Raw genomic sequence first — 72089 nt, 5'->3', positions numbered from 1 at the left:
TTTTCTGGAATTTGCAGAGGAAAATGATAAATTGTTCCTTCCAACCCACCTTAGAGTTTTGAAATCAAATGCATATTTATCCAACAAGAACTGCATAAATTTAGTCATGCTTCTTCACAAGTTGAATATCTAAAAGTAACTCATTCTCAAAGTTCTCTTACAGCATTTTGCTCATCTGGATCAGTACTAAATATGTAGTACAGTGGTGCCAAGACCTCGTTCATTCCTTGCACATAACGAATTGCAGGGTTTAGTTTTGCAAATAACAGAAGAATGTTTCTCATAGCTTCCTGTACATGAAACAGAAAACATCCTATAAAATCAGAGCCTTTTTTTCTTGTTGTAATTTCTTTACCTAATGCACCAAAGAAATTTTCATAAAAATTAAGAGACAAGCTAAAAAATGGGACACATGTATAGTAAATTGGGAATGGAAGTTTTCTTTAGTATGATATTTACTACATAGCGAGTAGAAAGAAAATTTGAAATGAAATACCCGGTTCTTTCTGCTAAATGATGAATCCCCTGAGAAAAATTTCATATCTGGGTGAGTTCGTTGCAAATCACGGTCAATCTGGTCTGCAATCTCTGCATCCTGAAAGCATGGCCACCTATAACTATCGCTGAGTTGAGCATATCACAAGGTGTCATCAAGATATATTTTAAGGTAGAGGATTCGTTTACCTGGAAATACTTGTGCCAAAAACTAGTCTTTCCAAGGCTCAGAGGATGATCTTCATGAGAAATCTCATGCCTCCTTAGTGGTCCATCTACATCACAGCCTCCATCCTGCTCATGAGAAGCGATAGTTTCTTCCTTTCTTCTTGTAAATTCTGACTGTCTAGAAAAAAACTTTTAATTAGAGCACAGGAATATATATACTAAAGCTCATGAATAGGATCGGTTCATTAACATCTTACAGGACTCAAGAGCAGCTCCTCTTTTAGAGCAGCATATTTTAAGCGACTTTCAGTCAATGCTCCTTCCCATATATCCCGAGAAGCAGGCAAATAACCTAAGAGCAACTACTTGTGTTCAACAAAGCAGTTGGTAATCAGTACCCATTTGCAAACCATCTGCATGTTTTAAACTGTCAATAATACCTAAGAGCTCTCTCCAGCTGAATGTGAGCTTCAAGTATCCATGGGGAATAAAAGATTATTAGTTTATTCCAAATGCAAATTGTCAGGAAAGTGGTTGTTTAGGTGATAGAATAAAAGTTCATCAGCTCGAGACTTCAATGACAAAACTTACAAATTTGATGCATATAAGAATTAATGGTGTTAAGATCAAAGATAGGAGCAATGCAGATACATTAGCTAGGGAAACTAGAGAAATAAACCGTAACATGTCTGAGCATTATGAGTTGCTGAAGCAGGAAGAATAAACCAGATCAGAAAAAATTCCAAGAGTAAACATGGATCAACAAGGGTTGAAGTGTATGGGATATTAAGATCCATCTTATGAGGGAACCACAAAAAATATCTCATAATTCTCCACCTAAATAAATGAATGGAATTATTAGAGAGATCGTAAGATAATTTATTACCTGATTAACTGTTCAAAAAAATCAAAATTGTGCAATTCTAAGATGATTTAAACAAGTCATACATTGCAACCAAAAGAAAGGGGATTGTGGCAGAATTACTAATGTTAATCTTATTTTATTTTATTTCTCAAGACGTCACTTCAAATTTAAGATCTCGTCATTATAGGTGAAGGAAACTTTTATTGCAAATGTTAATTGAAGTAAGATTTTTTTAGCATTATCATGAAAGATGAGGTCTATGTAAAGAGCAATTCTTTTAACTATAAGATTAATGGTCATATAGGACTAATCCATGATCCAATGTTTAAGTATATGCTTGTTGTTCTGCACACGTCTTTGGTGGTGTGGCTCCTATTGGGTCATCTGGGCCAAAGCAGATTGTAACAATTCCAACTACAGAAAGGCTCTGTTTATTATCATCTATATGTTCTCTTATCTTTCTGCATCAATGAGCATTTACTTCAAGGGGTGAGCAAATGGGAAGGTTCTACTTCTACTCAGAAATGACCTCGAAGCAGTCTTGAACCTACCCTACCCAATTTGTTACTGGGTAGGGTCTGGTTCCAAATTCTTGGAACAGACTACTAAAGGGGTATACCCTACCCGAACTTACCTGGAGAACCAGCCATGGTTCACCTTGGTGGAATCAGCTTTAGAACTGAACTTGCCTTGAAATAAATCCCAAAATACTTTGAGAATGTAAAGTTTTAAATCCAACTCATGGTTGCAAAGGCCATGGTCTCACTTGACCATTGAATCACTTAAGATATTTACAAAATTTAAATTATTATATTATGCTAATCTACAGATTAAACTGTTCAATTTAATCAATAAAGGTAATGTAAGTTTTTAACTATATATTATGATTATTATTGTTATGATTGAAACTCAAGTTTTTAAAGAATAAGTTCCATTTTTTGGCGGTCGGGGGGAGGAAGAGGCCAGAACCAGAACTGACCCTGGAGCGGATTTTGACAGGATAAGTTCTGGTTCCAAAAACCTGCAACTGACCCCTACAAAGTAGTTTCCAGGTTCTTCCTTGAAACCAACCCAGACCATTCTCACCCCTAGTTACTTCTGTACTTGGTTTTCATTTACACACTAAACCTTATCCCTTTATATCCCTGGTTGTCACAGGTCATGCTCAAGCCTTATTCTCAAGAATTGTAGGGCCCCAAAACCCAATGCTCTAAATTTTAAGCACTCCATACTGAAATTTAAGATTCAAACACTAAAAAGAGGAAGAGAAGGAAGTCCTAAGTCCTAAATACCCAATGCTTTTCTACATCGATTTGGTATCAAATGAAAATTTTCGCAAAACCACAAAATATGTATATTTGGGACTCCACATGCTGATCAGTCACTTGAGAAAAGAGGAATATTGTCATGTGGATTGAAAGTGGAAAGACATGGTTATCTAAATTTTGGTATACATTAGGAAATCCTATTCAAACAAGACTAGATATGTCTATATTCTATAATGCTGGTTATCTCAGAAACCACTGAGGTAAACCAGCTATAGACAGGTTTCAATCTGCAAAAAGAGGTGCAGTTCACGATATTCTCTGCCTAATTTTTCATGAATTGACATATACCCAATAAAAGTTAAATAATGGTTCTGGAATCAAAACCTGGCTTGAAATTTAATTCCCAAAAGTTTAAGATCCGACAATAGGTCACTTCCTCTATACACTTTTACCCAATAAAACTTTATATATTTCCAAATTCTAAATGAATAATAACACAAGTGACACTGAAATCTTACCTTCCAAGTTGTAGCACGTAAGCCTCCTCCATCAGGAAGACCGGAACTAGCAATTCTCTGCAATTTTTCTATGTTTATATCCTTCTGAGAAAGCTAATCAAGAAACGTAGAGAAAAAATGGATCAGAATGACCATATAGATAAATGACGAGAGAAAGAATAAAAAAGATTCAAACAAAGAATGAACTTCAAACTATTCACCAATATACCTTAACTTCCTATAAAGTTTGAAGTGATTAGCCAAACTTCAGTAAAGAAAATTAAAAAAAAAAAAGGATCAGAAATGAACTGATCAACACCTGCATTCTCTTACATATAAACAGGTTCCCCTAATTTCAAAGTGAAATAAAAAATAAATCCGATAAAAAATCACCTCAAACTCCAATTCCGATCTCTTCTCATCAGCAGCCAGGATCGCAGAAGCAGAAACCGGCGTTAAAATCTCTCTACTGCTTCTCCGTCGGACGGGGACATCCAATTCTGCGTCAGTCTTGTCGTCATCACCATTTTCGTTTTCTGATCCAAATCCGTTGGACTGAAACGTCTCGAGCTCTTCACCTGACCCGAACCCTAAGTCGAAGATTCCACCCTCGGCTTCCTTGTCTTCGAATCCGGCCACCAAGCTGCCGAGCCTATCAGGAAAGGCTCGCCTATGTTTCTCAGGGATCTTAAGCTTCCCTTTTAGCATCATTCAAGATTCCGATTTGCTTCCATGGAAGCTCAGGAGAGGTAAAAGGAAAAGAAGAAAGAGTGTTTTGGTTCCAGCTTCCATTACTCGCGCGCTTTCGAACCTCTCACTCTCTTTCAAAAGAATGGTAGTTAACCGTTGAATGGTAGAAATGCAGGAGAAGATATCTCGGATCATCGTAAGTCTATGATCTCCAATAGAATGTTCAATCTACACTGTCCGTATGACTTACGAAGAATCCAATCTAGACCCATCAGATTCAATCCACTGTTCACTTATTGGATGGATGGGACGATGAATCCAAACTTGCGGATGCTAACCCTATGATCAGATAGTAGAAAGTTGCTATCGTTCTAAACCAGAGACCTGTGTTGGACCAGCCAAGGGTTACCCATTGGGAAGGTTGAATTTCAAAACTGGCATTCTTGTGGTCCTTCAATGCAACCTTCTCAGCCGGTAATTTCCAGCTTTGCTACCACGTGTCCTGCTTAGGGTAGTGGTAAACTCTACAACAACAATCCGCTTGTTAGGTTGACATATTAAATTGGTATGATTTTTTTTGATAAATTACAAAGCCCCCTATATTAGGGGGTTAGTGATAATTACCCCTAACTTTCTTTTGCGAAAAAAAACCTCTTTAAACTTTTACTTTACAAAAAGTACCCCTGGATGTTAGGTTAGATGGTAGAATACATTAAATTGCCAAAATACCTATCATTGTCCTCATTATTTTCTCTTAAACCTAATTGACCCAAAAATATTTCCATTTTCTCTAAGGGGGTGTTCTTTTTTTGGATTTTGAGAGAGAGAAAAGTTGATCAATGAGATTTTGGCTCTTATTGACCAAGAATTCCATTTTCAGCTTTACGTGGGGATTAGGGAAAGTTTATTTTCTTGGGTGGGTAAATAATTTCCCCCCTAGGGGGAAAGTTGTCAACACTTGAATGGGACAAAAATGCCCTTTTTAATAATGGATTTCTATGTCTAAAATGGTCATTGCCTTATTTACATGGGAAATAAAAAAAAATATGGGTAAATACACTTACCTGAATAAGTGTTTCCTAGGAAAAACTTACCCAAGTAATTGAATTTACTCGGGCAAGTTACTTATCGAAAAGTAAATGGGGCCTAAAAGAAATTAACTAAAATAACAAGAATCATTTCACTGGCATAGAAAAAGGAAACAATAATCATTTTCTTTGAATTCTTGTTTCACGTAACTAATATAAATGTCTCTCTTCATATTAAAATATAAAAATGATCCACTCCTTTCACCAATAAACAAGAGAAACCAAAGGAAACCTTAAATTTATATCAATTAGAAAGAAACCACCTCTACCATTTCATTTGAATATTGAATCCAACTATAAATTTGTAATGATATATTAGAGTAACTGAGAAGACTACAATATCATATTTAGAAAACTAATGGAATCATAAACTGTTTAAATAAATAAGCAAAATGATATTTTGGGGATTTAAAAAATTAATCACAGCTGAATGAGAATCTTTTTTGAAGTTAAATATGAAAGTTGAGGGAGTAAGATACCCTTATATTTGATATAATTAAGAAAGAGATCTTATTACCCTTTAGTTTTACTTACATAGATATTGAAATCTCCCCTCTAGTTTTACAATGGTAACACAGGATTTAAACCTCCACTGCTGGAGTAAGATACCGTTATATTTAATAAAATTAATAAAAAGATCTTATTACCCTTTATTATTCTTTTAAACTTTTAAAGAAGACCACCAAACTATAAACAAAGAAATAGGACGAGATGGTGGGTGTCAACATCTTAAATACAAGAAGACCCCGTCCTGAAGTATTTTGACACTTTAAAAATTGCTTGATTCATCACGGCATGGAAAAGAATTCCAAGGGGGTGATGATGGGGATCGGAATAAAAATCTCCTTTTCTTAATCAATGCATTCTCCATTTTGTCAGTGAATCAGTGCCCAAAAATGGTTACTCCAACCATCTCAGATTCAAACATTAGCATGTCTTCAACTTTGTGTATTTATCAATCAACTATGTACATCCCTTTGAGCTTATATGAAAAAGCTTCCTAGGCCACCTAAATGCATTCCTATTACCTTTTGAAAACTGAAGAGGTCTTCGGTCTTCCAACTCAAGTAAGGATTGATCAAGCTTCTTAGCTCCAACCTTTGTGCTTAGCATGCTACCAAATATTGACTTCTTCCTATTGACTAACTTTTTTTTCACAATGCTCCTTCAGTTGGAGTTGGATTTATTTCTCTTTTTATTTAGTTTAATATAAGAGTATTCGTATCCAAACATTTTCATATTTTGACCTTTAATTTAGTATTATTAATGTATTTATAGAATTTATATGTATTTCCCTAGTGTGTTCAAGCATTTCCATATTTTTCATCTATATCCATATGTTTTCAAAATGTATCCATATCCATATCTTAACAAAGAGTGCATATTTGATTTCTGGGCATTTCAGGCAAAGGCAGTATGTAACTATCATAAGCTGTTGATCATTGTGAGATCCGGGAACTTGAGATTGGTGAGAGAGATGCTTGCACCATTGGTGAAAGGGCTTGATCATCCCGATGCTTACAACGGTGGTGATTCAAAAAAGGAAGGTTGGAGTCATTAGATCATAGGCCAGCACTCATGGGTGCCATTGGTTTTTTCATCTTCTTTCATGCATTTCTACCTCTGGTTTCTCTTTAATGTCATGGGCACGCCTCTCACCCTTGTTCACGTCAAAGAAACTCCCATTTTAAGTCTCTATCCCCCTTCCTCCTTAGTGAGACCCTTCTTATAAATTTGTTAGGAAAGTTAAGATAAAACTATATTTGTTATCTTAAGGATGAGAAATAATAGAGATGAAGATCAAGTTTTAGTAAAATTAGAACTTATCATGATTTAGTCTATAAATTAAGATGTAATTTTCTCATATCAATTAATGTGAAATGGCAAACAGAGACAAAGCAAATGGAGGAAAATGAAGTGCTCGATTGAGCTTTCTCATTAAATATTTATAGATAGATGTATACAATAACAAGGCAACTTGCTAAGTGAATCTAATATTCTTTTTAACTTCTAACAGACTGGATTTACATCACATATTATTTTTATTATAGGGTCATTTACTAGAACACCCCCTATAGTTTCACAAATTTACTTAACCCTACCCTATAGGTTTCGTTTTAGTAAAACACCCCTTATAGTTTGCAACCTATTTACTTAATTGACGTTTCATTAAGAACTATTTGTTATACCATATGAAAATAGTAACATGATCACCTAAAATAAATGGAAAATGTTTAAGGTCATGGACCCATAGTTGTTTATTCCAAAAGTACCACTAAACTAAGTGGAAAATATTCAAGGGTATAGATCCATGGTTGTTTATTCCAAAAGTACCCCTAACACCTTTTAGTATAGAAAACAAAGGCCTTGTTTGACAAGGTTCCCACTTGTTTTTGTTCTTTTAGAAATTCCTGTGCTAGAACAAGAATTTTATTTCTTGCTCCTCAAGAATAATAGAGGCATTTGATAAATTGTTCTTCAAGAACGGATTTTTGTTATACAAAAATAGAGACAATGTTTGGATAACGAAACTATTTCTTAACATTAACATACAAATCCATCCACAAGTCTAAAATTAAACACGTATCACGTCATAACAATGTGTTTAAAATTGATCATTAGGGATAGTCTTCCAAGAGGAGATGATCGTTATGTTTAAAAAATCATATAAATAATGATCATTGGGGATAGTCTTCTAAGAGGAGATAATCGTTGCAACAGTTATTGATAAAAAATATATATATATATATAATTTTAAGATGAAAAAACAAAGCATCCAATGATCCAATGTGAAAAATGGCAACAAGGAAGACAAGCTTACTTGTGTACGTGATTCTTGCCGGAAAAGATGATTTTTGGTTGTTGTCCAATCCTTGGCTCAACCTCAACTTTTGGTTCCCTAGGTTTGCAGCGGTAGAAGGTTGAAATGAATGAAGATTAGGGGCTAGGGATTAGAGAAATGGAGTTTATAATTATGCATGAAATGGCAATGCTGCCCTTTCTCTCACGTGGGAACACCCCTCGCGTGTTCATAAATAATGGGGAACGTTGTGGGAACCACACATTCCCTGAGAACGTCTTCTTTGAGTGCGTCAATTTTTCACTCCCAAAGAACATGTTTTTTGGGTACAGTCATTTTCCGCTTTTGATTAAATTTTGGGTGCTATCACTCCATGATAATGTCTTCTTGTTTTTAGTATCTTTTAACTAAATTTATTTGAATGGATATTAATATTAAAACTATCATTTTCCACTTTCATGTAATGGAAGGTTGATTAAGTAGATTGATTGCAAATTATAGGGGATGTTTTAGTAAAACACAAACTATGTAGGATTTAGTAAATTCATGAAGTTATAGAGGGTGTTTTAGTAAATGACCCTTTATTATATGTCACATGTCAATATGCCAATACGTGTAACCATCTAACAAACTCAAACTCTAAAAAATAATGGTCCTCTGATCCCACAATTATTGCTTCTTCGGTTAGAGACCATTTTGTTGATGTATTCTTATCATCTTTTCTAGCTGTTGATACTTTTAAAGATAGCATTGTTCCCCATCAGATTACAGAAGTTATGAATGATATGCTTTATCATTGCCCATCTACTCAAAAAGTTAAAGACGCCTTATTCTCCATTGGGCCTCTTAAAGCACCTAGTCCTAATGGCATTCATGTTATTTTCTATCAACATTGTTGGGAAGAGATGGGCCATGACTTAGTCACTTTTGTGCAAAATGTGTTATATAATCCGAATTTCATTTCATAAGTCAATGATACAACAATTGTCTTGATTCCAAGAAAGAAAAAAAAAACAACTATTAAATTTGTGTTTGATCTTTGTCCCATAGGACTTACTAATGTTCCATGTAAATTGTTATGAAGATCATTGCAATACGATTCAAAAGCATCATTGAACCACTCATCACTCCCTATCAGAATGCATTCTCCCTTGGATGTTAAGTCCAAGATAATCAGATCATTGCTTTTGAGATAATTCATTCAATGAAACAGATGCAAGGTAAGCAAGGCCATTTTATGTTAAAATTAGATCTGTCCAAGGCCTACGATGGGGTGTAATGGGAATTCTTACTTCATACCCTACACTTATGGGGTTTCTTTACTCAGTTTTGTTCCTTATTACGAGCTTGTCTTACCATTGCTTCTTATGTGGTATTACTCAATGGAGAAGTGGGATCCCAGTTCCATCCCCAAGGGGGGCTATAACAAGGTTGCCCTCTCTCCCCATACTTATTCATTTTATATATGAATGTGTTTTCCAGAATGCTTCAACATAATATGGTTTTGGGTTTTCTTAGTGGAGTTAAAATCTATAAAAATGGACCTCAACTCAATCATTTACTTTTTGCCGATGATATTTTGTTGTTTGGAAAGAATATTGCACTAGAGTTATCCAAAACCAAGGAAATTTTATAGTATTTTGGTTCTTGTTAGGGTTAAGAAGTGAACTATTCCAAATACTCTATCTTTTTTAGAAAAAATGTTCATCGATGAAAGCAGAGGGAGCTAGCCAATCATATGGGAGTATCACTTATACATTCAAAAGACAAATATCTTGGCATTTCATTCTTACGGAATAGTTGCAATGCAAACACGTGGCAATTTGTGATTGATAAATGTCGTGATCGCCTGTCCTCTTGGAAGGCAAACTGCTTATCTCATGCTGGCCAGGAAATTTTAATCAAATCCACTCTTGCATCTATCCCAACTTATTTTATGTGCACACATCAACTACCTAAAAGTGTTCTCTCTTCCTTTGACGCTATATCTCATTATTTCTGGTGGGTTACAAACCTAGCATACCTCATATCTATCTTCGAAAATGAAATAAGTTCACTATAAAAAAAGAGGTGGATAGTTTGGGATTTCAGAATTCTAACATCAAGAATAGAGCCCTGCTTATGAAGTTATCTTGAAGATTTTTAATAGAACAATCTCGTTTATGAGAACAGATATTATCTTCTAAATATTTGAAGATGAGTGAAACTTATACTTGGCGAGCTATGCTGGCATCTAGGAGGGACTTATCTAGTGGTGCCAAGATTCTAATATATAATGGTTGGGACACAACATTATTTGGGGATCCTTGGGTGAGTGAACCATTGCCTGTTCAATCTAGATTTAGCCCCTCAACTAAAGTCGCCGCACTCATCAATTTTGATATAGGAGTTTGGAATCATGATTTAGTGACAACATTGTTTAATTCCATGGTGGTGGGTGAAATTTTATCAATGCCTCTACCGAATGATCCTTATGTTGCATCTGATCGTTTGATTTGACGTTTTACCCCACATGGACGGTATACTTGTGCTTCAAGATTGTAGGCATTACAAAGTGTAGTGCCTACTTCATCCTGTTAATATGAAGTGTTTCCTGGTGTTTCTTGGTGAGATTTCTGGAAATTTGATGAATTATCTCCATGGATCCATACCTTTATTTAGCGGTGTATTAATGATTTTCTCCCAGTCAAGGCTTCCCTTGCAACGGTATTCAAAGAAAGTTGACCCCTTCTATACTTTATGTGAGAACCATCAAGAAATAACGGATCATACTTTACTCCATTTCCCTGTGTTGTGGCCCATCTAGTTTGGGTCTTGTGTATCGGTGTGCATTGACACCTATACTTCTAGGTCCTTGTTACAGTGGTTGGAGCTTTGGTGGTCATCGATCCCTCAAACACCAAGTGACGACATAAGCGTTTTTACTAAATGTGCTACTTTATTATGGCATTGTTGGAAAGCTAGGTGTAAGGTGGTTATGGATCATAAAAACCTGAACCCATCATCATTGGTTTCAGCAGCAACTCACTCCCAAATTAATGAATTGACCTTGCTTAAATGTAGTAAAATGCAACTATAGAATGATCAAAGATTTAATTAGTCGATGGGGCAGTGGGCCCTCTATGTTTTGGAATTGGTATTGTTGTTTGAACCCATTTGGGCCAGTTGATTTGTGGAAGGTTTTCTTGTGCTCCAAAAGCTAATTCTGAGATGGCTGAAACACTGGCTTTCAGAGATGGTTTACAATTGGCTCAAGATTTATCTCTCACACACATTGTTCTTCATGGGGATGTGCAAAAGATTACTAACATCCTATTAGATCCTCAGTCTGATGTCCCATGGCAGCTTCGTACAGTCATAGCCGATTGCAGAAGTCTTTTGTGAGGATTTCAGCAAATTCATACATCCTACAATCTACATCCCTCGTACAGGCAATAATGCTGCTCACACTGGCAAAATTTGGTTGTATTTTGTCTAGGACCCAAACTTGGTCCATCTCTCCAAATTTTCTTTTGCTTGTACTAACAACTGATTTAGTGCAATGAATGATTTAGTATATGGGCTTTTAGATGCAATTTATTCTCTGTTCTCTGAAATCTTTCAAGGTATCAAAGCCAAAAGTCTGAACCCAGAGGCCTCCCATCGTACTTCCCATCCTTCCAATATGTAGTTAGGTCTGTTCTCTGGTTTTAGCTTTATTTTTGTATATTTTATTTCTGTGTGATATTATTATTTTCTTTTAATTTTTGTCGCTTGTCGTCACCCTTCTTTCCTTAATTTACTCTAATATATGTTTGGACATGCTGGTTGGTTTACAGCTTTAATAACCTTGTTGCTCTTCTTTCTAGCCCATAGAGGCCCACTTAAGTAAAAAATATTAGCCCATTGAGACATTGTTTATTTTGGCCCATAGTGGCCTAATTTGGTTTAGCCTATTACGGCACTTTGTTTGACCTACCATGGTGGCCATTCTTATATGTGTTCAAGAAGCTAGCCTATAGAGGAATTTAGATTTACCCAATAAATATCTTTTCTTGGCATATTTTGGCCCTTTTTCAGGTTAGCCCATGGTGGCTCATTGATGATTCAATTACTGGCCTATATGAAGGCTTTTGTTTTAAAGAAGCAACATGACAGACACATTGCCATGTCATCATCATCATCATCATCATAGTAGGGCCATCACATCATCATGTCATCACTAAATTGCCATGTCATCTTAGGGAGATTGGGCAACGTCATCCTCACTTAACAACTATTTCTACACATGCGAGCAAAGAGAATTTCTAAATCAATCTATAGCTGTCTTTCTGATAGGACCACCTGGTTTCACTCACGGTAAAGTGACTTGTGGTCTTGGGCTGAAGGGGCTCCTTGTCCTGACCCAGACCCAAAGAATATTTTTGATTGCGCTAGGCTTGAGTTGACCTTGGTCAGCCGACTCAGCGCAGCCCAACCCAACTTGTAAACATGTCTTTAACTCTCAACTAGTTGAGGACAAGGTAGAGTTCTTAGTCTTAGATCATATGCTCCGACTCCATTCATTGATCAGATTCTGATAAGGCATTAGAGGGAGATCAAATCATCCCCCCACAACGTCCCATAGCACATCTCCTGGTATTGAGAACATCTCCCAATAATAATATAAAAAATGATGATGTCATCATCGGAAGATGTTTCTAATATACGGCAGGAATGTGCTGTGGAACATTGTGGGGGGTAATCTTGTTGGGGGGCTGTTTGAACTCCATTAGAGGTGCCCAATACCATTGTAATGGAAGCATAGAAGGATAGAAATAGGTCAAGCCAGATTGGTCATTGACTTAGGGGTGTTTGACAATGTGAATGGTTTTATTTTCTAAAGGGTTATTTATTATGGCACTGATTTTTAAGAAATTATCATTAATTGATGCCAAACATCACCTTAGTTTCTCATAGAAGGGGAGGGAATTGACCAAGGACTAAAATGCCCCTATCAATACATAAAAAATTAAAAATCTTTTAGGAAATCCTTTCAGTTACCAACTAATATTTTCCGGCAAAAGAATATGCGTAAATGTATTTAACCAGTAATACTTACCCGAATAAATGCATTACCCAAATAACTTACCTGCAAAAAGACAAGACATAGATAGTAAGAGCTAGTTAATAAAGAAGAAAGAATTTTGATTGAATGAAACTCTTGGTATACAAATTTTGCATTTCAAAATTATTGATAGTTTGAACCATGGGTACAAAGTAATTATAACTACCTATTGTTATCTTGTATATGTGTGCAGTGTCTTCGTAAGTTGGGTGTATTAGTGCTACGTATGACTATCATGACTACCATCACTAGCTATTAAAACAGCTTCATCTATCACACTTTATGGACTAATGAATGTTGTCATCAATTCACACTTTATGGACTCCAATCATCTTGGTGCAATGTTGGACGACTCATCACATACTAATTAATTCATTACTAGTAAGCATCAAATCATGTCGATCGTATGCTTTTTAATGTGCTGAACCGTCTAATCCTCATTAACCGTATCTGTTCTTGGTTTCTTTGTCTGCTTAATTTATGGAGATATTACATGGTGACATGCAAGGATTAAATAATGGGAGGATTATTAAATGTCTTTCTTCCTTCTCAAAACTATTATTCTAAACAAGCATATGAGTGTTGCAAGTTACATTAATTCCACCAGCTCTTCAGGCTATGCCACTAAACAACAAAGCTACATCTAATTTTATGCAAAACTGTTTACTCTTATGATCCAGTCACAGGTCATGTATGTAGGAGAAGCTTTCTTAATCAAATATCCCAATAACAATAGCACTAAAGCACAAGGAAGACCTTCTGCAGAATTAAGAGCCCTAAACCATTTTCTTAAAGCAGTTTCTTCTATTAATATATTGCACCCGTTAGTATGTTTACCTTATTAGCAAAGGAATGATTAGAGGTGTAAAATGGGTTGTGCTAGTTTGTGAGTTGTCCTGGGCCGTGCCGCCCTCTTCAGGGATAATTTGGGGGGACGGTCTGGCATGACCCATGGCCCAAGCCCGTGTCATATTGTGCCGCACTGTAGGCCTGCGTCAGGCAGGCTGTAGACTGTGTCGTGGACCTGGGCCATGCTGGGTTGGGCCACAGGCCGAGCCTTGGGCGTGGGTCGAACCAAGTCAGACTTTTTTATGACATTTTTTATTTTATTTTTATTTCTTTGCTAAACAAAACTAAAATATTTAACTTTCCTTTGGGAACTATTTTAAAAAAATAAGAAATATAACATAGAAATGAAAAAAAATACTTAACCAAATAAGAAGTCAAAGAGACAAAGACTCGAAGTGAATAACAAATTAGAAGAAAAATAGGAATTTTATTTCATTTAAATTTGAATGATAAAAGCATACAATGGTTGGACGAATGAAATATGAAATATGAAAATTGAAAAATGGAATAAATTAATAAAATATAAAAGTACAATATAGTTACAAATTGAAGATAAAACTTTATGTAATAAAAAATATCAAATAAGTTAAATAAAATTAAAAAAATAATTTGAAAAAATGCAATACAACTATTGAGTATACAAAAAATATTGACTTCATCATTTTCTCCTATTATTCTTGACTTCGATCATTTGCTTTAGTTGAAACATCAAGTGTAGTGTCATGCCCTCCTTTGTCTTGTAATTTATCTTCAACATCCAACCAATATTTAGAGCAGATGCACATCTCTAGACTTTCACCATGTACACAGTTTCTCTTGTTGCCCAACACCCTATTAACTATACTAAAACAAGATCCTGATGGAATTGTAGACACCGGAGGGGTTAATAGATCACATGTCATGGCGGTGAGAACTGGATAATTTTTTGCATGTTCACTCCACCAGATTAAAATATCAAAATTATTTGTTCATTTTGAGGTGAAGGAAGAATCACCTAAAGTAGAAAAAATTTCTAGTAAATAAAAATCAAGTTCAGTAAATGAACTTGTTGTCGAGGCAGTGGATTCCTGCATCTTATTTATTAAATAAAAAAGTTTTTCTCTTCCACTACTGGACTCAAGTTCAGAAGTGGAAGATGTAATTGCACAAGTTGTAGAATTTTTATTAATACCTGTTACTTAAGATTCATATAAATTTATACATTTCAAATAACAAACAATTAATTTCTTCTTTTTTATTTTCAATTTCAATATTCATATTTTCACAAAATGTTTCATGTAAAATATCTAAACCATTTTGCCTAATCCTACGATCTAATATTATAGCTAAGCAATAAAGAGGAGAAATGTTCTCCCAATATTTTTTAAATTTATTTTCCATTATTTCAACAATACTTTTAAATTGTGGATTCTTTCTATATTTTGCAAAATAATCACTAATCTTCATTAATTTATAACCTAAATTACAACTAGTTGGATAATAAATACATAATAATTCATCAATTGCATCATAAAAATGTTTTAATAAAATCTCTTATACAAATTGCCATTTTCCATTCTTCCTCAAATATAATACCAGTAGGTGATAACTCTGTATTTTGATACCTTAAAAGCATCATTTCAAGGGTATTTTAGACCTTAAACTAGCTAATCTGTATATTTTTTTCAATTAAATTCAATATTGTGACATTTGGGGGTCTTTATGCAAATTGTAGGTAAAAAATAAGAAAGTTACAGAGTTTCCTACAGATTTTGGGAAGCTGGTGCAAGTTTTAGCTAAAAGAGGGGGTGTTTCTGTGAAAAACTGAGCACATGAGCGCGCCTTCTATCTGTTAAACCCAGATAGGTGCCTTTCCTGTGAAATAACTCTCTTTGAAGCCCTAGGTGCCTCCTCCTCATTTCTTTATCTCCTAGCTGCCCCCAACTCTACAAACCCCCACCTTTCATTGCAACCTCTCTCTAATCTCAAACATCCAAGCTTTAGTAGTCCCTCATACCCTTAGATCTCTCCCTAGACAACATCCTAGTCTTACATCTCACTCCTTAATCCTCAACTAATCACCTTATGACACCACATCACACCAACCAATCACATTTCTTTAGCTCTAGTCGCCCAAATCGCGCCTAAATCTGCTTCCTCAATTCTGGGTGCCCAAATCTCAGCCCTACATAATATTGGGTGCCCTATCCTTCTTTTCTCAACCTTAAGATCACCTTAGAACAATCCTAACCCTCCATTCTCAACCCTAGGGTGCCCATATTTCTACAAAAACCCAACTATGACCCCTCTCTTTCTCTCTAATCCCAAACCTATCATTCATTCTTTATAAAAATGACCCAAGGGATCCTGAGAAGGGGTTGGATTCTGCCCCTAGGTAAGACGAAATGTTGTTCTTGAAAAGTTCAAGGGTAGATGAAGAGGAGAACGCCCAAGAAAGATGAGGGGTTCCTGCTTGCAGTTCGCCTAGCCACTATTGCTACCTTTGGATCCGGATCCCAACCAGTTTCCCATTATTTTAGATTTACATTTTACGCGTATTTTTATTTTTTGTTCTTTAATTTCTAGTTTTTATTTTATTTCTGTAATTATTTTTGTCAAATTTAATTTGTGTGTTCCTTTCTACAGATCTGAAATTCGATCATGTAAGATGGAAGGCCCAGCTCAAGGAGTTCGAAGGTCAAAGGATAGATCTAGAGACTGTTACCTCCGACCGAGTTGTAGGTTTTTTATTTAGTTCTTTTTTTATTTCTATTATTTATTTATTTTTCAATAATTTTTACTTTCAACATTGTTAGAATTTTATTTTAATGATTCCGGTTCAGTTAATTAAATTTTGTGCTTCTACAATATCAAATCTTGTTATTTTGTCCGGATTGAAGTACGTAACAATTTTTCCCTCGCTTCCCTATGGATACGACCCCTTTCTCACCATTAACTGTGTTTTGTAGTTATTTTGAGAATCGAAAAATTTATAAATATTGAAACTGGTGTTTCAAAGTGATTAACGACACACCAATAGGCATTTTTGCATTATAAAAATCACTAAGAATTTGTTTGTGAGAAATACAACTTTCTAGCATAGCATAAGTAGAATTTCATCTATGTTTAATATCTAATATAGAATGTTTAAATTTTAAACCATAATTTTGACATAAAAATTTAAATTCTTGTTTTTTTGCTTCAGAACTTTTAATATATATATATATATATATATATATATATATATATATATATATATATATAATATAATTTATAATTTTACAAATATGAGTACAAATAATATTTAAACAATCTTGAATACATAAATTTAAGATGTGACATGCACATCTGATATGAAATAATTTACCATTTAAACATGGTTTTAATTGAGATTTTAAAATATTTATTATTGAATCATTATTACTAGCATTATCAAAACTAATAGAAAATAATTTATTATCAATTTCATAAGTATGTAAAGTATAAGCAATAGTTGGGTTAATATGTGGCCATTCAAGCCTAGTAAAACTTAAAATTCTTTTATTCAAAAACCAATTTTCATCAATAAAATGACCGGTAACACAAATATAACTTATGTTAAATTTAGAAGTCTAAATATCAGAAGTAATTGCAACTTTAGATTTAAGATTTGATCTAGTAAGAATTCCTAAGAACTATTTTAAATTATGGATTTATAGAATTACGTAACCATTTTTCAATTTTAGTTAGTATCTTCAGCTAACAAAAATGGTTGTTTAGCATGTACACTGTATTTTGCTAATTCTTGTCTCATTTTTTTTGAGAATATTTAAAAGTACCTAAACCCTCCACCCAATTTATATATGTGTTGTTTCTCTCCCTTCTTCTTCTTCTTCTTTCTCATAGGTGAGCAAATGTCTACCCATATGGCCAATACCACCCTTGCTACAATAGCTAAAGTCTTTCCTACATTTTTGGCAAATAACTCTTTTTCCCTTCCTCTGAACATCCTCTATTTTAAATATTTTCTAAACCGGGCTAATCAACTTAGTGACCTTTTTTTTCTCTCCCCTAGTATCAGTACTAGGGGTGGAAGTTTCGTCAATATTAATAGCATCCATATTGATGCTAACATTACCATGTTGCGACTGAATATCGTCAACATTGAACATGTTGGGGAATTGGTTTCAAGAGGAGCCAACCATTTTTTTTTTATTTTAAAAGAATAAAACTAATTTAACAACACTTACCTGGATTGTCAGTTCGGAATCCCAACTTGATTTCAACGGTTGGAGCCTTTCAACTCCAAGAGTTCAAGCCTACCAAATTGTTAACTTGCGAGTTGAGATATTTAGAGATTTAGAGATTGAGATAATATATGAGAGATTTAGAGATTGAGACTTGAGAGAGTATGAGAACTAGAGTAGAGATTAAGAAAGTTGTTAAATTGGTGTGATGAGAATAGTGGATGATAGGGTTATTTATAGGAATTGAAAATAATTCAATTGCCCAAAATTAGTCATTTTTTAGTTGTTGGGAGGGGTACTCTGGTCATTGTAAAGTTATTATCATTTAACCAAAATGCCCCCCAAAACTAATTGTTATATAGCTGTTGGCGGGCATTTGTGTCATTCTTTCTCCCCCAAAAACCAAAGTACATAAATACCCCCCCCTTATATAGTTGTTTATAGCTATTGAGGATATTTTTATAAAAAAGTAAAAACCCTAAAAAACTGAAATTAGCCATTGGAGACCCCTAATGGCTAATTCATCGGGCGAGCCAAACATGGCCCGCTATGGGTTCGTAGGTCGTGCTGCATGCCGTGTCATGCCAGGCCGGCCCAAATTCAAATCAGGCCATGCCAGGCCATGAGCAGCAGCGCCCGATTTACACCTCTAAAAATGATCCTATGTACTGGATAAAACTAATTCAGATTACTTGAATGTATTAGCTGTATAGTAAGTTATGAAACCAATGGTAATACCCCCAGAATGGAAGAACCGGTGCTGGTGATAAAATACGTAGGGCCCATAATAAAATTAAAATCGAATGATTGTGAGCCACATATATTTTACGACTAGTGTAGAGTGTTATTATTGATTCGACAGCCTATTGTGTTGAACTAATCCATCTCCGATAGAACAATTTCATTTAAAAAACTAGAGCTAGTGGATGGATGGTCCTGAACGAGCATAGCTAAACATGCTGAGGGTGATGAATTGCTTTCTCGGTTGATTAAGTCTGAAGGAGTCGAACCCAAGGCTAGAATCCTGCCTTCAGCAAGCCTTACAGGATTTTATTTATTTGTAGAAATGAAAAGAAGAGGTACTATTTATAACATGTTGTCTTATGTAATTTTGAATTTTCTTAACGGAATGGTTTTGTACTTCTTAATCAAATAATCTGAAGTATGCTTAATCAAATAATATGATGTTTCTTTTTCATTTCTTTTCTGGGAAAAATATTTACTTCTTCCATCATAATCATGGATACTACATTGCTACCTAATCTGTTTTTCAACAAAAATAAAAAATAAATAAATAACTATTTTATTCACTTACTTTACAACCTGTCTCAATGGCTTAAGACCTCTTAGACCAAAAGTCTTCAGCAATGATGTCAGCTATGTAAATAATAAATTCTTTGTTTTTCTTTTCTTTTTTTTTATTGTATAAATGTATTAATTATATGTCTACTTGTCTCGTCTAGCCATCTTTGAAAATATAATTTTTACATTTTCTTTATTAACGGGAAATATTTTATTCTGAGACCTAGAAACTTCGAGGAAGCTAAACTATGGAAAATATACATGTATTCTATGTTAAAGACCCATATAAATAATATGGGTATAGAATACAAGGACTACATCGTCATGCATGTACAATTTATTCTTTTGTATCAAGAAAATTTAAGAATTTCATGAATGGTTGTTATTTATTTCTAGGGAAAGCTTCCATATATACATCGAATAATGGTGTAGGATTAACCTGGACTTTGGCTTTTTAACAATGGCATTATGGTTCCTGATTTTCATGGTCCGATCATCTGGTCCGGGCTGAATCATAAAACATTTCTGAAAAGAACAAGAAAAGAAACTCTGAATCATCGACTCCTTCAACATAGCAGTTGCAATTGGCTTCGAGGTAAGTTTCTCATGTATAGAAAGTTCTGCCAAGCAATATAACAAACAGTTGAATCAATGATCAGGTTTTACGTCAGTAATAAATTCATACATGAGCTCCATGGTAAAAAGATATGAATTCTATATATCTAATACTGGCATAAAACCTTATCACTAATTTTATAGTCTGTTGAACAGTTAAAGCGTTCAGCTAAACTTTACTTACTTATAAGACCTTAAAGCATATCATAAAGCTTACCCTTACCGACCGATGGTGACTGATCAGTTGGTAGGTTCTGTAGCGCATGAAGCGAAGAACAAAGAAAACGAAGCTCGAAGCATACCCTTATTTTAAGGGCAATTAATGTTAAGGATTCTGACAGTTGCCTGAGCTTTAAATGAATGGATAGACAGCATATATACCATAGGCTGGTCTAAGGTTGTGGTCATGCGTCCTTGCAATGTTTCTTTAATTAATGACCTAACCCAGAGAACCATCTATCTTCATGAGTCATGACTTAATAGGATCTCATTGACTTTGTTCATTGACGAATAGTCTCTCCAAATATAAATAAATAGCTTTTCATGATCCAAAGAACTGGGCATCTATTTTATATAAACATGTCATCTTATTCTCTCTCCTCCCCAATCCCTTTATAATCTTTTGTGGTTTCCTTAAATTTTAAAATGTAAAAATATCAAACATGATACTATTTCAACCGGGAAAACTTTCGAACATCTTTTAACTTGGAGTTTCTTCTAATAAATTGATCATAAGATACAGTGCTTCATCGTCTTCATCGTGCTCATTTTTGTTGGGGACGCCCACTCCTCCCTTGCAGCTTAATTGGAAAGTCTTCTGAATGTTGGGTCGGGCTGCAGTTCTCTCACTAGGTTATGATCTAACGGGCTAAAATGAGTTCGGATGAAGTAGTTACAAAGTTGTTAGTATTTTTAATGAGTATTTGAATTTTTTTTTTCTCATTTGTCCCTTAAAATACCTTCATCCCACCCTTGAAAAAGATTAATACCCATTTTTGATAGTTGTCAAAATATTTATCAAGTGTTTCTTTAACGTGCTTACTTTGATATACCTACTAGATCCGGTCAGTAGCTAGGAACACTCATGAGAGCCACTTGGTGATAGATTTGAATCCCTTTTCAATTCACTACTGAATCCAGATTTCATCCTCACAACACTTCAAACTGTGCATTGAGATTCCTAATACACTGCTATGCATATATTGTGATTTGTGATGACCAATCTTAAGAGTACAAAATCGGATTTATTCAATGAAAGGAATGCCATTTGACAAATTAGGATCTGCTCTTCACAAAGGGCACCTCACAGGCACATCCCATCGTGCATTGAGAATATCTCCCATAAATAATAACACATAAATATGAGAGATGTTCCCAATACACGTACAGTGGGATATACCTATGAGATCGGTGTGAGGCACCATTTGTGAGGCACCATGTATAGCACTAGATCCAGTCCACTTAAAAACTACAGTAATAGTATTGCGTCTGAGTTACTATGAAAGATGTACTAGTAATAGTGACAATTGACAATTCGAGAGGCATTATTAAACGGGGATTTAGCTAATGGGTTGTGGCTTGTGGACAGCCTTCCATTCTAAGTGTATCTTTCATGGGATTTAATGTGTTTAGACACAGTCGAGATCTACTACACAAATATAGCTACAAACAACTGCTCTACTCCTATATATGCAATAAATAAATATCTTATAAGTATTTTGGGAAATTCAAACTATAGATATATATGTACTATATATATATATGTATATATATATATATGTATGTATGTATGCATGTATGTGTGTGATTTGGATGAATAACCCTTGTAACACATTTGTTAGATGATAATATTTTTATATATGGTATTTGAGTATTTCACATCAGTAATTGCCTCACAAGGTGCGCCCCACAGCCCATCTCAACTGTGTATTGGAAACATCTCCCATGACAAGCACCGGAGATGTTTCCGATGCTGGCTGATCAGATGTGAGGTGCCTGTGGGGTGTTGATGTGATCTTGTATTTAACTCCACCAATTGCGTAGAACAACAAAACAAATTTATACTGAAAAGGAGTTTCGAAAGTAGGGTGTCATTAATGGTACCTAAAAATCTGAATTGAATTCAATATTCAATAAATCAAATCAATTTTAAATAATTCGAATAAGATAATTGATCAAATTCGAATATAATCCGATTTGATTTGATAAATATTTAAATTTAATTGATTATATAATTCACACACACACACACACATATATATATATATATATATATATATATATATGATATAAAATATTTAAATAATTTATATATTTTTATGCTTTTTATAACTAAAATATCTATATATTAAAATTTTAAAATAACTAGTCAATCCATTTTGAATGTCAAAGTTTCTAATCAAATTCAAATTCAGATATTGCTTGGATAGATTCAAATTGGATCCATTTAGACCCCTATTACTAATTGGATCAACTAGACTTTGTTTATTTTAGCCATGTGAAGGGGACTGTAAACCAAGTTTCATTGGCCATATGTAAGGATGTTAACGAGTCAGGCTTGGCACAGGTTTGCCTCAAACCTAACCCAATCCAACTCAAAAACACAATTTTCGAACTCGACCTGACCTTATAGGGTACAACCTGATACCGACCCAACCCAACCCATAGCATTTCAACCTGATACTCGACCTAACCTTATAGGAATTCTAGGGCATCACATTTTCCATTTAAAGAAAGAAGAAAACCAAAATCAGCATATAAAAAAATCTTAACTTCAAGGGCATGGAGTTAGAAGTCAAAAAGTTACAAGAATACCATGCATGCATGCAAGGTATCATGACTAGGTGTGTGAACGGTATTCGAAAATCCAATTTCAAATTTGAATTTGGTGTTATTGAATCGAATTCGGATAATTCGAGAATCGTAACCGACTGAATTTGGATATAACCTGATTCGATTCGATAAATATCCGAATTTGATCGATTATTTAATTCTTATATATAATATATAAAATATTTAAATGGTTGATATAATTTATATATAAATTATACAAACAATTTATATATTTATATACATTATATATTTATTAATTACCTAAAACAATTAATTGGTCAAACTTGAATCGAATAGAGGATTCAAAGATTTAATCAAATTTGAATTCGAATATTAATTTTCAATGTCCACCGGGCATCGTGTTTTCTAATCAGATTTGAATTCGATCCATTTACACCCCTAATCATGAACCGACGGGGTGGGTCAGCCAAAACCCAAACCCGACTCAAGTAAAAAACCAAACCCATAACCCAACCCCAAAGCTAAATATGTCTGACCCTACCCCGACCCTAAGCCAAATTTGTCGTTCAACCCGACCCATTAACATCCCTAACCATATGTTGAATCTGCATTGGCTCCTCATATATAGAGTTCGCCCCACAAGTGCCCCCCAACACATGCACATGTGGGGAGCTTGTGGAGTGTGCTCTATAGGAATGGATTCGAGCCGAGCTGAACTGAATAGTTAGCTATTCAAGCTTGGCTATCAAAGGCAGTATAAGGCTCGAGCTCGATTTGAGCTAGAACCTTGAGCTCGAGCTTGGCTCGAGTCAAAAGCTCATAAGCTTGAACTCGGCTTAGCTAAAATTCAATTTGAGAAAAATGTTTTATAAAAATAAAAATAAATTTTATTTGATATTTAAATAATTAAGAATTATAATAATTAATTATTATTATATATATAAATAAAAATATTATATATATTATTTTCTATAATAATAATAACATTATTATTATTATTATTATTATTATTATTATTATTATTATTATTATTATATGTATATAACTATTCGAGATCGGCTCGCGAGCCTCAAGAATTGAACTTTATTAGGCTTGAGCTCGATTCAAAACTTCGTTGAAAACGAACCGAGTTCGAATAGCTCTTCACTCGTGAAGAATTCGGCTCGTTTCCACCCTTAGTGCTCTATGGGTATCCCATCTCAACTCCTTGCGGTCCTTCTCAACCCAATTGGAAATTTGGAATATTGGTTGGAGTTTTATTTGATAAATAATTCTCAAAATTTGTATTTTTTTTAATTTAAAAGCTGTATGAAAAGAATTATATTAAGACACATGGTAAAGCCTTTTTTACTCTACGAATGAATCTGGATGAAGCGAAGAATTGTCAAGGAATAAATGGAAGTACAAGTGTCAAAGAAAAAAGAGTCTGCATCTCCTACACTTAAATGCCTGCCTTGCTATCGCGTACACAAGAATATGACCAATCAAAACTACCTTCGTGGACTAGTATACTTTTAGTACAAGGTATTAATTTAGGAAAAACTTTAGTACAAAGTGTTAAATGTAGAAAATAGGTATACACTAACAAATGAAAATTCATCAAAATTTAATGGGGTGATTTGTTAATCTCTCAAGCATGAGTGAGGAGATCCAGACTGATGTAGTTTCAGGCTTTTTCACTTTTCCATTTTCTTCTATCCTATGAGAAACTTGTTCATGTTGTTTTAAACACTTTTTTCCCTCTTAATGTCATCCTTCCCTCACGGACCATGCACCTATTGTTTCAATTAATTGTTTTTGGGAGAAGAGAAAAAAAAGTCGATACTTCATTTCCCCTCTATAAATTAAAACAAGTCATAGTTTCTCCTCTCAATGCCTACCTCTTTCAACATCACTGTTAGGGTCATTTTAATTCGTAGTCGGAATTGGAATTAGAATCAAAATCGTTTAGAATTGGAATGGTCTATTTCCATAATTTATTTCATTCATGTAGGAATGAGAATAAAAATTGAAATAAGTAGGAATGAGATTTCATTCCCAAGAGAGGGGCAGAGAATGGCCATTCCCTAAAATGGGGATTGCCATTCTAGCAGAAATGAAAATAGGATTCCAATTTCGATTCCAAACCCCTATTCCTGTAAATCAAACGGGGCCTTAGTGTTAGCCATGTCAGTAACAGAGCAATCCAAATGACATGTTAGAAGAACACTTAAAAAAGAAGAAAACCAAATACTTTAAAATCTGACTTTTGTTGCTGCATAAATTCATTACCAAGCTAGAAAAATCTATGATACCGGAAGAGCTTTGACCAATCAAAGCACCCCATAAATTATGATCAACACCATCTGATTGATCATCTCTTTTATGACATCGGTCGATTAGATGTAAACTTTTCCAATATCATGTCTTTCCAGCATCATAGTCGAACCCTGACAACTTTTCCTCAATTTTCTGTTTCTTTCTATCAAGTCAAACAAACATTTTGCGTTTCAAGATTATTGGTAGTTTAAACCATGGCTAGAATGCTTTTTGTGTTTAAACCCGAGCTTCAGCTTTTCCTATTCACATAATATTTTTTATTAAGCGCTATTTAAATAATTATAAGTTTATAACTACCTATATATATTATTATGTTGTGTGTATGTGTGTGCAGTGCGTTAATAGGTTTAAAACCATCACTATTAACAATTTATAACTATCCAAGTTGATAGGTTTTAAAACCATCACTATCAACAATTTATCTATCCTGTATGTCTGTTGTCATCAATCACACTTTTTGGACTCCAATCATCTTGTTGCAATTTTGAATGACTCATTACATATTAATTAATTCGTTGCTATTAACCACTAAATCATGTCATATATATGCTTTTAATGTGATGGACTGCCAAATCCTCATAAACCAGATTTTTTCTGTCTACTTAACCAATTGAGATAATCACATATGGTGACAATACAAGGATTATTAAAGGTCACCTTCCTTCTCAAAACTAACATTCTTAACACTCAATTTTAGCCAAATCAGTATAGTAGGTAGCTCATGTTTCTAATCAAGCATGATTATTAGCAACTTCCATTAATTCCACCAGCTGTTCAGGCTATACCTCTAAACGACAGAGGTTATGCAGGAGAAGCTTTTTTTAATCAAATGTCCCAGTAAACAATATATTGAATTAAAGCTTCTTCTACTAATACCTTGCACCTCTTACTATGTTCAGATGCCGACAAGCTAGCAGATCTTATTACTAATAAATTAGGAATGATGTCTACCTAATACATTGGGTTGTGAGCTGTGTAGCCGGCTGTGGAACCAATCATAAACACTCCACAACGTTAATACATTGGGCCCATAATAAGAGGTTGAATTGTTGTGGGCCTCATGCATTGTAAGACCGTTGAGGAATGTTATTATTGGTTTTATAGTCTGCTCAACAGCTATTGCGTTTATGTCATTTTGTTTTTTGGTATTTGGTGGTTCGCATAACCACCCCCTCCCTTTCTCAAATCAGTGGTTGTGAGAATAAATTCCGTTAGAGAGAACCAACTAACATATCAATGAACCACCTCTCCATTGATTGGTTTCTAATCCTGTGCCCTATGAATCTCCTATACCTTTCCAACGGGTGGGTACGTGATGGAAAGAAACAATAGGCATTTTGTCATTTTGATTACATTTCCCTTGTATATAATTTCATATGGCAAGTATCAAGATCTAAAGACAAAAGGATGTGATGAGTGATGATTTGGCTCTCCCGTGGCATTTTAAAACTGTTGTACAACACCCCTACATCACTTAGATGATAACTTGCCTTAGTCAAAATGATGAAGACCTCCTCAGAATCATGCCGGATTCACTTCGCTCACCTTGAGGGTGCTTCGTCACCACCTCGACATGGCCCACCTGTAGACACCTCTTCAGGATCGGGCCTGCCACCTTAGGACTGAATAGAGGCCTCAGCATGAAGGGCAACTTCCTGCCAAGGTCTAAGTAGCGGCCTGCATGACATGATGGCCGACCTACACCTCGGTTAGGGCCGACCTGTCTGCAACTTGCATACTTCGGGAGAGTGTAAAAGTGCCTTTTTATAAAATTGTTTATGTAAAAGGGTATAATTGGTATTCTAAAAATTCATCGATGACAATTGTTGGAGAAAAAAATTGAATAAGTGCTTATTGTATGAATACTTAAAAAAAAAAAAACTGAAATTTTGGGCTTAAAAAATAAAGCTTTATTTTTAAAATAAACACTTATTTCAGACTTCTTTTTCAAACACCAATAAGTTCTTAATAATATGATCCCTGCCCAAATAGACACTTATTTTCAATAACTATTTATTTTTAAGCATTCCCAAATATGGCCTTAACTTCATTGGAACATTGGTTGGAGTTTTATTTAATCAATTAATTTTTAAAATTTTCATTTTTTAGACTTAAAGGTTGTATGCTAAAAGAACTTGTACAAGACACGTGGTAAAGCCTTTTGGTCCAAATCTTTCTCTACAAGACTATAAATGAATACAGATGATGTGAAGAAATGCGAGGGTCTAAATGGAAGTACAAGTGTCAAATAGGAAGAGTCTAGGTCTCCTACACTTAATGCCTTGCCAACGCATACACAAGAATACGACCATTCAAAACCACCCCCATGAATTTTAATAAATTTTCATGAGTTGTAAACTTTTAGTACAAGGTGTTAAGCATAGAAAAAGGTGTAATGAAAATTCATTAAAATTCAATAGAGGTGATTGATCCAACTCTTTATAAGTGAGAAGATCTAAATTGATGTAGTTTTATGCTTTTTACTTTTCCATTTTCTTCTATTTTATGAGAAACTTTTTTCACGTTATTTTAAATATTTTTCTCTCTTTTTGTTTCCTCTTATCTCTTGTCTTTTAAGAAGAGTTTTTGCATTTGTACTCCTTCTAAACTGAGCCTAAGGGGCTGTTTGATTGCTGAGAAAATTGGACTAAGAAAGGATGGGATGAGAAATGTTGGGATGAGAAGAGAAAATTTTATTTTCTCAGTTAGTTATAATGTGTTTGTTTGCTGAGAACATTTTTGTTAGAAAATCCACTTTCTAGTGTTTGTTTTGCAAAAAAAATTATAGGAGAAAATGGCTGAGCTTCCGACCATTGAGGGAAAAACTTGGGGTTGGGGAAAAAAGAATATAATAATAAGAGTCTTCGATCAAACTAAAAGATTAGGATGATCTTATTTTCCAGATATTGTTAAAGATTTGTTCAATCCTTTCGGTTGCAGGATTTAACAACATTTTCAACGTCTGGATCTAATCTAAGGTGGACTTGTGGAATATCCTTCACCAACGACGCCTTTTTCCAGATAAGAGTCCACTGATGCCTTTTTCTCTGATCGTTGTGAAGACGCTCTTCACCAATGACGCCATCGCATGGCGGGCTGTGTCGAGACCCTCTTCTCTTTGTTTTTGATTTTGGGAAGGTCAGTCGCCCGCGTCCACATCCGGCGGCGATTGGGAGGATTAAGTTCAGTCTCCCTCTTTTGTTATGCTCTGCAATGGTGATTTAGGGTCGGGACGCGGGCGTGGTGCGTTAGGGTCTCGGCGGAGGGTGTGGAGTGGGGGTTCAATACAAAGGTGACGCTTCCGATGGTGACGCTCAGCAGTAGCCTCCTTCGCTAAGGAGTAGGCGAATGAGCGAACAAAGAGGAGGTTATGGTTGGGATGTTGGAGGAAGATGTGGTGATGATTAGAGACGATGGTGGAGGTGCTGATAATAGGAAGAAGATGGTTAGTGGTGGAGAGAGAGGAGATGATCGACTTCTTGCTTTGACAAAGCCTGAGCAATTTTCTTAGCGTTTTCTTTTCTCACCGGGGTCACACTGTTTTGGTGTGACCCCGCTCACTTAATTTTAGGATCCCACGTCCCTCTTGTTTCTCATCACAAAACACTGTTTACCAATAAACAAACACAAGAAAGGGAGAATCATTTAGGAATATTTCCTTTTCTCATCCCTTTTTCAGTAAACAAACTGAGCCTAAGAGAAAATTGTTTGTTCATTTCCACTTATCTCTTATTTCTTAAGGCTACGTTTGGAAACGATACACTTCAGGGTAAATTTGCACTCGGGTTCACTTTTGCCTATGTTTGGCAACATTACATTTATGCATTGACAAATGATAGACCAATACATATTTACATTGATAATAAGAGGTAAAAGTAAATCAATAAAAAAGAAGTAAATTTGCATTCAAGTGGGTTTTTGATAAAAAAAAAAAAAAAAGAGCATATGCTTTATTGAAATTCATGTTTACATCTATTATAGTTAAAAGTTTTTTTGGTAAGAAGGTAAATTTGTCAGTACAAAACTAACCCAATTTTGCAATTTATATGAATCATTTTACACTCTACATATTTGCATTCACACTTATTTGCATCATTTCCAAACGCAGCCTAAAATGCAATAATACAACTTTGACAAACAAAACTCTCATATATGGGGTCAAAATGGATATTTGATAATTTTCAGAATTCAGAATTCAGAACAACATTTTCTACATTCAAAATTCAGAGAAAAGAAGTTCACCAATACCAATATACTTCTTAATGTAATTATTATACTTTCAAATGTCAGACTTCAGAGCAAACGATAATGCCCTTAATGTCATCCTTCCCTTGAGGACCATACAGTTAAGGGTGTCAATGGGCCAGTTTTGGTTTGGACCCTATTTAAATCAAAATCAATTTGGACGGTTTGGATGGACCAATAAGGCAAAATGAATTTTGAATCAGTCCCAAATTTAATGGTCTGAAATATTTATTGGATTAGATTGGACCTGGTCCATCCATATTGGATTTATGTTGGTTTGGGTCATATTGAATTAATATCTGGTCCATTGATAGAAGATAAGGATACAAGTGTCAATGGACCAACTTTGGGTTGGAACCAATCTAAATCAAAACCAATTTGAACATATTGGACCATCGAAACATTGAATTAGACTGGTCCAAAATGGTCGAGAGTATTCCTTGGATTAGATAGGACCTGATCCATATGTAATGGACTCCTATCAAACCAGATCAGATTGAACCAAATCCGGTCCAATTGACACCCCTACATGCAGATATTGTTTGAATTGATTGTTTTGGGAAGAAAAAGAAAAAAGAAATGTCAATACTTCATTTCTCCCGTAAAAGGAAGGCAGATCAGTGACAACATCTTGCTGGTAAAGGAATTACTGCACAAGATGAAATCCTTTACCAACAACATCTTGCTGGTAAAGGAATTATGCACAAGATGAAATCCCAGAATAAGGGTAAAAAATACATTGCACTCAAGTTAGACATATCCAAGGCATTTGACAGAATGGGATGGTGATATTTATTTCATGTACTCAAAAAGATGGAGTTCCCACAAAAATGGTACAACTTGCTGCATCAACGTGTGCCCACTGCTTCCTTCTCCATTAAATTGGCAGGCGAATCCCATGATCACTTTAAACTTAACCGGGGAATAAGGCAGGGGGACCCATCTCTCCGTACCTATTCATCATAGGTATGGAAGTGCTAACCCAGTTGCTGAACCAGTGTCCTCACGTCAAATTGAAGGAATTCAAAGCAGTAAAGAAGCAGTTGCAGTCACTCACTTTTTTTTGCAAATGACTGCATTTTATTTTGCATAGCAGAATTGGCTCATGTAAAAGCCTTTGTCAAAGTTCTGAACACCTTCCAATCCATGTCAGGACAAAAAATAAATGTCCCCCTAGGAAGACCACCCACACTATCTCTTGGAATAAGGTATGTAGGCCTTAACTGCAAGGAGGGTTGGGATTCAGATTGTGAACAAGGCCATGTTTGGAAAGTAAATCTAGAGACCGCTGATTGATAATAAACGGATTTGGAGTATCAAATAACAGCCAAATATTTTCCCCACACTTCTTTGCGGCTTCAAGAAGTCGAGGTAGCTCACAATGGTGGCAGCAAGCCCACTCTATGTTATTTCAGTTAAAAGTCAAATCTGTTGTGATCAATCAAAGATTTGCATGATATCTCAACAATCACTGACTCTTGGATACCTACACCACCGGCACACATTCCGTATCTGAATCCCTCAGTATCTTACCCTCAAGTTAGGAATCTGAAGGTTTCAGAACTCCTCACTTCGGAAGGCTCATGGGACGTCTCCAAACTAAACCTACTAGGAGTCAGCCGTACCTCATATCTTATCAATAGCTCCAGAGCCAAACCAGTCCACAGACAAAGTCATCTGGAAGAAGAACAAGTCAAGTATCTGTTCGGTGAAATCGGCCTATCAACTCTTCTTCTCATTTGAAAGCTCCAGTTCCAACTCTCACTACAACTGGAAATTGATATGGAATCTCAAAATACCACGCAGATTCTAGCTCTTCCAATGGAAGCTCCTATGGGATGGATTGCTAACCAAACAAAAATGTTCAGCCTGGCTCCAAGAACCAGACAGAATGTGCGCCTTTTTAATAGTAGTGAAGAGACAACCTTGCATCTATTTTTCCAATGCACTTTCGCCTGGGCAGTTTGGTGTGAAGCCCAAATTGGGTTAAACCCAACCGCTCTACTCAATGGATGGATCAATTTCACAGAAGTCATTTACAAAGACTATTTTCCTCTTTTGTACATATAAATAGGAAGTACAACCGAACGGCCCACCCTTTTGCATATATCTCATGTAAGGGCCGCCGTCCATCACTGCACTATCATATCTCTCGCACTCCACATATAAGGTCATTCTAATTAATACAAGGGTGATTCTTTTGCCACAATAAAAAGTAAAAAAAAAAATGGAACATAGTAATTTTATTTTGATTTTGCATGAAATTTGAGACAACCCCATCAATATCTTGAAATGGATTATTTCAGATTGTTAATAAAAGACACAAATGAATGCATTTTAGAAAAAAAAAAAAATTATAAAATGGCAGAGCCTATATGACATTGAGAGTTTCATTAGCGAGGTTCAAACATGCGTATCACATATGTTTACACTTTTTTTTTTTTTTTTGATATTTTAACAGAAGTTCGGTTTTAGTATCCTTAACATTTAAAAGCACAGGTTTCTTCAAATACCTTAAAAATAACATTTCGATGAACTCCTTATAGGACCAACGGAAGTGCTGGCTCGTCGGTGTGTTAGCTGATTTATTCCAATGTTAATGTGGAAAAATCCTGCAACCATCATTTTGGGGAAAAAAGAGCAAGGGAGATGTTATTAAAGGTGCCATGTTATCTGATATCGAAACTTTGAACCTTATTCATTAGCATTATTTAACTCCGGATCTCCTGTCCACAGGAATTCTGTTCATGCTTACCCATAATACACTACCCTCTGTGAATTGGAAACATCTCCCTCTGCATAGAGGATGAGATGTTCTCTATATATGGCTAAGATAAATATGGGCAGAGTTCTCATGGACCGAGATCCAGACTTGTATTACTCTTGATATAGTAAGAGGTGTTGGACCGGAACCATAATACAATACATGGCATATGTTTATAACAAGATTCAGGCCCTACAACATCATCTCTAGAACTAATACAATAGCAAATAAAGTCCAACTACTGGAGAATATACATTAAGAGAAGAAAGGTCCAACCATTGGAAAGGACAACTATGGCCCTCCAAAAATAATTAAAATCCATTGAGATGGTAATTGTGGGGCTGGCAATGGCGGCAAAGGTAGACATGGCCACAAGTTACGGCCAAAGGAGGGTACAAATTGTAGGGCTGGCAGAAGCTTGTGATATATTAGTTATCTGAGTTATTAATAGGAAAATTGGACCTAAATTTTGGACCTGTTATATTATTAGTTTTGGGTTTATAGTTGAATGTGTAAGCATTTTATTAAATGGTTCTTACTTCTTTTGATTGTAAATCTAATTAGTGGAAACCGTCTACACAACTCACTTCCAACTATATATCATTATCAGGTCTTATTCAAGTTTACAGGTTGGTTAAAAGAACTTGGACACTAACACCTTTAATTTGATGTTAGTTATAACTTACAACACTTGAATTAATGAAATAATATGAATATATACTACACGTAATATATCAGCTGTCAGCATCCGATGTCTTTATGCATGAATTTTTCAAGCTTATATTAAGAATTTGGTAGGTCTGAGTTTAAAACCAAGCGCTGTGGCTCTGTGCCCCAGACCTGAATCTAAATCTAGCTATGCCCTTTGGTAGACTGCAAAGACTTTTCCAACCGGCTAATTAATATGTAAATGGTATGTATGTTAATTATCGAATGATAATATAGTCATTATTATGTTCTTTGAGCACCACTAAATAGCATTGAATGTCATTTTCATTTATTATTATTTTTTTTAATGGGAAGACTGAAACATCAATCTAATGACCACAAATATTTGCTAGGCTGACTCGTGTGACCTAGACCAGCAAATAGACTGATCTGAGTTACATCAATATGAGATGATCAAGTAATCAGAATTTTGTGCTTTAATTGTTATTATTTGGACCGGAATGAACAAATTAATCAAAACAAGTCTACTCATGAGATGGTTCAGTTATTAGGTGGGTCACACTTTGACCTCTAAACTTGAGACATAGTCCTAAATGTGGCCACCTATAGGTCAAAATTGGTAGGTGCCCTGTTTTCTCCATGGGACACGTATCGGGGATAGCCCATCCCAAGGTTCAAAATATATATACAGGTACTGATTTTTATGTGTTCTTTTTTTTTTTTCAAAACTGGTTTAAAGGGGTCGGTTTAAGACCGATTTACCCTCTGAACGATTTGCCGATTCCAAACACTCTCTGCGAAGATGTATCAAAAAGGCTTCGATACAATACATATCGGCCAATAATACATGACAAAATTTTGATCCTTAGCCCATCCCCAAACTCATAACCACCATAACCTTTGGATAATCGCGATGGGAGGAAACTGAATTATCCATAAAAAGGATTGGTCCTTTAGTCCATAGAATGCACATGGATGCATTAAATTTTCCTTAGACCCATTTGTTTGCAATGAAGTCTTATCCCTACATGAAGATGAAATAAAATGAAACCTAAAGGCAAATGAAGTAAAATCTGAAACAAAATCTGCACTCCTTTCATTTGCATTCTCATCCTAAAACTAAAATCATCAATTTAGAACTTTTAACTTGGAGATTGGGAAAGGGTGCATTTTATGCTCTCCTAGGACATGGAAATGGGGTTGATCTGCAGCTGATGATCTAGCTAGCTACATCAAACTCTATATCAAGGATAGAGAAACTACCCAGAGGTGAGGAATAAGCTTAATTATTTTTCCCTATTACCATATTCAAACATTAAATCCTGGATTGGGGGTGTTGTGTAAAAGCAATAGACGATGAGACGCGTGTCTTCTTTTCTACTCTATTAACCTCCTAACTACAAGTTTAAGTTGTAACAAATGTCACCTCACCCCTACAGGACCAAAGCTGCAACACATTATACCAAAAGGAAATTCCAAATTAAACCATTAAACCAGCAGTGACCCACTTCATTTAAGCACATCCATCCATCCAGATCTGACAGCTTTATCTTTGTAGACCTGTTTATAGATCCTATCTAAATGAATAAATGGTAAAGCAGGCTTATATTTGACCTTAAAAGTCTAGTTCTGTTCACATTTAATTGGATTTAGCTAGGTTTGGCCAAATTGGTTGAATAGGTGCGATCACCTAATTGAGATGTAAGAAATAATTCAAGGGTTCATAATTTAGTGAAAGTATTTGTTCAACTGATCTCAAGGTCTCCTTGGTTAAATGGTAAATCATTTATCAGGGCAAATGTGTTTATTGGTGTAAATGTTTCTTGAAAAATATTTGTCCCAATAAGTATATTTACCAGTATTCTTTTGTTTTTCAGATAAAGTTATACAATATTCACTTTATCCATAAAAATATAATTATTAAAAGGACAATATTATTTCATTATGTATTCATGTGGATAAAAAAATGATTTAATTAAATTTAAAGAAAATATTATTTACCCAGGTAAATGAACTGCTCTAAAATCATTATTTTACATGGGATCAATCAAAGTTTTTAATATAACGCCTTATCAATCCCTTAGACTCAGTTTGAAAGGAATACAAATACAAATTTTTAAAATGCAAAACCTTATATTTTGTATATATTTATGCAGCACATATTTGTATTTGTATTCCTACCAAAGAACTCCTTCATGTTTCCAATTCCTTGAACTTCTCACTAGTCAAGAGAAGTTTGTATAGTTATTTATGTGAAGTCAAGAAAAGAGTCCTATTTGTCATAAGAATGCAAGTAACAAAGTAAACCCTCTCAACTGCCAGACTTTCCACTGTACGAGTATGGGGACCCACAATAATGGACTATGTTAGAGTTGAGTACACAGAAAATGAATGTACGTGGATCAGATTACATCATCCCTTTTTCTTGGGTTGGGCTGCAATCAACTGTGGGCCAAGTGGTCCTTTATCATCTCTAGAGAGCACACATGGCAGTCATAGGGTGATGTTTTGTATCATATTTATGTTATTCATACCAGCAAGTAAATCCCTTAGGTTTGGATAGACAATTTTGGGTTTTGATATGTTCAAAGCAAAGATCATGTTTAGGATTACTTTATTAGAGAGGGATAGAAGGGATTCAGAGAAATTTAAGAATGATTTTATTCGAAAGTAAAAAATAATTAATACTTATGAGGGTTTTATTCTAACTTGTTACATTTTTATTAATTTGGTTTAAAAATAAATAACCATATATCTATATGTATTCTACTAAGTGAATAGTTCCCCATGGTTTTTGAAAATTTTTTACTAAAATACCTATCTTTTTGAATTTGGTTACTCTCTATTGGGAGGGCAAAAATTGTAATTCAGATATTACTTTTTAGTGCATTTTATTCCTTCATTAAGTCCTATATTTAAATGTTAAGTCTCATTCTTTCTCATTAGATCTTATATGTAAAGTATTCATTAAGTTTCACTAATTAAATCCATGAACACTTGTATTAATAGTATAAAACCTAAAATTTTTAAACTCAACTAAAAATTAAATTGGTTTTTCTAAGTGGCAAGTAAGTAGTTTTTTCATTTGCATAAATTAGGTAAATCCATGATGTTATAATTAAGTACGAAAAAATTAAAAATAGATAAATAAAAAAATTTGTAAATTTTAGGCACATGCACCTCCAATATTATATATTTGTCATAATAAACAAAAATAGGTATGATAAATAAAAATTACTTTTATTAATGGTGGAAATGGAATACAATTTTTAAAATTGATTTATAAATGAACCATTTTCCTCCCTGAGTGGTGGGTCAATGGTCTAGCTATTTGGATCAATAGGTCAAGTGATCAACCCATGATTTCATAGTTAGTTAATTCATATTAAAAAAGGCAAGTGTGATAAATAAGAATTATTTTTATTGATTGTGGAAATGGAATATCAAATTTAAAATTGTCTCAAAAAGGAAAATATTTTCCATTCGGTAAATGGTTCAAGAATTCAATAGTCTAGGTTAACCCATGATGTGACAATTAAATAATAAAAATAAAAATAGATAAAAATAGTATAATCTATAGAAAAACAAAAAAAAAACATTTATAGAAAATAGAAAGACATACATACTATTGTACATTCATATCATATTATATAAAAATAAATGTCATAATTAAATAATAAAATCTTAAAATTAGATAGAAATATAAAAGATTATAGAAGAAATTAAAAGGAATCTAAACACATCTCTAATATTATCATTGTTATTATTATTTATTATTATTATTATTATTATTTATTATTATTACTATTATTATTATTATTGTTGTTGTTGTTGTTGTTGTGAAAAATGTTTGTGCACATTTTATTTATTATTATTTATTATTATTACTAAAATTGGCACATGAAATGTGTGTGCACATTTACTAGTGTGAAAAATGAAGGGAGGTCCATGTGATCATATAAAATCATCATACTCACAAAAGGGTAAATTTGATAGGTAATATATAAGACAATTTTGGTTGAAAACACTTGTTTTATCAAACTATAAACAACTTATCATTTTATTTACTACTATCAAGTTTATTAAAGTTATACTATCAAAAATTACTTTTTAACTTTTGAGTTGTTACTATCTGATCTGACTACTCCCTATAGGAGGATGGTCTGGCTTCCAGTCGGACAGCGAGCTAGGTGAATCTGCAAGGCAAGATCAGAGAACCCAGGGTGGTTAACCCGATAAGGTCGCTCTGAATGCTTAAGTTAGTAATCTGATGCGAGCTGAAGAGCTTTGAGAGCTTAGAGAGCTAGAGAGTAGAAAAAGCATGCCTACCTGGTGCCACGAAAGAGCTCCGAGATATCTGAGGTGTGGAGATAGAGTTTGCTCCGCTTCTGAAGGAACAGTATACAGGTAAGGCTTATCTCGTCCCACTTCTGATTTTGGCGGAATTAGGATAAATCCTCATCATGATCCCGAAAAAGTCAAGATCTGTTAGCTCATCGTGATCTCGAAAGATTTGGGATCCATCGAAGAGACCTCCGGAGTTGGTTATGCGGGAGTCAGTTACGTGGCGATTCGAGTTGTTGGTTTTGAACTGGTATTTCGGTCTTTTAGTTCCAAATTGGCTTGAATACCGATGTGCCTCGATGCCGAGGTGAGACTTGTACCGAAGTGGCCCTGCACCGAGGTGAGTCTTAAGCCAAGGCGGCTTTTGTGCCGAGGTGACTGAATACCCAAACTCAATTGTTGTGAACTAAAATTATCAGGCTGAATTGTCATCCCTTGGTGAGGTCGTGTCCACATGTCCCCTTTTTACTAGATTTGGCCAAATCACCTTCATCACTATCAAGTCCGAATGATCTGGATACAAAATCATACACACCCTGCTCAAATACCTATCACGGATAAACACGCCAACTCTCACCGTAAGCCGCCACATCTGGGACCCAACTCTACTTAACATTGGCATGTTCAACCGTGATGGGTAATTCAGCCGGGTATATATGTTTTTGTCTCCACCGAATCCGCTCCGGTGACTATCAGAAGTAAGAAGTAATTATAGATATTAAGTACAATCAGATCAAATCCAATTATCTTAATTAATAACTAAATGGTTCTAAGTCTATCATATAAAACCAATTATTAATAATTGGTTTGAGACTGATACACCCCGTGATAATTCCTGAACCAGATCCGACCCTTTGATATAACTATGTCAGCATTGAGGTGAAAGAACTATTGTCTATTTGGCCTTCTTATGCAATATATACAATATATGTACATATAGATATGCAATTATGTATGAAATACAGGCCTTTATTTTCCGTAGTCAGTTAAATTAAATTAAATCGTCTGAGGGAAGGCGTAGGTGATGTGTTTTTATTGAAAGTGTCCTCGAAAGTCATACACCGACAACTCATCATCGTTTGTTTATTGGTCGGGGCACATACGTAGACCCCCCACCCCACCCCCCCCACCCCACCCCACCCCACCACCATTCCTCTATAACTTCTCGTCTGAGAAGTCAGAAGAGCAAGTTGAGTAACGTACTTCGAGATCTGTGGAACAGGCCAACTCGTCTCTCTCTCTCTCTCTCTTTCTCTCACACACACATTCTTCTTTCTCTCTTCTCCTAAACATGGTACAAACTAAGAAGTTCCGAGGCGTCAGGCAGCGCCATTGGGGCTCATGGGTCTCTGAGATTCGCCACCCATTGCTGTAAGTTCAATAGATAGGCCAGCCAATTTCCATCGGAAATTTTCGGTTTTTCTTACTGGGTTTTTGTGTGCGCTGGCTTTGGTTGATCTTTTCGATTTATGTGTCTCTCTACTTTGTTGGTGTTCTTCAGGAAGAGAAGGGTGTGGCTGGGCACGTTCGAGACAGCCGAAGAGGCCGCTCGGGCCTACGATGAGGCGGCAGTGTTAATGAGTGGGCGCAATGCAAAGACCAACTTCCCGGTGGTCAAGACTCCGGCCGGGGATGCGAAGACAAGCGAGGGCTCTCGGCTGTCTCCGACGGCTCCGTCATCGACGCTTAGCGCAAAGCTACGTAGGTGTTGCAAAACCCCCTCCCCATCCCTCACTTGTTTGAGGCTCGACACAGAGAATTCGCATTTTGGAGTCTGGCAGAAGCGGGCTGGAGCGCGTTCAGACTCGAGTTGGGTCATGACTGTTGAGCTTGGTCAGAAGAACTCTCAGGCCCCTGAGGCCACACCGGCTTTATTGCCGGAGACACCGGAGTTGGTGGAGGCGGATGCCAAAGTTGGACTGCCTGAAGAGGAGAAGATTGCATTGCAGATGATAGAGGAACTTTTGAACAGAAATTGTTCTAGTCCTTAGCCTTTTTACAATAGATTTACCAAGAGGAAAGGGCGGGGCCTGTAAAAATGGTCCAATTAATTAAGTCCAAACTCCCAATTTAATGGCTTCATTGACAACTGTAGTTATTAGATATTTGAATTGAGTCCTCTCAGTGTAGAAGCTAAGAGGCATACTATAGATTTTATCCACCTCGGTTGATGATCATGTCAAAAATTTGGACCTTTGGTAACAGTACCAGTGGCCCATTAGAATTTAGAACACTTGGATATATGTAACAAGCACAGAATAAATGGAACTTGTTTAATAGCCCTTCTATTAATTAATGGATTTTGGCCCGGCAATAATATTTGTCTCAGCAAGAATAATATTTATGCTGTCATTTGGGTTTATCTTGGTATATTTAGGCTCTCTCTCTCTCTCTCTCTGACAGTGTACTTAGCATAGACATTACTTATGGGATCTCCAATTGAGATTGGAGTGTTCGTGAATCCTTGTGTGGTTGGATCCCTTTACAGTCCAAGCCACAAAATCAGTTGCAGAGTGCAATTGCACTTGACAAACCAAACCAGAAAAGCCTCACACAAGCCCATATTTAGCCCCACAAAATGGAGGATTCTAGGGCTGTAAATAGTATCCATTTATCCGAATTCGAATTCAATCTGATTTAAGTTTGTTTTATCTCAACATGAAGACATTTTTTATTCATTTTATTAATAATATAACACTTTTATGTTTTTTTACTTTAATTCAGTAATGCCATTTAATATCTAAGTTCAATCTGAATCTTATCTAATTTAAATTCAGATCTATACATTATCCCATTCGATCCAATCCATTTGCAACCCAAATGGATTCATTTTATGAGGAATATATGTGGCAACATAAGTAGGAAATTATATCATCAAAACAAAACCCATTTGATCGATTAAGTCAATGAAGAATGAAGTGCACCAAATAACACTAATTACTCCTAGGGTTTTAAAAACTAACCCAGATAACAACCAGGTAAATTAACCGGGTAGAGGGCCATTTGAACTTCAACCATTGTCAAATGATCAAATCGTCTAAATCTGTAGGGACTCGGTCAACTGTCCGGGTTCAACTGCCCGGATCAACAAAGTTTTGTAGACACATATCACTTATAATATAACAGTACTTCATTTATAACTAACTTACTAGCCACCATATTCATTTATAGTTAAAAAACGTGAAACATGTACCTTCCTTGTTATTAAAGCAGTGTATTGGGAGGTGTTACCCACTAACTCTTCCTACATCCCTACCCACGGTATTAAAGTAGTGTGTTGGGAATATCTTCCTTGTTATTTATTGAGAAATGTTTCCAATACACAGCCGTGGTGTTTTATAATTAAGGATGTGGGAACAATTTGTGATCATCAGATTTAGAGTGCTTGAATACTAGGTGGGGACTGGGGATTTAATGTGGCAAAGATGCATGTTGCCATTTATCTTTTTGGACTGTACAAATACTGATGAGGGCAGATTTGACCCTCCAGTGAAATTGTGACATGTGGCACCTCGTGATAATTAGGAAAACACCCAGCCAACAAATTTACAAAGTTGGTGACCCACCCGGGCACCAATCTGGCCGGCCTGGCACGACCTGCGTGCGGCTTGACACGCACCTGCGCGACCTGCGCGACCTGCGCGTGGCGCACGTGACCTGTGCGGCGCGCGCGCGGCCTGCGCGAACTGCGCACGGCGTGCGCGAGCTGCGTGCGGCGTGCGGCTTGCACGACTTGGCCGACCTGGACCAGCCTAGCGCATGATCCGGCCAAGGCACCCACCGACAAACCTGGTCTAGACACTGACCCGCCGACTAACACAGGCACCGACCTGACAACCTGGTCTAGACATTGACCCGCCGACTGACACAGGCGCCGACCTGACGACCTGGCCTAGACACTGATCCGCCGACTGACGCAGGCACCCCTCTGACAACCCAGCCCAGGCGCTGACCTTTCCGCCTGACACAAGCGCCAGCTTGACGACCTCGAGGAGTTCACCACCGTACCCCGGTTCTGACAGGATGCGACAAGTCTCACCGTTTGGAGGCTTTTTCGCCCAGCTAAACCGCGAGGACTCCGGTATATAAAGACCTCACCCCCAAAGGGGAGGGAGAGGAAAAAAGAGAGGTAACCCTGCTCTCTAGCTCTCTCATATTACCTTCAAAGCTCTCTACAATAAGAGTGCTAACTTAAGCGTCGGAGAGCCCCCACCGAGAAAATACCCCCGGGACCTCTGATTCAGTTCTCGCAGGTCATTCAGCTCCTGCCGCCTACAAAGAGGAGGAAAAGATGAAGTTCTCGCAGGTCCCTCAGCTCCCGTAGCCTACAAAGGAAAGAAGACCACCTCATGCTGAGGGCAGTCGGATTGCGCCGCACCAAGGAGCTCCAGCATTCTCTAAGTCATCGGCCGCCTAGTAGGCAGTTCGCCACCAGGCAGTTCGCCACCAGGCAGTTCGCCACCGAGCAGCTCACCACTGAGCAGTTCGCCACCAGGCAGTTCACCCCCAAGCAGCTCGCCACCGAGCAGCTCGCCATCGGGCAGTTCGCCACCTGGCAATTCGCCACCAGGCAATTCGCCACCAGGCAGTTCGCCACCAGGGAGTTCGCCCCCAAGCAGTTCGCCACCAAGCAGTTCGCCACCAGGCAGTTCTCCACCCGGTAGTTTGTCACCAAGTAGCTCTCAACCAAGGGGCTCGCCACCGAGCAGTTCGTCATCAAGCAGTTCTCCCCCAGGGAGTTCGCCACCAAGTAGCTCATCACTAAGGCACGCCACCACCGGGTCAAATAACGAGGTACTTAGCCAAAAAATTTATACATCACAAAACATTGGTACGTGGCCGAAAACGATTACATCAAATACAATAACGTTGTAATCAAGTCAAATTCGGATAGGATCCAGCTACATCCAAATTCGATCATAGTTAGGAACTGCTAAGTCTTAATCTCATCGAAATCCAACTTATTGTGACGATGTGCCCAAGATGAAGAAAATTTTAAAAAATGTTTTAAAAAATTATTTACTTTTTAACATATATAATGAATTTATATAAATATAAAATAATTTATTATTAATTATAAACTTTATACTATTACTAATCCCTATTCAGTTGACAGCTCTATTACATTACGGGGCCGGATCTGCTCCTCACACTAAACCTCACAGCACATCCTAATGTGCAGCTGCAATGTGCTGAAGGGTGTTAAGTGCGAGATCAGCTTCAGTCAGTGTAAGGCATGTTGGAACAGTCTTTTCGGCCTTGCACTGGGAATATCTCCATACCTATGCACCTTATTTCATGGGAACTATTCCCAATGCAAGGCCCTAAAGGCTGTTTAAATGGGCCTTGCACTGACTGAAGCCAAGTTCATTAAGAGCATTCTGTGAGGAATGGATCGGTCTCAAATAACCCATCTCCCCTGCCTATAATCCCTCTTAACCCTAGAGCTAGCAGGATTTGATCTCAAGTCATTACTAGTTGCTACTTAATTGTTATGCATGATAAATGATAAATGATATATGATATATATATATATATAGTATTTAGATTTAATTTCTATAAACTGCATGAAACCTAGCTAATATAAATATATATATATATATATATATATATATATATATATATATATATAATATCCACTTTATATAATTATAAATATAAATATTATTATATTTCTCCTTACTTGCCATTTGACCCACACCTACCTAAAAGCTTATGTGCCTCGATAAGCAAGAATTAAAACGAATCAGCCTTAATTTATATCATCCATTAGGACAAGACATCTCAATACATTAATTATAAATGATAAGCAATTTTTCGATTATTTATAGTAAGGACAAATTAAGGATTTTGCTTTGTAACCACTTAACAGTCAACTATGTTCTACATCATGGAACTAGACATCATTAGCATGACCATGACTGATGTAAAGTGGTCGCTGAAACAATAAACATTAATTGTTGATCTTCGTGAACTAATCAATGACATATGCATCATCTGCGATTCAATAGGGTAGATATAAATAAAATTTGCTCGCCCATGGCTCTGTAATTGTTATTGACCTGATAAAATGAATAACTGTAATTAGTTACTGATCTTATTCTCTTAATTAAAGTTTTTCACATTACTCTAATCTGATGAGACGCAGCTTTAATTTACTATTGAAACTTAAAGAAACTACCAAGACATTTTGGCTGAAAATCTTGCATATATGACCCCAATTACCTCTAATGCATTAGAGATATAAAGACCTAAATGCTTCAAAATTCAGATGGGGCCATTGTTATTTGGTGTGTAATGGTAAAATTTCAATCAATCAAGTGTGAGAATGTGGATTCAAGTACGAGAAAACATTCAATTTGTAAAGAAAAAAAGAATGTGAAAAGTTAGGATTGTATCTAGTCTAACCCTCGCAAGACCCCAAATGGCTACGAACATCTGCCTAAACTAAGGTTTCTAAATTTAAAGTTTGTCTTAACCCCAATTAAACTTTACTCTAAGTGGAGGGGCGGCCACCTAAAATTTTATCGATCGACGTAACCCGCCTTACCCCAAAACCCGATACAAAAAAGACATGCAAAGTCCATGTGATGGATTTCTATTTGTACATCAAAGTCTTGTGTAGGAGGGTCCATTTGGTAGGTTGAAAATCAATGGACAATGTTCTCTAAGAGACTATTTTAATTAGTTAGAGCTAGTAGCAAGTGTCATCCATAGTTTATCGGGGTTTGGGTGAGAAGCAAGTAGTTCTTATGTGGGTCCAATTTATTATAGGAGTTAGGTATCTCTTTGTTATTGATAATTATGGTTGAAAGCTTGAAGCTCTTTAATTGTCATCCATAGTTTATGTTCTGGTGGAACCATTTTTCTCCGTGTTGGGGCCCCAATATAAATTTCATGTCATTTCTTGGCTTTTTTCACAAAAAGAAAATGTCATTTCATGGCTAAGGCACATGCTAATATGTTCATCTTATCATGTCTTGGTTAGATGTGTTATGTGTTATTTAATACAAAGTCTATACATATGATCTTGGGGTAGAGTTGGGTAAATGCGAGTCTCTTTTAATCTCTTGTGAGTTGTGATTGAGGGGGTCTGTGGATGGTTATTGATAGATGAATTTCTGATGAAGATGGGCAGTGCATCCCATAAATTGAACTCAACATTTAATGAGGTTTCTTTTTATGAGAATGTGCAGGGCGGTACATGAAATGAACTCTTTATTTGGATAACTTTTAAACTCAACCACCTTCTTGGAAGTTTTCTCTAATGAACTGGCATTTGATGCGATCTGTTCTTTCGGTGGGCCTAAAGCTGAAAGATGAAAGTGTTGGCCCATGCCTATCAGCTCAGTAGGGGTCCTCTACAAATTAACCAGTCAGAAGCACCATTACTAGTTGTATTCAACTTGTTAATTGATTGTTGTGCTTCTTCAAAGCTTGTTGGTACAAATTATACCTACGTTCCAGATGCATCACAACGAGCTAATATATATACACTTCGTCTTTAATTTTTGGGAAAATCCATGATACAGGGAATATATAATATGGAAAGAGTTTTGACTAATCTCAAAACCCACCCATGAATTTTGATAAATAATACTTGATTCACTATCACGTTTATGATTTCAGTTTATTAGTCAACTGTTTTTCCAATATTATATCTTTTCCATATCATAATCGAACCCTTTACTTTTTGTTTGTGTGTTGAACTCAACCATGATTGTGATTACAGAGAGAGAGAGAATAGTACAGGTTTTGCACAAGATCTATAGTCCTGAAAAAACCTAATTAATAGTGTCTATATAATTTTAATCTAGCTTGTACTATAAGAATTAAATTCAACTAGTTGCATCAATTATACATCTTTGATGTCATGCAATATGGAAAATTCCTTCCACATTAATTAGTGGAATAACAAAACAACTGCTGTTCATAAAAAAAAAAAAAGAAGGAAACAACTAATAAATCATTGTGGTAAAGGTGAGAGACCAAAGACCAAAGTGTTTATAGGGTGTTGTATCAAGTAGTTCAGGTTTGGATATGCTTTGGAAATATATAAAAACATGAAAAACGCATGCTTTAATAGGTTATATTAAGAGAAACATTACAATCAATTATACCCGAACTCTAGAATATGTACACATCATACAAGAATTATCACTCTATTTCAAATTTTTTATAATTATCATTTAAGATCAATAGATGCTTAGAAGCCATTTTAGATGTGGCTGGGCAAAAGTTGGATACAGAGAAACCTAATGGGTAAGAGTTTCCATTGGAGGATTTCTTCTTCTCTTTTTTACTTTTGTATAGATTTTGGTTCAAATTCCCTAATTGTAAATGAAAATTTAGGAATGCCTATATCAGTAATCTACCCAATAATTTGGTCTCCTCATAAGCTTGAGTTCCAACTTTACAGATTTCAATGATATTGTTTAATATATTTTTCCATCTCTCTTCCCTTTAGATAAGGAGATTCAATTTATAGTGGATAACTACGATTGAATGTATGAACTTTAGGCTCAGTTTGAATACATATTTGTATTTGTAGTCCTCCTCTCCAAACTGAACCTTAGAAAAAAAAAAAAACATAACAAAATGTTTTGAGGCCCTCCACATAACTTATAAATGAAAACCGATATACATATAAGCATGCATAAACGTACTGATAAATTTTCTTATTTGCATATCAACCATAGAGAGGAAATCAATAGACTTGATCGGATCCCACCGCCCTATCGGATCAGGCTCAAGGCAACCATAGTAAAACCTAGAGTTGGTTATGGGTTTGGGATAAATGAGCCTAACCTTTCTACAAGTTCGGGTTGAGGTAAACCCATACGAAACAAAACCTGTTGACATCTCTATGTTATGCTATATTTACAATAAAATATTTGCGAGATTTCTATAACAGGTTACATAGTGAGTAGTGATATGATTGGAGAAACCAGTGTTTTCAAAACCTGACCGTACCAGCTGGTTGGATCGGTTGAACTCTGACTTGGGCTCTTGGCCGGTTTGACCATACCCTAAAACCATAATGTGTAAAAAATTGGTGAAAACTGGTAGCCCCGATGCTTGAATTAGAAAACCGGTGGCCTGGTCTTAGTTTTTTAAACATTTTTTAACAGATAAAATGCAAACTTCTAAAGGCCATAACTTTGTGCTTAAATGTCCAATTAGGGTGGTCTTTTTTCTTTTTTTTTTTTTTTATTTTGGGCAACTTTTCAAGATATACATGTTCCTAATGTGCAAAAGGTGCCTTGCCCCACTATTTTTCCTAAAAATGCCGTTTTTTGCTTTAAATCTTAATTTTTAATATGAAAAATTAAAATTAAACTAAAATATATGCTATAAAAGAATATAGTTATATATTTTGAATATATTATAATCTAATATATAATTTATAATATATATTACATCATCCCGGTTCGACTCTGGTAGAACCTCTAACCCGTGAATTTCTCCTTTCTCCGAGTCGATGCCTAGTCTGGTTTTCTGAAATTGGAAGAAACTGTAGATATAACCTTTAGGGGTGCAACTTGGGTCAAGTTCAATGTGTTCAAACCCTAATCCAAGCATGATGTAGTTAAAATTCTTTTAAGTAGGAAAACCCAATTTGCAGCCCTAATAACCTTCACTAAAAATAAGGGTATGGTTCAAGGATTGGGTTGAGTACTATTTTGATTTTTGTATTTGAAAACCAAAACAAAAACAAAATCAATCATGTTACCGAACACCCTTAAGTGGGGTTGGTTTCATTAACAACCTTGGGTCAAATTCCTGGTGACATAAATCCTAATGAAGTCTAGCCCATTGGTGAGCCCTCTTACAAGCAAAAACTCTACATGCAATACAAATACATACAAAATACATAGTTTTGCACTCAATATATTTGCATTTTTACTCCTTCCAAACTGAGTCCAATATACGATTGCATGTCTGTTCTTTCAGAATATTTGCAAAGTTTTTGCTTTCAAGAAATCCCGTGTCATTTAAGAACCACCAAAATTTTCTCAACAAAACTGGGTGTAAATTTAGGCTATGTTTGGTTTGAAGGAAAAAGTAGGGGAAGGAAGGGAAAAGTAGAAAAATGTATATAAGATTTGTAAAGGTTTTCCTACCTTTCCCTATTCTTTCCTTCAAACCAAACACATCCTTAGGTTTTGATATGAACATGATGTTGGTCTCTTTCTGGATCAAATTCTGGGACCAGAAAATTTGATGGTCCAAACTTTATTTTGATCTACAGTACATGCACACTGGTAGATAAAATTAATTGCTGTTTGGCTTTCAATGGTGAAATCTGATGAATCTTGGATAAATGGGGTAAACAATGTGAAATGTAGAAATGCCATTACTTCATTAGTATTGACCATTTATAACAGTGCAGATAGAGCAGCACTTCACCAAAAAAGAAAGTAGGTATATTGGAGTGTGTTTGGCTGCAAGATCAAATGAGAGAGAACCCTTGATTTGGTACACAATTGTTGGGCATCTTTCTATTGGCTGCAAATGGCAAATGGGGATGGAGTCACTTTTCTCTCTGTAACCAGTAACCACTAACCAAGGTGATTTGGATTTGGATCCACGAGCCCAGATTGGAATGGGCATTTCCACTTTTGGATCTTAGCCCAAGGGCTTAAAAGAAAAGCCCAGCCCAACTTAAGTAGTTAAGTTTCAGTTTAGTTTGGGTGTTGCGGTAATACAATAAAATTGTGAAGGGTATTTTTGTAGTTATGTAAAACCAGATCAAATCTCCAATTCTCCGAGGAAGAAAAATAGAAAATAGCTCCTGGAACGACAGGAAGGAAGTGAAGATCTGGGTCGTAGGAGAACATCGAGTGAGAAGAAATCAAAAATGTTGCTCGCAGTTCTCTTCTCCAATTCGGAAGGCAATATCCTTATCGAACGGTAAGCAAGATGTCCACCGTCCGTTTCTTTGATCTATCATTTCATCAGCAGATCTCGTCTCTTGCATTCTCCGTTTATGGATTTCGCTATTTCAGCGTTATTTTTTTCTTAGTTTTTTTCGAAATTAATAATATAATTTTCTTTTGGTTGGTGTTCTTGTAAATAACTTTATATGTGTTATTTAGATTTGACCGAACTTGAATGCATGCTCAGCCAGAAATAAATTTTCTTTCTTTTTTTTTTTTTTCCTTTACGAATGGTTTTTGACATTCTTCTTTCTCTTTTCGTGTATTATTTAACTATTTTTGGTCCGTTAAAAGACAATAAGAAACATTGATTTCAGAGAGATGAGCGTTGGATGCATTGCTGGTTTTGCAAATGAGTAATTTGTTAATTTTGTCGAACACTTCATTATGGTGAATTGGAAGATGACGTAGATCTCTAGAGAGGTCATTGTTTATTGATATTGAAGGAGAACTACTGTTTTTGGCTTGCTTTTTTATTATGGCCGATTGGGTCTGGTGGGTGGTTGATCAAATTTATGGAAAGGTTTTGGTGTATGGACCAACTTGGTTCAGCATGCCCAGCATGAACAATTGATTTTCCATATTGTAGATGGAAATTAAAATGGACAATCAGTAATAACTTGCTAATGAATTCAGATTAGTAGTTCTTGGAAATGTTTGTGAATATATTGCTTCATTGTAAGGTAAAGTAGGGGTTGTGATATCTCGCTCAAAGGATCGTGAACTGTAAACCAAAAGAGTGATCTTAATGCAGCTGACCCATGAAACATTGCAGCAAAAGTCTTTGGTGCCTCCATCTATGATGTTGTGGAATACATTTCGTAAATGGATTTGAACATATCATTCTTGTTAGAAAGAAATACCATTTATTCTTATGGAGGGTAGAAAATGATTTACTTGATATAATATAGTTCCATTGCGGAATTTTAGGCAATTTTCTTTCAGAATGAGGGATTAGTGTTCTAAGATGTGAATTTCAAGGGTTTATTGGAAAGTGGTTGTGGAGATTTGGCAATGAGCAAAAACAAATTATGGAGGATAAAAATTACAAAGAAATACGGATTAGATAACATGTTGAGGAAATTCCACCTGTTTCCACCATTTATGGTTTTCTATTTGGCATGGAGTATTGAAAAATTCAGCTAACTCAATATATTTAATTGTCTTTTTTTGAGTTGGTTTTGGAGACTGAACTTGTTTTTGGGGTGATATATGGCATGGTTCTTGGGGTGGACTTCTCTTTATGAGCTAGCATGACTACTTCATAGAAGGCTGTACTAAAGGATTGATATGCATTAGTTGGTGAGGGTGTGGTGTGGTGGCAATGTTTTCATTACCATCATTACCATGATGGGGAAATTTCACCTGGTGCCCCTTCAAGCTAAATTAGCTCTTGTTAACTCCCATAGTCTCTAGCATTTAAGTTCTGTGGTTAACTTCCTTTCTTTCTTCTTGTTTTGAGATTTTATTCCAAATTTCAGTAGATCAATTGGGTTTATGACAATTTTACTGCGGCAATCCCTTGGTATTTACTGAACCCTAAAGTTGATTTCTAAAAAGGCTTTAGCATGATTGTAGATGCTCTGTGTCTTTGTTTGTTTTTCCAATCTTCTTGTTTCACTTGATACAAATTGATATATACTTCTTTTGAAAGTTTGTTAACTACATAAGTTTTCCTTTATTACTTTCATTAACCGGTTTCTGTTCAAACCATAGAAACCACCAAAATTGCCCCCTTTAGTTAGTTCTCAAAACTTCAAGAGAATCCATTCTCTTGGCAGAATACTGTACATTCTTTCTCCACCATTCATCTTCCAAAAAGCTCCTACAAAAACAAGCTTCTCTCCTAAGAATTGACTAAGAAACCTACCATGGGATAAGGCAGGAATAGGATGTTTTAAGACAATAGTATGCATTTCTTTTCCATAAGAGTCAGTTTTTGTATGTATGTCATAATATTACTATAGAAAGTGAAAAGGACAGAATTCCAAAATCCCTACAATATCCATAAGACCTTTTCTCAGCTCCAATCTGAAGACACCCTAAAAGACCAATGGAAGTATATACCAATGTCATCCAGTCTGAAGAAAAATTGGTAAAGGAATTTTTCTCAAATTCCTCCTTAAGATGGTCCCATCGGCCATTGCTCCCCCTCCCCCCAAATATATAAAAAAAAAAAAGGAAAGAAAAAGAAAAAATACCTGACTTTTTGTGGGTGAGTTGGTAGGGTGGGGAGTTCTCACTTTGTGAAAACTGCATCATGAGACCTTGTTTTGTTCTCAAAAGTTCTAGTAGTTACCACTTACTAGTTAGCTTCCATATACACCAAGAAATGGAAAGGGGGGCCTCACTGTCGTATTTGCTGCTTCTTTGGGCCCCCATGCTGCTAACAAAGATGATGCTTTGTAACGCTGCTTGGAATGTTCTGTGATGCTATGAAAAACCATATTGCATCAAAGAGGCACTTATGCAGCAGAATGACAACTGGCTTTTCATCATTTAGAATCAGTGCTATATACACCAGTGGCTGAAGTTGTATAGAAAATATCTGTATACAGTGAAAGGATTGATGATGGAACAGTTAAACTAGAATGGGTACCTGGGAAAAAGGGTTCAGCTACCAAAAATACACCAAATGAAGTATATGGGAAGGCTTCATGTGAACTATCACATGATTAAAGCTTTTGTCCACAATATTGGGCTTCAGATTAATATATTTGAGGTACTCAAGCAGCCCCACCAATTCTTCAACATCTTCATCATTCCAGTCCTTTATATAACATCCCCCCCTCTTCAACTTAAAAGCATCAAATATGCATCTATTTGCATGGCCTTTTCTTTTAAGAGTCACTGAAACTAACTATTCAGTTTAGATTAGAATGGAAATAATATTCTTGCAACAAAGATTGTTGCTTAATCTGATTTTTCTTTGTGATACTTGGAGCATCCACTTATGACTTACATATCATATTGCAGTTTTCATGGGGTTCCAGCTGAGGAGAGGTTGCACTGGCGAACTTTCTTAGTCAAGTTGGGAGCAGATAACCTCAAGGGTGCCAAAAGTGAAGAGCTTTTCGTGGCTTCACACAAGTATGCAATTCCAATTTAATCATTAGTTTGAAAATTTACTTCATATTTATCTGTTTATTTGACATGGATGTGTTGGAAAACTAGAAAGGATGGGATAAAAAATCAACTTGTTTGAAGGAACCTATGAGTAGCTCAAATAAGTGATAAAATGAAGGAAAGTAGACTACAATGGTTTGGCACATCCAGAGAAGGCCATCTGCAGCACCAGTAAGAAGTGATCTATTACAATTTGAAGGGGGTAGGAAAGCTAAGGTCAGACCAAAAACGACATGGGTTGAAGTAGTGAGAAATGGCCTAAGGGTCCCTAATTTTACAATGGATATGTCACTGAACATTATGGAATGGCAGAGCAGGATTCATGTAGCATCATACTCAATATTAGGTTTTTTAGTGGAATCACACCTAATCAGAAAAATTCTTGAGCATCATTCTTGAAGAAAAGAAGCTAAAAGAGGGAAATTTTATTTTCAGTCCTGTCATTTTCTTTACCATAATAATTTAGGTTTCATACTAACTTTTTACCCTAAATCTAAAGGCACCTAAGCATTCTCCAACTTGTACATCTAGATGGAGTGACTTCAAAACTGACTACAACTCCTAACAAGCCTTCTAAAAATTGATCTTCTGACTCATTATGAATTATGTAAATCTGCCTTAACTTGCTGAACTGATGTCTGAATGGCCCACCTTGGTTTTGTTAGATATAATTGATTAACCTATTTAATGTGACCAAAATAAAACCAAATGTACAAGTTTTTACTCCTCAAATTTAATCTGCAAGTTGAATGATGAACTTGAAATAGTTTTTTCTCTCATTTCAAGTTGAGGTTTAAATAACTCGCAAAATAACTTTGAATATTGTCTCCTTTATGTTCCGTATTAAAAGAGGTTTACAGTCCTGTTTCTACATGTTTCTGACACATTGTCAATCTTTGACTAATATGACAACCCACAAGTTCACATGTTTCTTTGCATCTCTCTAGTTTTACATGGGCACAAAAAATAGAAGAAAAGAAGAAAAGGAATCTTGGATTGAATTATATAGATTCTAGTTCAAAGGTCATAGATATCTCTATATTTAAAATTCTGCATATGCATTTATAATACATTAGTCCCTATTGATCATAACTTTTATGGAGATTTCTCAATGCCTCATTTTCCATTTATAGGCTTTTTTCTCGGCTACAGGATTCATGTAACTGATCCAATAGAGTTAGGAAATTGTTGGGCACATACATATATATATATATATATATATATATATTGATCGATAAGAGAATATTTTATTAGACCCAATTAAGAAGATTACAACAGGGTGGGAAGGTTCTTCCTCCCGTTCACAAGTTTACAGATTTGCCCAAAACATTTGATGCCTTACAGCCCCTTGTTTAGCTAGAGTATCCACCATCCCATTTGCTGTTCTTCTCACCCATTTAAAGGAAACATTCAACTCCCTTGCAAGGCTCTCAATCTCCCGAATTGTATGCCTATTAGATCCAAGGGATTTGGATGCTACATCTTGTCCAAGAAATGACCACCTAAGAGTCCCCTTCCACTTCCAAATTAAGGAACCCAAAATGCTTGGCAAATTTTAGTCCATGTAGAAGTTTAAATAGTTCGGCTGTCAGTGCATCACCATTTTTTAAAGGCCCTAAATACAAAGCTAGCACCTTTCCTTCTGAATCTCTGAAGACACCTCATAACCCAGCCACAACCTGATTACCAAAGAAACTTCCATCAAAATTAAGCTTCACAAAGTTGGTTGTTGGGGGTTCTCCAATCTATAAAAACTCTTTCCTTGGGATGATAAAGCCACTTCCTTCCAAGTTAACTATTTTTCACAGCAATCTTTCTCGTTTCTTTGGCTGTCTCATGAAGTTTGGACCAAAGAGGCCTACCACCTCCTGAGGAGTCCACCTGCAACCAAAGTGAGAACAATGATTTTCCCAAATACAAAGCACAAAAGGGCAGAATAAAAAGATATGGGAAACAGTTTCACCATTGCATTTACAGAGGATGAGCAAGTGAGGGGAAAGGCATTTATTTGGCCTTTTTTTCTGCAGCATGTCACAGATGTTTATATTTCCAAGGAAGACTTCCCAACAAAAGGCCTGAATTTTATTATTATGCCAATTTAAAGGAAAAAATAATTATCTGCTGTAGACAAAGGTGGCAATATACCTGTTGACGTACTATCCATGTTTTTGGCTGGTAAGGAGCTTTTGTTTCAATCAAATACAATCAATCCTGCTATTTCTCTCCTAATTTGTGGGCCTTGGTCTGTTAATCTTTCTCATCTTCTACTGTTCTTACAAACTTTCCATGGGACTTTTTTTCTCAAGTATGCAAAAATGGGGCTGTGAAAAGAGAGGTTTGGATATTTGATAGTGAGGTTGGGAAAGCTAGCTTTAACTAATGTGATTTTCCCACCTGAAAATGTTCCCAACAAGTATGATGTGCATATGCTTGCTGATTTTAGAATTCTACACAACCATTGGTTGATTTGTTTCTAACATCTGTTGGACTTGGCTGAACTGCCTCTCCCTTTCATTTTCTTTCTTCCTCAGGTCAGTTTACATTGTTTACACAATGCTTGGTGATGTCTGTATCTATGTTGTTGGCAAGGATGAATATGATGAACTTGCTTGTAAGTATCTGAAGCTCCAATACTGGCAACATTGCAGATTTAGGTGGGAATAGCTTGGGCCTATCAAAGTTTCAGCTTTTCCCTCGCTAGGAAAAATAGTATTCTGTTCATAATTAAATGGTTGGTGTTTTCTTTGTTTATAATGGTTGTCGTCTGCTTCTCAAGTGGCAGAAGTAATCTTTGTTATAACCTCATCCGTGAAGGATGTGTGTGGAAAGCCTCCAACTGAGCGCCTGTTTCTTGACAAGTATGGAAAGATATGCTTGTGTTTGGATGAAATTGTTTGGAAGGTAAGAGATTCCTAACAATCTATTTCCATTTTAAAACTTCTACCACTTGCAGCATCTTTAGTTCTAGACCTTTATTTGTAGTTTTATTTGCTTATTTTATTTGTACTTTCAAATTTAACTCTATGAAGTAGTATTAATGTAGCAAGGGAATGACTAGTTGTTTTGGCCTCCCATGTGTTGACCCATCAGTGCCTCAGTGTTGACTAGTCAACCATGGGAAAAATGTCTGAGAATCTAGGTTTGATTCTGACAGTGGCTACTTTGTACAAAAGAAAGGAAAAAAAAAAGCCAAATGTTAGGTCTGCATCCAGTCTATTCGTCCCAAGACCATAGATAGCCTAGATCATCATTGGGTAATGGTCCTTTTACCAAATTTAAGTGAATAGATGGACTTTTATATATTTTGTGCATGTAGGCAGGGGCCGAGAAAGGAGGAATCCCCCTCAAAAGAAATAGGAAAATTTTGAAAAACGCCACATATATAGGTTTGGAGGTAGTACTGTAGTAGGAGATGCCATGCTTCCTAATACTGTGCCCTCCCCCATCACCCAAATGAATGATCCTGGTTTATTCTTGTTTGGGGGTGGGCAATTTTCAATGAGAACTGCAAATATGAATGGTCCTGATCATTACTTGATCTAATGGTAAAAATCTTACACTGACCACATGCTTGAGAATGTCGGTTGATTTTTGAGAGCAGCCATTTTGTGGAAAAAAAAAGGCTAAACGTTAGGTTCACATCCAGTACACCCCTTCCAAGACCCAGATAGGTGGGGCCAGTACTGGGTAACTTTTATGCATATTACTTTTTTAAGAAACTTTTATGCAGATCCCTGTTTTATAGATATAAGAAAGAGGGTTAAATGAGCTAAGAGAGGGAAGGGACAGTCTTTGCTCTTATAAGCTCTCTATTGTGATTCTAATTTGTGGAAGATTCTCTCAAGAGCACATGATTAGTTGAAATAAGACCTTAAAGAACTACTCTTTTACTCTTTTGTTTTATGCTTTGTTTCTGTTTCTCATATTTCCTCACTCTACCATATGACATCATAGGCATTTAAGCCAAACCATGTCCAAATAAGAATAGAGCCAATATCTCATATATGGTAAGAAATAAACACAAACTTTAAAATAAATCAAATAGTTGTTAGTTAAACTAGTCCACATAGTTGATGCTTAATTGTCTCAGCTTTCAGGTTGCTGCATCTTGGGATTAAACAACTATTGCATGATGCAGTCAGTATGAACCTCATGTAATTAATCGGTCAACTAGTCTTTAAGTGGTTCTGTTAGGCTCATGGACTCCATAGCGAACCCAGATGACCCGAGGTACATGAGAGTTTACTCCAGAAGGTGGAAAGGATGACCATGTCAAAACAGTGACCACCAGTGACAACTCGAGAGTTAGTTATGTTCTACCTGATTCAATTGTAAGCCTATAAAAGGCATCCTCATTGTAATTCGGGGTGTGGAATCCTCCAAATCATTTTTCCCTCTCGTTTTCCTCTCTTCTACCTCTTTCTTCTCTGTAACAGGAGGTTAGGCACCTTGAATTTGCCTGCGTTAGGCAGTAACTTAACAGGTTCATCCTTTGATTAGACTGTTTTCAAGTCAAAGGAGGTTTAATGCTGCATGGAAAAAGAAATAGCCAATAGTATGTTGTAGGAAACTAGGAATTAAAGATGAGGTTTAATGCTGCATGGAAAAAGAAATAGCCAAGAATCTGCTGTAGGAAACTAGGAGTTAAAGATGAGGTATCTATGAAGAATCCAGGGAGAAAAGGGGTGTTGGCTAGAATTAAGATTGGCTTTTAAGGTCTGATTGCACTGTGTTTTCAGTATTGGAGCAACTATCAAATTCAAAAGGATTTTCAGTCTCCAAGTCTCCTTGTTCCTCTTATTTCGAAATTGAGAGAATGGCCTATCTATGCTTTACATGCTCAGCAAAGCCTTAGGCCAAGGTTCAAAATATCGTCACGTATGGTTCAATTGTATTGGAGCCTTCCCAGTACGCCCCTACAGGAGGTGTTTCGGGTCGGCGAGTGGTTCAGGGGGTAGACCAGCCCCTCTGAACCACATTTTAAAAAATTAAAAAAAAAAACAGTACCGACACAGGCTGATACGCCCTACTGGTGTATCGCCTTGTATCAATATTTTGAACCTTGCTTTAGACCAACTATTTGGGATCTAATCATGCCTTATGTGAAATTAGCATCTCTAGATCATTTTCCACTACCTCAACCCTGTCCTCTTTGGCCTTTTGTTTACATTTCAAGAGCCTTATATTTGCACCAACTTATAATTGGTACAGTTTTTTGTTCTTTGCATGTGGCATTCTATGTTTTACACACGTCATGCCTTATGTGAAATTAGCATCTCTAGATCATTTTCCACTACCTCAACCCTGTCCTCTTTGGCCTTTTGTTTACATTTCAAGAGCCTTATATTTGCACCAACTTATAATTGCTACAGATTTTTGTTCTTTGCATGTGGCATTCTATGTTTTACATATGAGATACCAATTTTGAATTTTACAGACCTAATAGTAGTTTTGTTGAGGCTATATGCATTATTTTCAAGTCCATAGGTCCAATTTCATCATTTGTTCAGTTTCTCATTCTATCAAGGATATATTCTAGTTCAACAGTGCAGAATGGGTTATATCTCTATGTCATATGGCTTTGGTTGTGGGTATGTGTCTAGAAGTTGGATCTGTCTGACCTCAAAATCTTGTGGGGACTGCTAAAATCAATCAAACATTTTGGTCCAATATATGGAAACAACATATAACTTCTAATCTTTTAAGCAAGCTATATTCTGTTTAGTTACATTCTTCTATTTATTTCTTAAAAGGGAAATACCAACAAGAAATGAAAGCACATAAATCAACTTAATTTTTTATATGTTTAAGCTTAAGTCAACTAGTTACATTCTTGTTTGAGTATTTTATATGTTTAAGCTTAATTTTTTTTTTAAACATACCAGTTAATAATTTCTGTTTGGTGCTTCTCCAATTAAGTGGATACATGTCCAATCCATGGATCAGGAAATGGACAGAGATTTAGCAGATCCAGCACCTATCCCATACCAACATGCATATCTTGTCATATCCAATATAGGTACTTGGGAAAAATAAGAGTCCAGTCATAAGTTGTAGTTTTTGGAGATGCTTATCTGGTTAATTCATGCGGACAAAGAGTATTTTATAAGACATCCACCAAATGACATTTTGGATAAATGGATCAAATATGCAATGCGGACCTGTATGGTGCTGCATCCATGTGTATTTACATTTTCCAGAATTATACGTGTAAATAGTTGACTTAGTTCTCTTATTTTCTAGTGATTAAAATTTGGTAGTGGATGCCTTGGCATTATTGATTCATAGTCGTTATCATTAAAGCTTTTATCAAAATTATCTGTAGTTTATGAAAATCTGTTCACCATGTTATTTTTTCTTTGCTTTATCTCACCTTTACCCTGTTATTTGCATTCGGAAGGGGATGCTGGAGAACACAGACAAAGATAGAATCAGAAGACTTATAAGGTTAAAGCCTCCTACTGATATCTGAAGGTGAAGGTAACCATCTCAGTTCTGGTCAAGATAACAATTCAGAAGCCCTTGGCTTATTTCCTGCTTTTTTTTTTTTTTTCCTAGCCTTTCATATCTCAGGGAAAAGCTTTGTAAATTTTATAGCACTATTGGTTTTGTAGTTATAAGTCATTGTAACCACTTTGTTAGGATATGTACCTTTTCTATTTTTTAGGCTTTCTGCCTCCCCTGATGATCCTCACTTGAATAGATTCCACTGTGATTGCAAATGATGTTTGTCTTGTAGACCGTTCAATGGGGGATTGTGCATAACCTCATATCTTTTGGACATCACTACAGGGAAAATCTTCCTAGCTTTAGGAACTGAATGTAACCCATTCAAGGATGACAAGAGGTCAACTTAAATCCTTCTTCCCAAGCCTCATTTTCCCAAAGAAAAGTGAAAAAAAAAATCCTTCACTTGCAGAGAATGAATTTTCAAGGATTTAAGTTGGTCATGTTTCAGAATCCTAAATTAGCTTTCTAGTTTAGATAGAACTTAAGGTTTGACATGTTTGGAAATTAGCTTTAAGTGTCTCATTGTTCTCATTTCTAATTTTATAAACATCCCAGTAACAAAACAATTTCAGATAGAACCTATGGTTTGAAATGTTTGGGAAAAGGGTAAAAGAACACTTAAAAACATTTGATTATTCTAGGATCATCCCTGACTGCCCACTGTGTGTTGCTGGGACGGGCTCAGGGTTTTTTTATATGATGAATCTGATATTACTCGGAGAAAAAATATTCATTGTAATAAGGGTTTGCTTTTGGCAAAGCTCGTCTTTCAAGGATCACTCTTGAAAGCGAGAGGCAAGCACACTGCCTGCACCAAAAGTGTTTATGAAGTATGAATGAAAAAACATACCCAGACTTCCATTTGAACTAAATCTAACTCTGTTAAATGTGGCTGTTGGACTGTATGATGTTTTAAAAGAAAGAAAAAGCTTTTGATATATAAGAACTTTAGAAGAACGGATTGTAGAAGCATAAGAAATGTGATTGTATTGATTTGATATGGATTCAAATTTGAAATGCACAAGGAATGTGATTTGAGAATTATGATTTAAAGCCTCACAAGTTATATTATCACTTCTAGTTTCTAAGTATCATAACATATTCAGTCTTTTTAGTTCCAAAAGGGAGAAAAAAGAAAAGAAATTACTAATGGCAGAGTGGCCTTGTGGCCAAAATGAATGCCAGCATGACTAAGGGCCTGAAGCTGAGAATTGCCTCAGTTCCTCCTATTCACATCTGACGAGCAAGGTAACTCACAAGAGCATTTATCGGCTTGCCAATGTCCACCTTTTCCATGTTCTGGTGCTTGATCTTAATTCTCACCAAGTAGTCAGCTGGGATCCAGGCAAAGCTAAGCATTGGTGGCATGCTGTCATCCTCGTGCTCTCTCAATTTCAGTGTTTTCATGACCCATTTAGGGTGGTAGGTTACCTGGTACCATGCTGATGCCTTCTTTTCATAGACACAGGTTTTTTCATCTTCTGTAAGCTGGAGTGCAAATGTCTCATCCATACTCTCAAATGCTTGCCTGAATTCCTTCTTCAATACACTATAGGCATGCTTAAGCTTCTCTTTCAGCTCGCCTTGTTTGTTACTATTATACTTTGGCATGGACCATATGTGTCCAGTCACCACCTCTTCCTCCCTGATCACCTTGTACTGGCCCAGAAGAGCTCTGAGTTGTGCATCATATGAGCACTTCTGATTCCAAGCATCTGTCACGAAGCCTGCAGATCCCAGAATTTCGAGATCTGTATCGTAAGAAATATCTTCAGCCACACAGGCCATCTCTGAAGATGTTGCCATGCCGTTGTCAGAATCAATATCTCTAATTTTGCGATAGAGTTTGCCCAGGATCTTGCTTGACCTGTATGATAAGAAGTCCTCCTTTCCCATGAAATCTGGATACATTTTAGGCTTTAGGGATTGCGGCATTGTCACCACCTCGCCAGTTTTAGGAAAGTCGACTGCTTTGGCTGCAAGCTCTGCTAGACGGATGCACTTCTTATCCAAGGCTCCGTATTCACTCAGGTCGGCATGAACAACATGTGCGTTGCAGATGACACCAAGCTTCTCGTTCACCATTGTTTTCATGAAAAATTTTATCAAATCCTGTTGAACAAACATCGTAGATGGCCATGAAGTAGCTTCATTTGTTTTCCAATTGCAACTCCAGAACCATGAAAACCCCACTTTGGAAGATGACCATGAGAGGCGTATTAAATTGCATTAATACACATAAAACTTGGCAGACCAAAGCTATTTTGGAGAGAAATTATAGTTGGACGAACTTGGACACAAATTTCAATAAATGGTTGTAGGAATATCTAGTAAACCATTTTACTTAATACAATGATTGTGCGACTTAGGCAGATAGTTAAACTTACCTTAGTGGCTTAAAAAAAGAAAATATATATAGTTAAATCTGATGTTCAGATAAACCAGTATGAAGAAACAGAGTCAGGCATAAAAAAAACACAAAGAAATAGAGTCTGAATTGGTCCCCAACACAGGGTATTAACATCCGGTCCCAACAGCCATTGCAGCCATACATCAGGAACATCTCGCAATGAAGGGCAGGGGAGATGTTCCCAATGCACGGCTGCAATTGCTGCTGGGACCCTGTGTTGGTACCAGATCCAAACTTGAGCAAACAACAGAAAATTTCTTTTCTAGTGATGTAAGCATACGAGGAAAATGCACCAAATTCACCCTCTTATCCAAAGGTGGGTTATCCTTTCACCTAGACTAATACTGCCCGCAATCTTTATCTGGTTCAACCGTTCAAATCAAAATCTCCAGACAAAAAAAAACCTGCTACTGAATTGAATAAGCTAACTGAGAGCTCAAGAGCATGAAGCACAATAAAACTACATTAATAAAGTACTTACGTGATGATTGACTTCACGTGGCATCTTTCTAGCTTCCACAGGAGAATAGTCCATTGGCATCCAGCTTTGCTTGCTTGGAGGTATAAGATGTTCATCCCAAGTAACAAAGTAGAGATCCCCATCAAGATCGCTTCCTGATGCTTCATTTGTATGCGGTCTCTCTCCCTTTTGAGGGAAAACCAGACAATCAACAAGATGATGCAAACCAGGCACATCTACAGCTTTCAGAATCCGAACATCTCCTGGGTGAAGACAGGGATTCTTAGCTATGGCCACAATCCCTTCAATAACATGTACATTCTTCTTTGCCTTAGAAAACCTAAAGCCATTCTTTGAAAAACAATTCTCCAATGAAGGGGTAGACACTTGGATGAAGCACTGTCCTTCCTCGAGTACTGCTAGTTCATCCAAGCAACCCATCAACAGCCTTCCTGCAGGAACAAAGATCTTAGATTTTTCCAGAAGGTCTCTCAGCTGTGCAGCTCTTATGCAGGACAACATTCCTTTTAGATGAGGTTCCATCTGGGGTTGAAAACCGGCACTCAACATTATCGCTGCAGTGTTTCCCTTCTCAGGACACAACGAGGTAACGACATCAAAAGCGACATCAGCATTGTCAAGCATCTGGTTTAGTTTAGAAACCATAGAATCTTGCAGTCTTGAGAATACATCGTCTGGGACAGACAGTGCTGAAAGAAGAGTTATAATTTGCCTGTTGAGATAACCTGGTTGGAAACGAGTCCAAGAGCAGACTTCGAGGGTCGTGTGTCCAGTCTCGAACTTGTTCATACTTGGCCTCAGGGAGAGGCGAATGCCATCTTCCTCTCCCGCAGCAGCAGGCCAACAAACCACGACCCCCTTGCAACCAGCATACCTTATTTGATATGCACAAGGAGGGTTGGTTGTCAATTGCAGCTTCTCTGCAACTTCTATTGCAAGATCAGGTGTTAACATGCCAATCCCATCCGAAAATACATATCCATTCCTCTCAATATCTGGAAGCCCTAAGTTGACATTCTTCAGTGGAACCTCAACTGTGGCATAGGTAGAGGAGAAGCACTGTCCCATCCTAGCTGCACATTTAGCAACATTCCTATTAGCAAACTTCCCCATCCACTTCTTAACATCCATGACTGCGGTGTTCTTATCTTCAGCAAAAAACCAGGCAGACCGGTCCCTCAGCTGATTGGATGAAAAGGCCAGAAGAGAATACTTCCGACCACACAGAGAAAACCCATTAGTCAGAATAGTCTTCACCCTATTGAAAACGGTGGTTTTTTGGGTAAATGATTTCGATTTAATATCCTTCACAATAGGAGAGACATGATAGATGAGGTCTTTGCAACTGAGTTGCTGCATTCGTTCATCCTTGAAGCTAACCCTTAGGAAACTATCAGAAACGTGTTTGTATTTCCTAAGAACCCTATTGGAAAGCTCCACCTCTGGTGGAAGACAATAGGCTCTGGTTGGAGTTATAACCAGTCTTCTCACCTCAACACTATCGTCTGATTCCTTGGAGCTCTTGATAAGTTTGGGGTTGTCAAGGAACCATGTTTGAACGTCTCTCAGACTTTTGCATGCATTGATCACTGGACGCCTATAGGAATACATATGTTGTAGGGCTGTAACATTCACTTCATTTTGTGCAGTTCTCAGTAGGTCGAAGAATTCTTTTGACAACTGATTCTGGCTGGTGATACCTTTGTGAACGATAGCATTCACCATGAATATTACCTCAAAGCTTAAACCCTCTTCATGGTCAATGCTAAAGAAGGAATCTGCCATCAGCTTTCCAAAATCAGGTTCTTCTCGGATTCTCAGCAGCCCTCTCAGACACTCGTCCGGTATCCTATGCTCTCTAAGATAGTTCACAACCTTCTTTAGTCTCAGACCAAAGCGGGGTGCAACTGATATTCTATACGAATTGCACCTGCCTATCGCTCTGCTAGGCGTGAAATCTGTAGTCCTTATCCAGGGATCTTCATCATCCAACATATCAAATTGAAAAGAATCATAGATATCATCATCTGCAGTTCTGTAATAGATGCATGGAGAAGATGCCAGCTGCAACAGAATAGCCAAAGAAGATAACCCTGTATACTGTGTATATTGTTTGATGTAGTTGATATCTCTCACAAAGAACTCCAGTTTGAAGTCGCATTTGATGACTGCATGCTTGTCCTTAATGGAGAAAGCAGTTTCCCTTGTGAACATGATTTTGCAGCTCAGATCAAAAGGATCCACGACAAAATCAACGAAAGGTGCTTTCCAACAAACAACGAATTCGTCCTGGGCGACAAGAGATCCAATCTCAATGCAGGAATCAGGTAGCTTGAAGGGGTCTGCTCTCCTCATCTGGTTAATTCGGAATGGGGACTCAGGTTTTAAGTTCACCTTCAGAGGGCGGTGATTCATGACAAGCTCACAGCGTCCAGCAGCCTTTAACGCTGCAGTTGCTGCCTCGGGAGATATGAAGTGCACAAAAGCATGAGGCTTCACCTTTTCATAGTCATCTGTTTTCTGGATCTCTTTTATGTTTGTGACATCGAAATCAGGGTAAGAGTCTGGTGGAGTCCAGGAAGTCTTCAATCTACATCGCCATATACCTCCAATTTCTTGCTCTAAGAAATCTGTGAGCTCTAATGCGGTGACATTTTTGTCAAATCCACCAAAACTGGCTTGACTGACAACCATGCCATTTTTGGTTCCTTCTAACACCATTTCCCTCCGTGGTTCTTCCTTCATTTCTTTTTTTTTTTTTTATAACAATAAGGAAATTGACTTAAAAAGATGAAAGCTTATAATGCACTTCAAATTGACACAGTCTGATCTTCGCTTGAACAAACACCAGCAGCTGGTGGAGAAAGAGAAAATGAGTAAACAAAAATTTCAAGAAAGTGTGAAGAGAAAAACTTGAATATCACAACATTGCAAAATGAACAAAACTAACAAGAAATGTAAACTGTAAATGATTTTAATGCATATGCATATCTATATATGTGTTAGAACAAAATTTACTAAGATCTTCACCAAGGTTCAACACTTTGCTCTTATCTATTTGCATTGATCTTAGATGAGTTGGCTAAACATATTCAAGAGGAAGTTCCATGGTGCATGTTGTTTCTGGGTGATATTGTTTTAATTGATGAAACTAATAAAGAATTAAATTCAAAATTAAACTTATGGACAAATTTCTAAGAAACAAGAAATTTTAAAATAAGTAGAACCAAAACAAAGTATATAACAATTAAATTTAGCAATAATAGGAATGTAAATTAAAGTATACTTAAGATTGGAGACCAAAAAATAATGCAATATGATCATTTTTGGTACCATTGTTCAATTATTCATAATAAGGGAAAAAAGTGAGGAGGATGTCACCAAAAGAATTAGAGCAAGATGAACAAAATGGAAGGGTGCATTTGGACTTTTATGTGATAGGTGAATACCACTTAAATATAAAAAATAAAAAAAAAAATCTATAAAACAGTTGCTAGGTAGGTGTTGGATAGTCAATAAACATGTTCAAAAAATAAATGTAACAAAAATGAGAACACTAAGATGAATGAATGGAAAAACTAGAAGTGGAAGGGTGAATGGAAGGGTGCAAAATGGAAGGGTGAATACCACTTAAATTAAAAAAAAAAAAAAATCTATAAAACAGTTGCAAGGGTAGCTATGTTGTATGGAATAGTGTTGGATAGTCGATACACAACATGTTCAAAAAATAAATATAACAAAAATGAAAATACTAAGATGAATGAATGGAAAAACTAGAAATGACAAGATTATGAATGAAATTATCCATTGCAACTTAGGAGTAGATCCAATAGGTGATAAAAGGAGAGAGAGTATACTAAGATGGTTTGTGCACATGCATAGAAGACCAACTACGCCAATTAAAATAAATGATTTGTTACACATTGAAAGGACTAAAAAAGCTTGGGATAGACCAAAAGAAACGGGTAGTAGTAAGAATGGATTTAAGCACTAAAATTTAACAATGGATGTCTTTAAATAGAACAGATTAGCAACATAGGATTCATGTAGCCGATCCCATATAATTGGGATAAGGCGTGGATGATAATGATGAATATTTATATCTAAAGCACATACACATTTACTATAGATATAGATATGCCACGTCTAAAGCCCATACACATTTACTAGTACAAATTAAATAAACATATGAACTCAATCAAAATATGATACATCTCAAAGAAAAATTAAAATACTATTAATATTGACAAATAAAAATTAAAAAAAATATAAAATTATTAATACAAAAAAACATAAGATACATTACAATTTCTAATTAAAAGAAAATTAGAAACCAAAATAGAGAAATTTGGTATTACAAATTTATACACATGGAGACATAACAAACAAACTACGTATAATTGTAGATAGATAAATCACTATAACCATCAAACAAATTGAACAAATATTCGAACATTAGACATGTATTCTTTATTGTCATTTGGTATCACTTAGTTGATATTGATCAAAATAACCTCTCTATACATGCTATGCATTAAAAATAAAAAAATAGACTAACATTTCTAAAATCACGTCTCTTTTGACATCAGGCCTTGAGGCATGAGACATCCATGCATCTCTGCTGAGGGCCTAAAAACCTCAAATTACAACTCAAGGCTCCAGCACAAATGCAACTTTTGTACGCCTTGCCCTTGAGGCGAGTTTAATCCTTTTAAAACCAACAGTGTAAAGCATATGCCATGTACATGTGCAAGTAAAAACAAAAACATAAGTTAATAATCAAATATAACTTTTATGACCTCCATCAAAACCAGGCGCTTAAATAGTGCTAGTGTAAAGGCATGCACACATGTAAGTTGGTATTTTGCCAACCCATTTTATCCAAAACATGTCCTTTGTACCTTGGATACCAGACCAACATTTCTTAATGAATTTAAGCATACATGTATGACCGGAATTGAGATCTTTTCCTCACCGAGCACTCCTCACAATGACCTCGCAGCCACATCCCACCATGTATTGGGGACATCTCTTCATGAGTATTAAATACAAGCATGGGAGATGTTCTTGATGTATGGCTAAGACTTGCTGTGAGGTCAGTGTGAGGAGCACTCAATGAGGAGTAGATCCAGACTCATATGACAGATATTCCTAATGTGCAACTGGATGCAATGTTCTTAGAGTATTCAAACGATTTTTGCTTTCAGGACATCCAGGCTCCCATATTATCAGATTCACCTTCAAGGATCATCTAACTAAATCGGGATAATCAATTTTCAAAATAGAGTGGTTTAAGAGATGCCTTGAACTATTGAACCAGCGAATCGACTATGATGTATCAGCAGTATCGCCCAAAAAATGAACCTTTTTTTTTGTATTTAATCGTATCCATAGGCATGGTTTTTAAAACCGGACTGGATCGGACGGTCAGACCGGAAAAACTAGGAACCGGTCAGGTGATTGGTTCCATTTTTCCTCAGAACCGGATTTTCTCAAAATACCATTGATTTTGATCAACAAACCGCTGACCCAGGCAGTTAACTGTTTGAACGGTTTTGACTTTTTTTGTCTGAACGGGCCAACCATTCGACCCGATAACCGGACCCCTGACTGGTTCGGTCTCCGAGTCGATTTTAAAACGCATGCTCATAGGGACCATAAATTCTTTTTTATTTTCTGGGAATAACACAGCAGCACACTAATAACTCATTCAAAATCAGTGGTAGTAGGACTCAAATCAGCATTTCTTCTAGGACTGAACCACCGCTGAGTTGGCCACCCAAATAATGAACTTTTAATTCGTAGATATTCCAATTCATTTGCACTTGATTTTCCATGTGGAAATGTACCATAAAGATACTATGTCCGTCCTGTTAAAGACTCCATATAGAAAAACCAAGAAAATAATAATTCTTGGAACTCAAGCAATTGAAAAATAACTTCTCTTCAACAACAATCCAGGCAGACCTCGATAGGATCTATATTCAGTGGAGTAGGGTACCTTTCATGGCCTGCCATAAAGCAACCTGATGAGAAACTTCGGCCGAGTTGGGTTGGCTTGAGATCAACCCAAACCCAATATAAAGGGGATAAGGAGGGGAACCTCAACACTAACCAGACCCAGCCAGAACTACAACTTGATGAGCCAAACCTGACCCCAGAATATGTAATCTTAACCAAACTTGAGTAACCCGATTTTCATGTTCAGTTTGGATCGTCTTTTTGGGTTTCATTAAAGTCAATACTATGCACAAAGGTTCAAAATATCGATACACCAGTAGGGGTGTATCATGTTATATCGGTATTTTTTTTTAATTTTTATTTTATATTTTTCTCAAAACCAATTTAGGGGGTCAGTTTAAGGCTCCTCCATCCCCTGAATCGGTCAGAACCCCGATATATCCTCTGTAGGGTCATATCGGAGAACTCCCAAAATGATATATATTGGCTGATACAGACTGATACGTGTTGATACTTTAAACCTTGCTATACACACATAAAACACACTTCAACATGATTTTTACTTTCCAACCCAATTTCAGAAAATCCCAAGTCCCAACCCAATGTCTGGCCAGAATCGGGCTGGTCAGTCGAGGTTGGGTTTGGCCAGGCCAAGTTGCACCCTTATCAATAGGGGTGCAAGTAGAGCCAAGTTACGCCAGGTTGAGATCAACCCTAGTGCAACCCCGGGTTCTAAAACCCCAATCTAAAATCTCTCAACCCTAACCCAGGATATGGATTGGGCCCAACCTGACCCTTCTCCTGTCCTTTTAAAATCACACAAATTCTATATCAGTATTTGCTTGTTTAATGTTTCTATTGTATTTATTATTTTTTATTGGTACAAAGTGAAAAAGATGAATGTTTCCAATGATTAGAGATTATTATGAAAAATGGTAGATTCCCTCTTTGAAAATCAAATCAATAAAGACAAGTTGGTCATTAGGCTTAGGGCTTATGAGTTAAAGACAAAATGAATATGATGATGATATGGAATGGGAATATAATTCACACGACCAATAACCATGATAAAGTTAGGTTCAGGATGGATCGGACTGTTCAAAGTAGTCCACCTTAACCTAATCCAAAGTAAATGTGGGTTGACTTTTGTCAACCCTACCCCTAACCCGATCATCAACCCAACCCAACTTTTTTGAGTTGGGTTGAGGTTGGGTTCAAAGTTACCCCGATCAATTTGCAGCCTTACGTGCAAAGAGCCCAAATTCCCTCATTCCCTTTACCAAAAGAACGCTAATAAGATTCACTTATTCCATGAAGGAAACCTCTAAACATCTGAATCTATCTTCTTCCATTCCATGAAGGATGCGAGCATTCCTTCCGATCACCCCAGACATAATTTCATACGTCAACTTGATAAAAAGAAGAAAAAAAGAAAAATAAATGTTTTCTGATAATTGGCTCAATATTATACATAAATTAATATCTAAATGTGTATCAAATGGTTTTGGAAGCATAGAAATAACAAAATAAAAACCTTTATTTTGGAGGTAGGATTTATGGGTTTTCAATGGTGTATATCAATCGAGATCAATCAACCTCCCATAACATCCCATATCACATCCCCGTCGTGTATTGAAAGCATCTCCTGATGATAATACCAGAAATAATGATGTCATCGTTAGGAGATATTCCCAATACACGGGGGATGTTCGGGCCGGGGGGGAGAGAATCTTGTGGGGGGTTGATTTGAACTCATATTAATCAACCTTTGATAGTATGAATATATTTCTCCATTGTCACATAGGATGCCAACTAAGATCCAGTCAAACAGAAAATTCACATTTAAACTCAAAACACCTAGGTGATTAGGTGGTACTGATGTGGCAATGTTTCAAGTAGAAACAGCCATGCTGCCAAAAATCACCTACATCTTCAAAGTGGAATACAAATTTCATTATATTAATTCCAAAAGCTTCATGCATCAAATACCAAAATTTTCGGAATCACAGTACTCCACATTCTCAGGGAAGTGAAAAAAATGCAACAAATATCATCCCATTTCACTAGATTGATTCTCCAAATTTCATACACAAGCAACAGAAGATCACACACCGCACTAACATTTTCAGGGAAGAAATAAGATGCAACAAACATCACCCTGTTTTCATTCAAACTCAAATTAATGGAAAAGACCAAACTTGCAACAGAAACTAAACTAGAAATCTTCAACAAAAAGGTTGATCAAAAACAGGAAAGCAAGAGAACAACTGAGTACCTCTTTGGTCGTTCAAGTAATTGTCTAATATTCTTGAAAGTATAAGAGAACTTATTTAGAGACTTCACCTAACAGTTTAAGCTTTTAGATTCAATGATTCGTTGAGAGTACGGACATGAGAGAGGAGTGAGAAGCAAAGCTCAACAACGAAGAGAAGAGTATCGAATGTGCAATGCTGAAGTAGAAGACTCCTGTTATAGTCTTCAAAAAACCAAGGAAAAATCAGATTCTTTTCTCTTCATAGCAAAAATTAAAGTGAAAATTCCAATTTGTTTACTTGGGATGCAAGTCTGGGTTACATAAAAAAAAATGCAAAGTCTTGGATTAGCAATCAGGCGAGAGAACGAGTGAGAGTGACTGTGTTGACTTGACAGCGATGGAATCGAAAGGAAAGCGAGAATTGACGCAGGAATGGACAAAGAAATTAAGCAAAGAAAGTGCTTGAGTACGAATTCAAAAAAAAAAAAAAATTAGAAGAACAAAGTGCTTGACTCGCTACTGACTTTGCATACTTGAATCTTGACTGTGAAGTAACCGTTAACTGTAATTCATTAACCTTTATGGTGGCTCTTGCAGTAGCAGAAAGAAAGGGAAAACCTCCACACAGACTTGGCTGTTTTTAAGCTTTTTCGTAAATGGAATTGGGTTCCATAAGATGTATATGATTACCAGGGAGTACTGTTGGTATCACATAAAGAGAAATAAGGATTGGGGTTTTTTATTAGGAGGTCAGAATGGTCATTCCTTCAAATGTGAGAATATCATTGTACCAAGAATGGGATTCGGAATCCCATTTTAACCGACTCAAGTTTGCAATCAAAATGGAACCATTCTAATTCCAATTCTAAATCTCTATTCCCATGAACTAAATGGGCCCTTAGTTTCTTTATTTGGAGAATTGCTCAGTTGTTTGGAGAAACAATTTGGGTTGTATAGAACTTTATTGTGCATGACATGTTGGCATGGGTATGGGGTAAGAGAGTAAATGCAATCAATATTCTTTTAATTAGAAAGACAAATAAAGAATTAAGTAGAAGTAATATACGCAGGAAGAAACAGGCTAAACAGCCTAGGCCACTTTTTTCCAAACAGCCAATCTTTTCTCCTTTTCTTTTTTATGAAAAGAATATTGATTGTAATTACTCTTTTACCCCACATCCATGCTAACTTGCAGTGCACATGAAGGTAATGTTTGGCACTGATGATGATTCCTCCTTGCTAATTACCCATAAACTGATTTCTGGAATCAGTGATTTTTGAAAAATCATCAAAATTTGTTGTTTGGTATCATCTAAGCCATGTTTGATATTGAAATTGGCTTTGAGTATGTTTGATACTGCTTTTCAAAGGCTGATTATTTTTGTATTAGAGTTATTACTCAATGCCTTGTCAGATGCCATATCATCCTCAAAAAATTGAAATCAGCTAGAAATCATTAAATCACCAAAAAAAAGTTCATCCCTGAAAAGGGCTGACTTCAATAATCAATTTTTGACCAATTTCCTAAAAATCACTAAAATCAACCAACCAAACAGAAATTTCAATGCCAATTCCCCGAATGCTAACATGACTCCAACATGACAGTAATTTTCAAGAAATCATCATTGATGTCAAACATCACCAAAGTTTCTCTGAATCCAAATTTCCTGCTCTTGCTGTTTATGGCACATTTGAGCTGAGGTGCCGTGCAAACTTTGATGTGTAGGATTGTGATTGGGGGTGCACCTCAGCATGCACCAGGCCAAGTGCAGGATTGTAATTGTAATGGGAGTGCACAGTGAGCACCCCATCGTTTCTAGCAGGTCCAAGTCATGTTTTCACACTGTTCAGCCTAAGGGTTCAATACTGACTGTCTCTTGGTAGGGTTTTCATGCAAATGCCTTCAGTTGATTCAGGTGCGCACCTCACACAGCACGCCTCACACCGACCTTATATCATGTCTTGGCCTCACTTCGAGAATACCTCCCATACGAAATGTTTTTAATATAGGGTGGGATATCGCTGTGAGGTTGGTGTGAGATGCATTCTGTGAGGAACAGATCTCAATTCGTTGTGATAACTTCCACGTAAACAAGATATGGCAAAGCCAATAAGAGAAATGTTTGGTAGAAACCTTGGATGACCAAATGCATGTTTATCATTGTACAGCCATTTGAACTAAAGAAAACAAGAGCTAAACCTTTCTGAGGGGAACTGCGGTTATTGAACTAGAGGTCTACTTTTTTTTTTTTTTATTCAGAGGTCTATTTCTTTCGAGAAAAAGGATGGAAAAGCGTTGTAACGTAAAAAAAATTAGGGGAGATGTTTGGATAAGCTTTTGGTTCTGGATTTTTTTTTTTTTTTTTTTTTTTTTTTACTTTGGGCTTCTTGCTTTGGCTTTCTATTTTACTTTTTTCATTTGCCGATGACAAATATGAAAACGGGATGGACAAGGTAAACAAACTCCTGTAAGATCCAATAAAATGTTGATATATGTACGCTAATTAAGCACAAGCATATTGTAACTACAAACGCCTATAATTTGAAATCTCAGGGGGTGTTTTATAACATTTCTTGTTGCGAGTCCAAAAACAAATCAAAACCATTTATTTGAAAACAGATTGTTTCTTAAAATAAAAACATAAAAAACGTGTTCTTGATTGTATGTGTGTGTGTTTCTTGTTTAATTTTCAAAACTGAAACAAAAACATGTTCTTGAATCTGTGAATCTGCTTTTTTGGAAACATGTTTTTGCCTGATTATTTGACATCATATTCCACAAATCAAAATTTTATATTAGAAAACATTTTTTTTTTTATTTTAAAAGCCATCATTTTGTTGGTTCCAAAAACATGTATTGTTTTTTAAATCAAAATCAACTTGTTTTTTCCCTTTGAAAACAAAAGGTCAAAAACAGAATTCAAGAACATGTTTTTATTTTTATTTTTTTGCTGATGTGGCAATTTCAAAAACAAATGAAAATAAAAGCATTCATGTGCAAGGTTCAAAGTATCGACACGTATCGGCCCATATTGGCTGATACGTATTATTCCGAGACCTCTCCGATATACCCCTATAGTAGGTGTATCGGAGATCTGACCGGTTCAGGGTGTAGAGAAGACCTAAACCGCCCCCCTGAACCTGTTTCAAACAAAAACAATAAAAAATCGTAAAGGAAAAATGGTATCAATTCGTCCGATACGCCTATACCGACGTATTGAGCATATTGATATTTTGAACCTTGTTCATGTGGTAAAAAGTCCCCTTAGTTTTTTACTTTGAATTTCCAAAAGTCTAAAAATAAAAGCTTATTATACAAATGATGGTTCAAAGCATTGACACTGC

General features: G+C 36.1%; 4 protein-coding genes across 6 annotated transcripts in view; 2 read left to right on the top strand and 2 right to left on the bottom strand.

Annotated features, from left to right (window-relative positions):
- LOC148842939 (uncharacterized) overlaps positions 1–4138 on the bottom strand; it is a 6437-nt gene extending 2299 nt beyond the window's left edge. Inside the window, exons 1-6 of one of the 2 annotated variants that reach the window (XM_088960104.1) lie at positions 3687–4138; positions 3315–3407; positions 921–1025; positions 685–837; positions 497–595; positions 162–290 (exon numbers count right to left, since the gene is read on the bottom strand). In XM_088960104.1, the coding sequence (XP_088816230.1) occupies positions 162–290; positions 497–595; positions 685–837; positions 921–1025; positions 3315–3407; positions 3687–4004 (897 nt within the window). In that variant the 5' untranslated portion in view covers positions 4005–4138. The remainder of the gene's footprint in view (positions 1–161; positions 291–496; positions 596–684; positions 838–920; positions 1026–3314; positions 3408–3686) is intronic. The other variant, XM_088960105.1, reaches the window with a different exon arrangement.
- A 34053-nt stretch (positions 4139–38191) lies between these two features.
- On the top strand, positions 38192–39376 carry SHN1 (Integrase-type DNA-binding superfamily protein). The gene is made up of 2 exons (XM_088956401.1): positions 38192–38433; positions 38564–39376. The coding sequence occupies exons 1-2, from the start codon at positions 38354–38356 to the stop codon at positions 39051–39053; spliced, it is 570 nt and encodes a 189-aa protein (XP_088812527.1). The 5' UTR covers positions 38192–38353; the 3' UTR covers positions 39054–39376.
- Positions 39377–47759: 8383 nt separating this feature from the next.
- On the top strand, positions 47760–57850 carry LOC148842937 (uncharacterized). The gene is made up of 5 exons (XM_088957938.1): positions 47760–47976; positions 50979–51092; positions 53660–53739; positions 53905–54029; positions 57529–57850. The coding sequence occupies exons 1-5, from the start codon at positions 47924–47926 to the stop codon at positions 57598–57600; spliced, it is 444 nt and encodes a 147-aa protein (XP_088814064.1). The 5' UTR covers positions 47760–47923; the 3' UTR covers positions 57601–57850.
- LOC148842936 (RNA-dependent RNA polymerase 6-like) lies at positions 52786–68910 on the bottom strand. Of its 2 annotated transcripts, XM_088957936.1 has the most exons (4): positions 68766–68910; positions 60530–63383; positions 58896–59750; positions 52786–53009 (listed from the first exon to the last, which is right to left on the bottom strand). In XM_088957936.1, the coding sequence occupies exons 2-4, from the start codon at positions 63272–63274 to the stop codon at positions 52920–52922; spliced, it is 3690 nt and encodes a 1229-aa protein (XP_088814062.1). In that variant the 5' UTR covers positions 63275–63383; positions 68766–68910; the 3' UTR covers positions 52786–52919. The 2 variants fall into 2 exon arrangements, with proteins under 2 accessions (XP_088814062.1, XP_088814063.1); XM_088957937.1 differs by lacking the exon at positions 52786–53009 and having other exon boundaries at positions 58602–59750.
- Positions 68911–72089: the final 3179 nt, after the last annotated feature.

Source organism: Nelumbo lutea, chromosome 8 (assembly GCF_056320005.1).
Source record: "Nelumbo lutea isolate HS-2025 chromosome 8, American lotus-T2T, whole genome shotgun sequence".
Classification (NCBI taxonomy): Eukaryota; Viridiplantae; Streptophyta; class Magnoliopsida; order Proteales; family Nelumbonaceae; genus Nelumbo; species Nelumbo lutea.
Note: the sequence above shows the minus strand (reverse complement) of the source record. Positions and strands in the feature narration are given on the sequence as shown.

What these genes read in the sequence shown, in the direction of transcription:
- LOC148842937 (XM_088957938.1), top strand. Translation starts at nt 47,924, where the DNA reads ATGTTGCTCGCAGTTCTCTTCTCCAATTCGGAAGGCAATATCCTTATC. An exon ending in GGCAATATCCTTATCGAACG is followed by an intron (nt 47,977 to 50,978) that starts GTAAGCAAGATG and finishes ATCATATTGCAG; the next exon opens with TTTTCATGGGGTTCCAGCTG. An exon ending in CTTTTCGTGGCTTCACACAA is followed by an intron (nt 51,093 to 53,659) that starts GTATGCAATTCC and finishes TTTCTTCCTCAG; the next exon opens with GTCAGTTTACATTGTTTACA.
- SHN1 (XM_088956401.1), top strand. Translation starts at nt 38,354, where the DNA reads ATGGTACAAACTAAGAAGTTCCGAGGCGTCAGGCAGCGCCATTGGGGC. An exon ending in GAGATTCGCCACCCATTGCT is followed by an intron (nt 38,434 to 38,563) that starts GTAAGTTCAATA and finishes GGTGTTCTTCAG; the next exon opens with GAAGAGAAGGGTGTGGCTGG.
- LOC148842936 (XM_088957936.1), bottom strand. Translation starts at nt 63,274, where the DNA reads ATGAAGGAAGAACCACGGAGGGAAATGGTGTTAGAAGGAACCAAAAAT. An exon ending in CACGTGAAGTCAATCATCAC is followed by an intron (nt 59,751 to 60,529) that starts GTAAGTACTTTA and finishes TTTGTTCAACAG; the next exon opens with GATTTGATAAAATTTTTCAT. An exon ending in GCAAGCCGATAAATGCTCTT is followed by an intron (nt 53,010 to 58,895) that starts GTGAGTTACCTT and finishes CTTTGGTTGCAG; the next exon opens with GTGGACTCCTCAGGAGGTGG.